We start from the raw sequence: 72,089 nt of genomic DNA, 5'->3' as shown, positions 1-72,089 counted from the left end.
TTGATTTACAGGGAGGGGAGAGATTAAAAGGTTTTAAAATTGATTTAAAGGTTCAGAACTTGATTCATATTTAAAGGTTCAGAACCTGGTCCAGATTTAAAGGTTTAGAAATTAATGTAGATTTAAAGATTCAGAAATTGATTTTAATTTAATGGTTCAGAACTTGGTCCAGATTTAAAGGTTCAGAACCTAGTCCAGATATAAAGTTTTAGAATTTGTTCCAGATTTAAAGGTTCAGAACTTGGTCAAGATTTAAAGGTTCAGAACTTGATCCAGATTTAAAGGTTCAGAAATTGATTCAGATTTAAAGGTCCGGAGCTTGGTCCAGATTTAGAGGTTTAGCACTTGGTCCAGGTTTCAAGGTTCAGAAACTGATTTTAAAACGGAATCTGAAACACAGAAAATATTTAGGGCCAGAAAAGAAATTAATTTCCCATTAGCACATTTTTGAAAACGTGGAAACTTGTTTGAATTTTTGATTGTGGTAAAATTGATGAGAGCTATAAATATGACAATGTTTAGCTTTCAAATTTGTTCAACTGCTGTTCGTTTATATAAATGAAATCTCTGTCACCCAGAAAGTTTTGGACAATTTCGATTTTTTAGAAAACCCGAATGGCCTTGTGAGTTGTGACCGACCTCTCTTTTACTTCAAAAAACACTTTTGTTTTCAGTTATGAAGTTTAAAAAACTCCACTATACACATTAAGATTAACAGTAAAGAATTACAAAGGAATTATAGTCCTCGACACAAAATTAAATTATCTAAACCCTATATCTTTGCAACCTGAAACCTTTAATATTCCAAACTTTGATTAACTAATCTAACAGAATTCTTAGTTTAAAATATCTATAATTTGTGTAAAATCTGTACTTTTTCATATATTTTAAGTTTGTTAATAAGTTCCAAGGTTCTAGCTCCCACTGTGTAATTGATGTAGCTAGGGATATAGGACCGACCCTGTTTATATGGTTGGCTTGTTGAAACCAAACATACCCTCGAAATATACAATTCATGAAGAGAGGATATAGGACCGACCCTGTTTATATGGTTGTCTTGTGAAACCAAACATACCCTCGAAATAAACAATTCATGAAGTGAGTCGTTAAAAAACGATTTGACCAGTTGACATACCAGTTCAACTTCAACAGTCGGACAGAATGGGCTTCAATGAGGTTTGAAAATGAAAAAGATATTATATAAACAAAATCCCATTTACTATCCACTAAACGCCACTATATTTTCGGACAGTGTACTGCAGTGTACTGCAGACCGCACCGAAAGCTTAGTTGGGGGTGCATGCATTATACAATTTAAAGAAGAACAAATTTTACTTTGATTGAACGTGGCGTTGGAGAAAACACTGAAAGGAAAATTAGTGTTTTTCGCCGGATTTTCTAATCCCTATATATTTGATACCCTTTATTGAGGACCTTTCATATTTCAAACTATAAATTATTTTAGATCAAAAAGTCAATGCGTGAAATATTAACAGTTTACACAAACAGGTTGCACAGATAGAGAGATTAGAAAATTTGAGTTTGTGGCAATTCCTTCAATCTTTTAGTAAAATTTGTTATGTACAGTCATTACAGTTCTGTTTACTGTCTTATGCGATATTAGGCTTTTAGTCTGGGGGTCACTCGCCCTCGTTCTTCTATGAAAAATTTTACTTTTTAATGGTTGCTCTGAATTTCACTGTTTGAAATTTTTTTGAAATGCCAAAAAAAAAATTGGGCCCAATGGGTTCAGTCGTTTTTACGTTTATTGGATGCAACAAACAGACAAGACAAGTATATATAAAGATTATACCTTTTTGGCCTATTTAATGTTAAACTTTTATTTGACACGTTGAGTTTAGGGCTGGGCAGAGTTCCGATAATGAAACGGAGGTTTTCAAAAATTAACGAAAGAGTCCGATGATGAACGGCAAAAAATGTTGATTATTAAATCATGAACAAAACGGATTAACCGTTTTTGAAATACTGCAATAGACCATTAAAGACATTTTTTGACACTTCCCACCATTAATTCTGTAATAACGGTACCATTACCAGCTAGAACCGTTAACGGTTGTTGAAAATTTTCCGTTAACGCCGTTAATAAAATTGAAATCTTTAACTAACAGCAATTAGAAAACAAACAGAAACTGCCGTAAACAAAACGAACGTTCCGTTCTTACCTTTAAAATTAACGGCTATCTGAAATTTTTCTTTTTTAACCATTAGAACTAACCGTTAACAACACGGATAAAAAAATTTGGAACTTGCCCAGCCCTAGTAGAGTGAGATACAAACTTTAATCTGGGGTTTAAGATGAAACCATGCTTTCCATTGTTTAATTTTTGTATTTTTGGACATTTTATATTTCTAGAGATTATTTCCATTAATTGAGTGTTAATTTGCAGACTAGAGTAAAAATACACAGATTATGGAAATTATGAAAGTTTGAAGTTTCCCGTTTTGACTTGGTTGATTTCGTAAATTTGTTATCTATATTTTTTAAGCATGTACTTATTGGGATTTCAAATTGGAAAAAAAATTGTAGATAAATCAATGGATTTGAATGGAAACCGTTGAGAAGAGATGAGAGATTTTCTGTGGAGTATCGTTAATCTTTAATGCTTGATCTCTATATCCTATATGGGCTTTTTATATTTGAAGATTTATGCTTGATCCCTTCATTAATTTATCTATGTAGGGTATGACCACCACATATCCGTAGGTCTGCACAATAAGGGAGGTCAATTTTGGAAATTCCACTTGCTTCACCCAGAATAGCAACATATAGGTTATTTAAACTAATTTGTTCTTAAAGTTGTTAAAATTGTTATTGTTCGAAAATTCGAAAATTCTTTAAAAATCAACCTCCTTTTACTGCACAAGATGGTGAACATTGATTGATTCCGAGATTTGTCATAAATTCCTTAAATTGTGTAGATACTATATAAATTGTTTATATATAAGTTAAACCATGATCAGAAGAATGAATATCAGCAAACTTAATTTTTCATATATTCCCGTGTTTCAATAAATTCACTTTTCTGAACGCTATAAATATCTTTGCAACCTGAAATTTGTGTATTTAATCTGAACAGAATGCATTGTTTTAAATGTCAAAGGTTAGCGACGTCAGGTTGTAAAGATGCATTTTTTTTATAAATTCGAGTATGACACATACTACCAAGGTACTAATGCAAGGAAAGTTAATTGCTGTTGTGAATACTCTTCGTACATATTGAAACCAGTTCTCTCTGGACGGATTTTGTAAACAAGAATAGATGCATCAGTGTTTGTCTAGTATTACATTTAATTTTGATAATTTCGATAATTCACATAATAGTTTCCTATGACCAGAATATTTCTTTGATTATTAGAGTGAAAATGGATTCCATGTCAGGCTGTGAAATCCGTCTTGTGTTTACCTTTCCGCCCAAAGACCCCTGCAGTACAAAAAATGCGTACTCATCTGAAATATCTTTCCTTGCATTATTACCTTGATACTACTAATCAATAACTAATCAAATCGGATATGTTTAGCAAAGGTTTCTCTCTAATTTTGTTGATGAAACAAATTTTAACTTACGTAAATTGAGAGAAAAGGTTTTTAAGCATTATAACCCTATATTGGGATATTATAACCCTAAATTGGGATATTATAAGCCTAAATTGGACTATTATAACCCTAAATTGGGCTATTATAACGCTCAATTGGGCTATTTTAACCCTAAATTGGGTAATAATAACCCTAAATTGGGCTATTATTATAGATGCCGTTAATCATTTATTTCTCTTTAATAGAATAAAATCAATCAGATATATCTTTGATTACTCCATTTAAACTTAAGCTTGAAACAAACGCTTTTTTCCACTTTAAAGTCGAGGCTGTCCAAAAATTGATGACTAACAGTTTATGTATATTTCAGTGTAAGTATTTATATATATATTATATTCATAAGTTAGATAAAGCTGGCTAATATTTTTAGAGAAAACCTGTTGGTAGAATGCGTAACATAGACTAAAAAATTTATTTTTTATATTCAATTTTTTGTTTTTAAAATTCCACGGGCAATGCCGGGCACTTCTTAAAATGTTTTTTGTTAGTAATGATTAAATATATTAAAGAGGGTGGGAGGGGAGCTAATTACACATATAATTAGTATCATCACTAAACAAAGCAAGCAAGAGCAGTAAATGAAAGTTTTTTACAGGGGGGTTCAATGAGGTTTGAAAATGAAAAAGNTATACTAATGCACTAAAATAATTATGTATTGTATTTGTTTACTAAATAATTTCACAGAAAGTCTAAACATTCTTAAACTGTTTTAAATACATTGTTTAAGTCAAATATCAATTCAAAAGGAGAAATTAAGAATAAAAATCTGCAATTGCAGCAATTTTCAGTTATCAATGTATAGACATTAAAAGATTTCTTACAACAAATCAATTATTAAGCAGGCGTATTAATTTAATTTCAGATTGTCAGAATGTGGCTTAATGTCGTGTTAGTTTTCGTTTTCATATTCAACGAAGCTACTGCTTATCTACCACCACATGAAGGTTCCTTTTTATTTCCGTTTTTTCAATAATGATTAAAATATTTATTTATTTTTAATGTTAAATGCTTTCGTAAAAACACATTAGTTCCAAATTTTGTAAGATCCCGTCATATATATCGAGAACAAAAGTGAATAGTATAAACTATAACAAACATTTTGTAAGCTCAACAAAGACAACAATTGGCCAAAATTAAATAATTTTTTCAAATCAAATTCGTAGACAGCTATTGCTTTTATTAAATAACTTTAACCCACATCCCAGGTTTTACAATTTCGGAACACCCTGAAATGGAATCATTCCATGTTGCATTTTCGCAACTAATTGCGCCAAAAATCCACAATTCAATTCTACAATATTGTTTTGAAATGACTTTGATTTGGAAAACAATAAACTGTAATAAAAAACAATAAAATTTAGTTTGTGGGAAAGGGACTGAGATAGAATCTGAAAGTCGAACGAGGAGTAGTCCTTTTCATGAAGATTCTGTGTTAACTGACGACTGCTCTTACTGGGCGGGAGAAGATGAAAGCAATGCCAATCTTGTTCTGGATTTACGCTGCGAAGTTGCCATTGATAGGTGAACAGAGTTTAAATTCCTAGATATGTTTGTAAAATTGACCTAATTAATTATCGAGCAGTTTTTATGAAAATATCGATAACACAGTTTTAACTCTCAGCGAGTTGTCAAGAATTTTGAATTGTCACCTCATTACAACGTTGAGACGCCTCATCCAATTTGTATGTTACCTGAGCTGAAAACTTTAGAAAAGTGGATATCGAGATTAATGCTTGATCCTCTCATTTTCCTATTATCGAGACTAATCTAATCTTGTACTTCTAGTACTTGTATTCTGAAAAGCGTATAAAATTAAACCAATCAGAGTCGCGAATATAAAGCCGATAAATTAAAAATTTTGCGCGCCATTTAAGATTTTACGCTGCGAAGTTGCCATTGATAGGTGAACAGAGTTTAAATTGTTAACGCTAGATATGTTAGGGAAACTGACCTAATTATCGACCAATTTTTATGAAAATATCGAGTATACAGCTTTAACTCTCAGCGCGTTTGAAAGGATTTTGAATTGTCCCCTCATAACAAAGTTGTTGTATCTGTATGCTACCTGACTATACCCAACCTAACCTATTTTAAGTTCGTTGTGCAATTTTAGTTCGGAATACGCTGCAGTTTCCTTCGGGTCGGATGAGCGGGTATAAAATTTTATTTGTTAAAATCTGTTTTGTGTATATTCACAGTTGTGCGCAACTGCGCAGAATTTTGGGAGACTGTGCGGAATGGCGCGCAACTGTTCTCGAATGGGACACAATTGTGCGGCATTGCCCGGAATTGCGCGAAATTGCGCGACATTGCGTGGAATCGCGCGAAATTGCGTGAAATTGCGCGGTATTGTGTGAAATTGCATGCTCGCAATTTGATGCGCGCAAGTAAAATCCACTTGTGTTGGAAACCCTACTACAGGGTAACCCAAAAAGGATCAGGTTTTAGAGACCACGGAATATGTTGTGTTTGTTTTTTGCACTCAGGGTTCCCCGTAGCTGTATTTTCTTTCTAAGGCTTTATTCAAACAAAGACCCTTCATATCTCAAATTTAATAGTTTCAGGTTGTCATTAAAATCTCATCCTTTGTTTGTAACCCTTTATGTTTTATGTTAAAGTCGACATGGGGACCATGATTTGCCTATGTCTATAAGAAATTGGTTAATGTCTGAACTATTTGCCCCTTTTTCTAGTAACAAAAACAGCTTTGTGTTTACTTTTTACGATGTGAAACTTAAAAAATTCTCAATTTTTTCTGTTCTTTTTCATGAATTCCTAACAAATATTAAATTGACATTTTGCAGCAAAATTATTCGTTTTGGCTTACCCTTAACCTTTACTTAGGTCATATGAATAGCCCCAAAAAGTTTGGGCCCAATTGGTTGGCCGTTTTGACGATTTTTGGATACAAAAAGACAGAGAGACAATCCATATATAATATATATTTACTTATGTGTAGATAATACTAAGTTGTATTTTTTTAAGGGTGATTATAAGAAACCGAGCTGGGCCTTGTGAAACTGCGGACAACCAAAATAATGGAGACAATTGCAAAACCACGGAAATTTTCCATTGAATTAAACCTCAATGTTATTTATTTGATGAAAGTAAAGTCTAACTTTGAAAATAGCCCACTCGAGGTTTTACAGGTTTTACGAACATCATTTCTTGACATGAGATTGAGGAATTTCAATTCATTCTTGCTTTTGATTTTCATATAAACATTCAGTAAATAGATAAACAATAATTTGTTTCAAACATTAAACAACTTATTCATATTTTTATGTTTTTGGCTGAATTGGCTTTAATTTGCAAATTTTCTGAAATATTTTATTAACAATGCTTAAAATTTCATTGATATAGGGCAAATTATTTTTCATTTATTCAGAATTATTAAAGGGAGTGTTCACGAAAAATTAAAGGGGGTATATGCTTACGGCGAAAAATAAGCGCTTTCGATCGCTACTAATCTTACTTCTATCTATTGAGTCTATCAGGAGAAAATTGTTAAAAACGACTTGCACTGAAGAACGTAGCGCCAATAAAAATTCAGAAAGTTGCAACTTTCAACTCGGATCCTAAAAAAATCAATTCAATTCCAAACAAATCATTCAGATATTACAACCATTTATCATCTATTATTTTTCGACGCATTCGTATATTGTTAATATTTCATAATATTTTTGATTTTGTTTTTTTAAATAAGATTTCGCTAGCGCTGGATTTTCGAGCATTCCTGGGAAATATGAAATGTCGTCTTTTTTTCTGAAATATTTTATTAACAATGCTTAAAATTTCATTGATATAGGGCAAATTATTTTTCATTTATTCTGAATTATTAAAGGGAGTGTTCGCGAAAAATTGAAGGGGGTATATGCTTACGGCGAAAAATAAGCGCTTTTGATCGCTACTAATCTTACTTCTATCTGTTGCGTCTATCAGGAGAAAATTGTTAAAAAGTAGTCATGCTGAGGAACGTAGCGTCCATACAAATTCAGAAAGTTGCAACATTCAACTCGGATCGTAAAAAAATCAATTTAATTCCAAACAAATCATTCAGATATTACAGCCATTAATCATCGACTATTTTTCGACGCATTCATATATTGTTAATATTTCATATTATTTTTGATTTTGCTTTTTTAAATATTATTTCGCTGGCACTGGATTTTCGTACATTCCTGGGAAAAATGAAATGTCGTCTTCGTTATCATAAATCCTCGAAACAGGAATAAATATTTTCAGAAGTAACTATCAGATAATAAAAAATAAAAAATATTATGAAATATCAACTATTTTTCGCCGTAAGCCTATTCCCCTTTTCATTTTTTCGCAAAGACTCCCTTTAAGATCGCAATTTTAACTATTATAGCAAAGCAGATTATTAGTGTGTCTGTGCAGCTAGCTATCCTTTTTGGTCGATATCAAGATTCGTGGTTGGCTTGTCTTATTTACAGTTGGGCCCATAAAACAGTTGAATAGGGAAGTTGTTCACACTAAACACTACACTTACCTTATAGTTTCCTATCATAGTTCATTTTTAACTAGCTGTTAAAACTATTTACCATAAAACTAATACACATAAGATTGCTTAAAAATCGTCTTTATTTTTCACAGTTTCATGGCTCCTACTGTAGTCATAAACATGTAACACAATGTAATACTAGCAAATGTATAATTTTACGATAAAATGGATTTTTTAGGAACTGGGTGGGGGGGGGAGGGGGGAGGTAGAAAAAATATAATGGTAAAATACTAATTATGGAAAGTATATAGAAAGTTAAGATATCTGTATCTACTGATGATGATAATTATAATGATGTTGTGAGCAGTTTCACCCTAACAGATCCAACGGGCAAGGTATTTTATTTTAGATTATTCAAAAAATATCTTATTCATCTTTATTTTAACACGATTTTTAACTCACCTCCACCCAACAAAAGAACCTCAGTGAGCAATGATTGTTTCAGTTTTATGATAGGATTGATATTTCTGACATAAAGATAAGATGATAGGATTGATATTTTTGACATAAGGATAAGATGATAGGATTGATATTTCTGACATAAGGATAGGATGATAGGATTGATATTTCTGAATAAGAACAGGATGTTAGGATTGATGTTACTGACATGAGGAGGATGGTAGGTTCGATAAATTAATAAGGATATGATGATAGAATTGATATTTCTGACATAAGGATAGGAAGATAGGATTGATATTTCTGACATAAGGCTAGGAAGATAGGATTGATATTTCTGACAGAAGGCTAGGAAGATAGGATTGATATTTCTAACATAAGGCTAGGAAGATAGGATTGATATTTCTGAAATAATGATAGGATGACAGAATTGATATTTCTGACATAAGGATAGGATGATAGAATTGATATTTCTGACATAAGGATAGGATGATAGGATTGATATTTCTGAAATAATGATAGGATGATAGAATTCATATTTCTGAAATAATGATAGGATGATAGAATTGATATTTCTGACTTAAGGATAGGATGATAGGATTGATATTTCTGACATAAGGATAGAATGATAGGATTGATATTTCTGAAATAAGGATAGGAAGATAGTACTGGCATTTCAAACATAAAGATAGAATTGATATTTCTGTTATAAGGATAGGATGAAAGGATTGATATTTCTAACATAAGGATAGAATGATAGGATTGATATTTATGACATAAGGATAGAATGATAGGATTGATATTTCTGACATAAGGATAGGATGGTAGGATTGATATTTCTGACAAAAGGAGGGTGGTAGGTTCGATATTTCTGACATAAGGATAGGAAGATAGGATTGATATTTCTGACATAAGGAAAGGATAATAGGATTGATATTTCTGACATAAGGATGGGATGATATGATTGATATTTCTGACATAAAGATAGGATGATAGGATTGATATTTCGTACATAAGGATAGCATGATAGGATTGATGTTTCTGACATAAAGATAGGATGATAGGATTGATATTTCTGACATAAGGATAGGATGGTAGGATTGATATTTCTGACAAAAGGAGGGTGGTAGGTTCGATATTTCTGACATAAGGTTAGGAAGAGAGGATTGAAATTTCTGACATAAGGATAGGATGATAGAATTTATATTCTCACATAAGGATAGAAAAATATAGTGTGCGTGTGTTACAAGGAACCCGTCTACAACGCAGTGCGACTGGCTTTCTCATGCCCGTTCAGTGCCAGTTCCATTCCCTTTAATCTTATTCCCTGTTTATAGTCTACATAAACAATCTATTCTAATGTATATCTAGGCATTTTAATCATAAAGATAGGATTACTATTATAAATATAAAGAAAGGATTGATATTTCAACAACAAAGATAGGATTGATATTTCGAACAGAAAGATAGGATTTATATTTCAGACATAAAGATAGGATTGATATTTCGAACAGAAAGATATACTTGATATTTTAGACATAAAATAGTAATGATATTTCAAACATTAAGATAGGATTGATATTTCAGACAAAAAGATATGAATGATATTTCGAACATAAGGATAGGATTTATATTTTTAACACAAAAAGAAAGGATGTATTAGTATTGATATGATAGTATTTTAATAGTTTTGTTTAGGGATGTAACGCTGAACTTGATAGAATACCGTTTCCAACAATTCAAACTGCAAGATATGTAAAAGTATCAATTCTGGAGTATGAAGATGATGGTGCAGCGATAACATACATTGGAGTTGAAACTGTTGTAGGTAAAAATATCAGTAATAATAGTGCTATGTCAAATTGGTTTTGTAAACACATGATTGTACCAATTGAATTCATGTGATTTATCTCTCATTGCCTTTCTTTATCTTCTCAGTATTATATACATCTTCTTGATTTTATATGATTTATCTCTCATTGCCTTTCTTTATCTTCTCAGTACTATTTATATCTTCTTGATATCATATGATTTATCTCTCATTATCTTTCTTTATCTTCTTAATACTATATAAATCTTCTTGATTTCATATGATTTATCTCTCATTGACTTTCTTTATCTTCTCAGTACTATACATATCTTCTTGATTTCATTTGATTTATCTCTCATTGTCTTTCTTTATCATCTCAGTACTATATACATCTTCTTGATTTCATATGATTTATCTCTCATTGCCTTTCTTTCTCTTTTCAGTACTGTATATATCTTCTTGAGTTCATATGATTTATCTCTCATTGTCTTTCTTTATCTTCTCAGTACTATATACATCTTCTTGATTTCATATGATTTATCTCTCATTGTATACAAGTAAGTATAGTTGTTTGGTTGTTGACAGCTGTATTACACTTTGGTTTTTTTTATCTAGGAAGGGTGTCGGGGCTGGATTTTCTATAAATCAACCAAGACCTGCCTTACCTTTACAAACTGGAAGACACTTGAAGTTAAACCTGGCTCAATGCTGAATACAGAGTTCAGTGGGTCCAAAACTACTCCCATATGTAAGTATTGTATCTTCCAGGGCTTTATAGGGGTGTGGCAAAAAATTATCAATTATACCTAAATAAAACAAATTGAGTTCTAAGCTTCTATTCACTTCTGCAAATGATAATAATGATGCGATTAGAATGATAAATTGGTCAAAAATGCCCTGGACCGAATTCAATGAATTTGAACTAGGTCGCTAAACTATCTCTCTAGATCATTAAAGGGACCGTTCACTTATTTGTGTAATTTCAGGGTAAACTAAACAGCCTATTCGGTAATAGTCTTACTTTTCAGAGACAACTGTGGCCGGAGAAAAAGCCGATTTTTCGTTCAGAATTTGAGCGGAAAGGGACGGTCCCTCTCTATAGACATAGAAATTACCCAAAAAAGTAAACGGTCCCTTTAAATTGGGTCCTAAGAAAGATTTTATACTTTTCATGATGTTCCAGTCCACCAACAACATTCTTCCATAAAATAGAGGAATGGTGCTAAAAAAAATGGATCAAAGCGTGAAATTTCGAAAAGAAATGTTTTTTCCTTCAAAGGTTTAAAACATTGCAGGGGAATTATTTTTAGCAAAACTCGTCACTCGTCATTTGAAAAAGAACTATAAAAACCCTCAAAAATGCGAATATTCTAATTTCTATATCTTTGCAACCTGCAGTCGTAGACTTTGATTTTTCATATGTAACATCATGAACTAAGTTTATAATGTCAGGTTGCAAAGATATAGGAATTAGCGAAATAGAGTTTGTGTTGAGTGTTTAGTTATTTTCTTGGATTGACATGTTTCACAGTTCTCGGATGAGAATTATCAAGGACTCGAAAATATTCTCCCAAAGAATTAGTTTGAGTTTTTGCCACAAATTCAAATTTTCTGAATCACTTCATCTAAAGAGCTTGATGGTTTAAACCTTCGATATTTTAAACTTAGAATATTGATTTGACAGAATTCATAGTTTGAAATTTACCAAAGGTCTACGACATTGGGGTACAGATTGTATGGATAATAAAAAATTAGAGTTTATGGCAAAAACTCAACTCCTTTCTTGGGAAATTACCCCAAATATTGTTTTTCAAGTATGTGGAATACTCATCTACAGTTTATCTCAGAAAAAGGGGTGCTTAGGATTATATGCATTGAGCATTTTTAGCACAAGGAAAATAACTTTTTATTTTTTATTAAGTTTTTTTGACGTAAGAGTCACAACTCTGATTAATAACAAGGCCTTGAGTAAACAAATGTGAGAAACAAGACCAACTAAATATTTTAATGTTGTATGACAGGGCCCAAAGTGAATACAGAAAAGGCTCTAAACCCCCTATCAATTTTCTTTTCTAGGACACCCCATGTAAATTAAATCCACAAATTTTGTCTCTGGTTTACTAATTCTTATATCTTTGCAACAAAATGTCGAAGACCTTGAATATTTCAAACTATGAATTCTGTAAGATCAAATAATCTAAGTTTGAAATTTTAAAGATATAAATCATTTAGTTGCAAAGATATAGGTTTTAGAAAATCAGAGTTTGTGGCTGAGAGTCAATTATTTTCTAATCATTTTCTTAATATTTTAGATGACTGTCCTTTTATTGATGTCTTACAAAAAAGGATAACCATGGTATCTACCCCAACAGCATCACCACAACTTTGCTCAGAACACTGCAGGAATATTTACTCGTTGTATTCTAAACAATCCATATTTCAGTTTTATCAAACCTTGGACATATTCTTTCAGAAGTTTGCCCTCCGTCAAGTAGACTTACATAAACAAAAGACATTGTTAAAAACTAAATAAATTCAAGAAGAATTAATTGGAGAAAAAAACGAAAAATAAAATAGGAGCAATATTGATAATTGTGATGTTTGGAGTTGGATTACAGCTGATAAGAGATGTTTTATTGGAAAAACTTTAGATGGACCAAATAACAATATTGGGAACACGGTTCATGGAACCAGAGAGTGTAGTCCAGGTATTTTGAACTTTCTTTTCACATTTTACCAAATGTTTTATATACCTACATATAGTAAAAAGTATCACTTAATGTAAGAAATCTTATAAAAAAAAGTTTATTTATACTCTAATTTTTCATGCAAATGTTAGATAAAAGAATAAGTTCTAAACTTTTACCAAGAATTCCATTATACCCCCTACCTCTAAATAAAATCTGGGAGAAGGGTAACCCTCCCCCCCCCCTAAATTTTCAATATTGTTAATTTTTTAGGCCCCTTACTCTCTGCACAAATTAGAAATTAAACATATCTTTATTTATGATAAAGCACTTCTTGTTAGATTTGGTTTTTTAGAAGTAATTGGCAAAATTCTCAACGATTTTTGCTTGAGAGCGTGAGACCACTAAATCGCAGTGAATGAGAGAAAAGGAAAAAGATTAGAAGAACTTATAAATAAACAAACATATTTGTGATGGTCCTTAAAATAATTAACAGTTAGCTTTGTATTTTGAATATTTTAGTAAATATGGTTTATTACGATATTTTCGATGAATTTTGAATTAGATATCAAAATATGAATATATTCAGATTCAGACATAGATAGATACTCAGACACTTCGTTGTAGACAAACTCACGTAAAAATAAGGCTTTTAATTTTTGTATCTTTTATGCAGCAGCTGGTTCAAATTCAAGTTTTAGAAAAATAACTAAAGATTCCGGTAAGAAACGACAAACCCGGTTAATTTTAAAATTGTTAACAAACAAAACCAACAGTTCATGTCCTAGAGCCTAGTTTGGTTTGGCCAAGGAAACTTTTATTGGTACGAGCTCTCAGCTCCTCATTTTATAGGGTTAATCAAAATGTTGAACTTTGACATTGTGATTTTAAATGTGCGTCAGCGAATACTTCAAAAATAGTTGAACCCACCATACATAGTTCGAAAATGTCTCCAATTATTAAATCCAGACTCTGATTGTTTAAAATTACAATATTGTGTTTAGAAATACACATGGCTGTCGGATCGTAGCTCTACCCCTAATACCTGTAAGTTATACAGTGGAGAAATAACAGCTCTTGAACCAATGCTCTTTGCTGTTTCGGGCTCAAAGACCTGTGGTAAGTTTTCTTTCATCAGACTTAATAGAACTGTATAGTAGCAGTGACACATTCAAAATTTTCATTACGGACAAAAAAATGTATTTAAAGAAAAATATTCAAACAAAATAAAAAGATTCTAATAAAACATATATATTGACATAAATATCAAGGAAGATTTAAGTTTACAAGAAATTGTAAAAAGTTACTGACCTATAAAAAGCTTTAACCCTATTTATCCTGACGTCTGGTTTCATAACTGTTGTAATACAAATCTATAACATTTGATACGTTTTTGGAAAGTCCTTGGGCTAAACTTTAGTAATCTGCAAAAAAATATTGCGAAGGAATTGAGTTTTTGCCACAAACTCTGATTTTCTAATTTCAATATCGTTTCAACCCAATGTCGTAGACCATTAATATCTTAAACTATAAATGCTATTAGATAAAATAATGTAAGTTTGAAATATCAAAGGTTTACATCATAAGGTTGCAATGATATAGGTTTTACAAAAACTGAATTTGTGGCAAACACTCAATTCCTATGAAAAAATCCAAATTAATCTTGCGAAAGAAGCAAAAAAAGGCGCAAATAGCAACATATTATACATTTTTGAAAAACCCTTCACTTTCCGAATGCATATATGCAAAAACATTTGCAAAATTTTCAAAACCTAAATGTGTATTTAAGAAAAACTGAATTTGCTCAAATTCCTTTTAAAGGCGTCTGTGGAAAAATCTGTGCAAAATTTTTTTGCAAAAATTGTGCAATCTGGTTACTTTTGTTATACGCTTTCTAAAGAACAATAATAAGTTGAAATCCAAACTTTGGACGTAGGTCTAAATATAGATTTAGTCTGGTATAGGTAAAAAAGGCTGTATGCTTAAGGACTCAGGCAGCATGTATAAAAGCCCAGCTTTTAGCCTTAAGTGATAATCATGTGTTAGTTAGAAAAGTCAGATAATTTGAGCTTCCTAGCTCAAATACTTTTTGAGTTATTGCAATAAATAAATAGTGTTAAAGAGTTCTGATTAGTTGTCCAACTAATTCCAAAGATTGAGATAATATGTGTGCTTACTCCTCATGCAGTCCTAAATTCTAAAAACTAAATCCACAGGTTCGAGAACATGTAAGACTCCTTCAGCTGTTATTGATTCACGATCAACATCTACAGATCCTAAAGTCCTGGATGCTCTTACAGGTTTTTTAATACTAATCATGATTATGGGTTTTATTTATGTTCACAATCTAACATTTGGTAATTTTAAAAAGCATGTTTTCAACTCGAAAATGATAGACCTCGGCTTTGATATTCTAAAGTATGAATTCTGTTTGATCAAAAAGTTTGAAATGGATAACATTTTGAGCTTACAATATTCCACATATTTTCTAGGAGTCCCCCAATTAGAATTTGAGGCAAATCAGATATGGTGGTCTTTTGATCTGTTTCTATATTACAAACTGTAAAGAATGAATTTTTGTAAACCCGTTTTATTCTAGATTCCGAGTGTGAGGATACTAAGACAGCAAGTATATGGTCAGCAAACCTGAATACACTTGGAACTGAAGCTTCAGTAAGTATGATATCACATAAAACAATTTTTTTTAGAAGATTAAAATGTTCTCACAATTTGTTCTCTATGGTAAATAAACATAAATATATAAATCATAAAGTGCACTGACTAAGTAAATTATTACTGTAACAATGGTATTTCTAGTTGTCTATGTGAGAATCTATTCTTAGGTATACATATGTAGATAAACTTTAAAAGTACAATCTCTGTTTGTAGTTTGTTTTGGACTATGGCTGCCCACTGAGGTTTACAGGACTAAAGATCCAAAACTCACACAAAGGAACCCTGGACTGTTGTGGCACTAAGGAGTTTACACTGCTTGGGTCTAATGATATGAGAACATTTACAACGCTTGTTGATGGAACTCTATCTCCAGCAAAGGGACTGGTAGGGCGCTATTTTATTATGTTATTTATCTTTATGTGTTCTCAGTTGTTGAAACTTAGATGAGTATAATCATCTCGGCTCAATTTAATTTCATTTCACTAAAATACAAATTTTTGCAATTTCAGGTAACTTTGCTTGCAGTTTGTGCAATCAATCATTTCCGGTTTATTGGTCAATACTATAATTAGCATCTACTCTATTTTCTATTATTTTAAAAGATTTGAGTCTTGAAATATCTAAGGTCTACGTTATTGGGTTGCAACGATCTAGGGATAAGAAAATCAGAGTTTGTGGCAAAGACTCAATTCCTTTGTTGGCAATCTCTATGTGTGTACAAGGTTAAAATTGTTTAATCAAATTGCCTTGGCAATATGAACAATTTGAATAATTTTTGTCCTCATAATTATTTGTGCTAATTTTGATGCTAAGGGAAGTGCAACTGGTTTTAATGACAAATCAAAGACAAACTTCAGTTATAATTTTAAAAACTAATTTATTAAATTTCCTGACTTAAAGCTATATTTTCCATGAGTTAATTCTAAAACAGACTCATTCGCGCAACTAGACATTCAGCAATTGGGGGGCAAAGGGCAAATAATCTGCGCGTAGCGCACCAAAAAATGTTTGCCCCCCCCAAACTTCAATGGGGGGGGGGGCTAGAAAACTGTGTATTATACTCAACCATACAAAAAAACTACCTTACCAATTGAGGATATTTTGGGTGAAAATGTTTATATTTGGGGGCATTCATTTAGATCAGGGCAAAGGAACTGAGTTTTTGTCACAAACTTTACAATCTGATGATGTAAACCCTTGATATTTCAAACATTTTTATTTAAGAGCATTTTTTAAAATAAGGGTTATGTTTTTGTTGGGGGCAAAACTTCTTAATTTTTTGAGCATTATCTTAAATAAATAAGGGGCATTTTTTTAAGATAGGGCTTTAAATTTAAAGTTGTTTGTATTTATAAACATTTGGGGAAAAAAATTTTATTTAGGAGCAAATTAAAAATATTGGGTGGCATTCCAAAAAAAACAAGGGTTACAAATGTTGAAAAAAGGGGGAAAATTTAAGTCTGGTGGGGCAATTTGAATAAGAATGTGTGAGTGTGATTTAAATAAAAGGGGCAAAAATAAAAAGAATCTGAGCTTATATTGAAAAATGTTGTAATGGAATTTGAGTTTACTTAAAAAGTGTAGGTTCTAAAAAAAATCACTGTGGGGGCATATTTTTATCTAATTTTCGAGAAAATTAGCTATTTTTGGAAGGAGACTAAGGGGCCTGGCCCCCATCCCCCCCCCCCTAGTTGCGCGCTTGAAAACAGTTACTATTTTCCTATATGTATTTTTAAATGTGGTTTAAATTTTGAAAATTTGATTTTAAAAAGAGTAAATGCCATTCCTTTGTAAAGAGCTGGTTTTTATCATAAAACTATACAGAAACAATCTTTAAGATAAGTGAGATTTAATAAAATTGTAGCATACCCATGAATGAAATAGCATTTTATAATGATTAATTATTAATTGTCTATTTGTGTCCAGAGCTGCAATGTTTCTGAAGACAGGTTTACTTTTACTGCAAAGATGAACTTCCGGTTTCTCAAGTTTCAACCAAATTCATTTGAACGGTCTGCAGATGCCAGCACCCAGATAACTCTAGCATCCTTCAAACCAGGTCAGAGGAACGTGAATCAAGCAATTCATTTTTAAATTGTTCCATTTTAATTTTTTAATCAATTTTTGTCAATTTTCTTTGTAGCTGAAAGGGGTACATTTGAAAACTGACCATTGAAATAGTTTGGTCTAACATTATTATTTAGAAATAATGGAGACTCCTGAAGGATATTTAACCTGTTCTGCCACAAGACCTAACTCTGCTCAAAAGGTTAATTTTCAATATTTGAAGTTTATTGTGTTTTTTAATTAAACTCTTTATTAATCTAAACCTGAGAAAAGATTAGACAAAATATCATCTTCTGTCCTTCAATCCTCACTAAAACACTTTTTACTTTAACACTTTTTACTTAAACACTTTTTACTTTAACACTTTTTACTTAAACACTTTTTACTTAAACATTTTTACTTAAACACTTTTTACTTAAACACTTTTTACTTAAACATTTTTTACTTAAACACTTTTTACTTAAACACTTTTTTGGCATTTTTATATTTTTTCCTTGTGATCCCTGAGAATTTGTTTCAATGAAGGAAAACTTGCAATCCTATGGTTACTACTTCTCTACTCGGCACTGTGCTGAAAAATGTCGGCAAAGGGGAAAATCTTACTTCTCAATACAGGTATTTGTTTTACTTTTAAAGTTATAAATTCTTTAAATGTTTAATTTTTATCTATTCAAAACATAAAGTATTGGAAAAGGTAAGACTGGCAAGGTTCCCTGAATGAAACGGAGGTTTTCGAACGTAAATTTAACCGAAGAGCATGTTAACAAACAGCCAACGTCATTTACGAGCGGATATTTTTTTTTTTAAACAGAAACTTTTATTTTGTTTTCTGCATAAAAGACTAACAGCCTTTACCATTTATAATTTCTGAAATATATGTTATTAATATGGAGGTTATTGACGAACAGTGATTAAAAAAATGAATGGAAATACCATTAACGAAAAGAATGTTCTGCTATTCACTCACAACAAAACCCGCGAACATTTGAATATTCGAGATGGGCCAACCTTTTTGGTCCTAGTTTGGACTGTACCGTCAATTTACAATTACGAAAGACCTGTGTGTTTTAGCTATAGATAAAAACCGAATACCTAAATTTTTTTTAATGGTTTTTAACTAACCATTATTCAATATTGAGCTTCCGTAAGTTGACCATTAAAAATATTTCAGAATAAGGATTGCTACTGTATGGATAGCTATTCTAGTACTGATATAATTCCCTTTCAAGATTGCTCTTCATCACAATATCAGGTATTCCTTTCTTATATTATGCATAGATAAGAATTCAAGAACATTGAATAATCCTTTATATATCATGCATAAATAAGAATTCAAGATAATTGAATAATATTTTCAGAAGATCATGAAAGATAATTGTTAACGATTAACCTTGATTTAATGTTCAGATTTATAACTTGACAGCTTTCCCTATATCATCATCCTGTGCTGAACTATACTTTAAGCACCAAGTTTTTGGAGGAGACTTATACAGGATAAAATTCAACAATAACCAATTTGAGTAAGTTCTTTCTAATTTTAAAGAAATATAATTTTTCAACATTTTTTGGTATCAGTTCAATGGAGGATTTTTCAATCCCAACATCGTAATTTTTAATTGCTGTTTCACAACTAGTCGTAGATTTAGCTTTGAATTAGTGGAGTTTTATATGGTTTGGTTTTAAATCAAAGTTTTTTTAAACTTTTTACATTAAAGAAGTATAAAATTTGACTTGTCCATGAATGTTGTTTATGACAATTTTTCTAATGTTTACCCCTTTTCAGTGAAAGGAATTGTGTCTTTGTCACAAACTCAAATTTTCTATTTCCTATAGCTTTTCTAGAATTCATAGTTTAAAATATCTTCAACATTTGGTTGCAAAGATATAGGGATTAAAAATTTTGAGTTTGTGGCAAAGACTCAATTCCTTTGTTAGCAATGTACCAAGATATTAAACTAAATATTTAAGCTACAGTTTTTCAAAAAAAATTCAGTGTGTACTGTGACCTCTCCCAGCCATCAGGGTCAGTAGGGCAGTCTAATGAGAAATTTGCTCAAAGGTAGTTTTCCTAAAACTTAAAAATTAATTGGAATTTGCTTACCACCATATATGTAGTTAAAATGATTGCAATAATTTGGTTTGAATTGTACGAAAATATTTCAATTTTCAACTTATCTTCTTAAGCCAGTAAAGTTTGAAACACCAAGTTAACATTTGTTTTGTTTAATAAATTTTGGTTAGATTTTCATCAGACATTCTAATTTTAAATTTTGAATTGAAAGAGTTTAATTGTAGACCCGGGCCGCAGTTCTTTATCAAAGCTTTCATCAGAAATGAAAATAGTTTCATTGGAGATTACAAAGATCCTTACTGTTTCATTCTTTACAATAAACTTTTTTCAATTATTGGAAACCTTAAGATTCTCAATGCTTTTCAATAAAACACTTGTACTTTTACTGAAAAGCCAATCTTTACTGTATTCTGGGGGGGGAGGAAGGGTTCCTGTTCATAAACTACTTTCACTTGCATTTTGCCGAAAAGAATTCAATTTTGAAACTTTTTGCACTCATATTGAAAAAGTTTTAAATGTACATTGGACAAACTTGTAACACAATTTGTGCAGTAAAAATGTTGATATACACAAGAAGCACAAATTGCAGCGTAAAACAAAACAGAGGTCTACAGAAATATCTTGATTTTAAAACAACTTTTAATTTTTAAAGTGCCCTGATGATGTCTGACAAGGACTCTATAGAGAAAGATAGTTCTAAGTCCATAAGAGTGACACAGGTTAAATATTCTAAAATAGCAGATTTTAGATTCATCAATCTTGTGTATTTTTAGGGGAAATTATCTAATGTGAAACTGTATGAATATCCTGAGCTGGACTATCCTAGATCTAGATTCTCCTGGGATTTTTCTTATGGTGATACAATAATATTTGACCTTAAGCAGAGGTCAGGCATGATTTGGGGAATATATTTTAATAAAACTGAGTTTACCTCCGATATTTCAATGGAAATTTCTATTGGATATTACAAAGATGTTCAATACAGTCACAGGTATATATGAGATCTTACTTATCTTAACTAAGAATGATACTGATTTACTTAATTTCAGTAACCCAGACTGGATCAGTCCAAGACGAAAAAATTCTTCGGAGGAAGAAAGATGGGAAACTACATTTACACCTGCTAAAATGGACAGTAATGGTATCATTTACTTTTCTGATTCTAACGATCCAAACTATTTGATGTCCTTTGTTGCAAGCCGTGTGAGAGTAAAGAAAACTGCAGGACCAGAGAAACTCTTCTTTGATTTTGTAGGTAAAGAAAAAAAACTCTTGCATGTAACAATTCTGTTAAACAAATTATTAATGTTTTGAAAATATTTTTCAGGAGGGTTTTATGATTATGATAAAGCCAAGGTTGGACAGGATGGATGGAGCTCTACCTATATTGGAGTCTATGCCCTTACAGGTAGAAAAATTAAACATAGTTCTGATTCTGAAGCTGTATTCACTAAATTTTCTCTACTTATAGATGACACATCACCTGAGTATAATTATGCTACCCCTGAGTCGTGTACATATCAATGCAATGGTGCGGATCAAAATGGAAGAGTATATTTTGCTGCACGTAGACTGAAAACCAACTACTTTAAGTGCAAATGTTTATCTAGAGATTTATCAGTTATTCTTGGAAATATTGATAAACAGACATCTGATCCTTCATTTTCAACAATCTGTGATACTGGGCCTAAAGTAGCTTTAGCGGATGCAAATACAGCGCTTTTAGAATACCTGACTACAAGTACAGATGAACTAAAAACTCCTGATGTACCTTCTAATACAACCATAGTAAACATATGCAATGTTGATCGTGTCATAAATGTTATTACAGTGTACATGGCATATTTTCTGGGATTGAACATTAATACCATTGTAAACAGTTATGTTTATTCTCCCACTGTTACTTACACATATCCTTTGGGAAATAACACTCAGATACCTAATTCACTGACAAACTTCCCAAATTTGGAACAAGCATTTTGGACTATAGTTAATCAGGTAGCAATATGTCTATTTAAATCTTATATTTATGATTCATAATAGAATATTTTATCTGAAAGAATTCAAAAACTTTTCTTATCCCAATTCAATCTATACAATACTACAACACTACAACTTTTATAATTCCTGAAGATGTTAACTTATATTTGTTCAGTATTCCTCAACAACAGAACCAGGACTGCGTCAAGGTAAAGATGACTACTGGTGTCCTGAGATGGGAGATGTTGTCACTGCGCATTGTTTAAGACATGTTCAAAGATGTGGGCCAGAGATCCAAAATAGAAATTACCACTGTGGCAATTTGATTTGGAAATTCTTCATGGAGAACTGTTATCGTACTCTGAATCAAAGTGTATCAAACAGACCTAATGGGTAATATAATTTTTTTATTATTTTCTATACAGTGTACCTTTCCAATTAAAAAAATGTTTTCAAAAAATCCTTTAAAATACTATTCCTAAAAGTGAACAAATTTTTTAGGTGTTAAAAATAATAAAATGCTAAGTCAAAACAATTAGAGGGCGTTCGTCCATCCACCTGCTCTTCCAAATATCAAACCATGCTCCCCAGTTTTTAACCCAACCCCCCAATTAAAAGTTAATTCGTAAAATTGCCGTTTGTAAAGTTAACTGTAAATATTTATTGTGTTATGAAAGTAGTTTTGGGGTGCAGGGGGCAAGCACTGGGATTGGGAAGTTGCGGTACGTGTGGTAAACTGTGCAGTGCCATTTTATTTAGTTTTAGGTCATTTTTCTTTACAGAATATTAAGAAGTATTAAGCTTGTTAGGGATCTTCTGGTTTTGATGATAGATATTAACCTAACTAACTCCCTTATTAGTTTTACTAACATCTCCCTTCAAAGATATAGCAATGTTCTAAATTTAGACCAAATCAGTTTTGCCTGAATTCCGACTACACCAACAATCAAGTATATCCTTATCGTGTGTATAGAAGGTAAGTGCTAATCGGTTTCATTGTTAACACTCTAGGTTTTATCAGGACTTATTCTTTGTTATAACATATCATTATTGTTATATTTATTCATTGTTATAGATGGAGCCGAGAGTGCGATGAATTAGCTGACTATATCTATACATATTCAAATAGAACTTTAGGTAAAATTTAAAACTTGAAATAATTAGCTAAAGAAGAAAATTTAATTTCCAAAAATCTCCAACCCAAACTAACTGTTATTAAAAAACAAATTAATGTTAGCAACATACTATTTTTAAGAGTTAACAGTAATAAATTTTAAATAAGAAATTAGAAATATTTAGTTTATTCTCACTAATTTCTTAATAAATAAAACCCAAACAAATTCTACATATAACATGGTAATATATTGTGACATATGTATCTGCATTAAAGATAACATTTAAGTGATTTGGACCCCCTACCTCCTCATGTTTGTTGGGAACCTTGTGTAGAAACCTAACCTGACCTGGACCTGATTTTGGGCTACGTCCCTGAGAGAGGGAACCTCCCGGCCACCATGAGCCTATAACCCTATGCAGAACCAAGCACTGATTTGCTATGCAGTATATGTCTCCGCATAGTGGCACAAAGAGTTTACCAAAGATTAGAGTTGTTTATTGATTGTAGTGATTTGTAACTATGTTTTATAATAAAAGAAGGCTATTTGAAAATTCATATCTAAATTGAACTTAGTTTATTTTGTTTTAATCTTTGATTTAAGCTTTAACATTTTTTAAATTTTGTTTAGATTAAGATACAATGTTAAAATTTTAACTATCTTTATTGGATAAAAATCTTAAATAATTGGCTTAAATCAAACAATACAAAATTTTGCATTAAAAGTTTTTTTTTAAACGCTTAATAAGTCATAATTAGAATTTAGACACTATTTAAAATAAATAATAAATACTTCTGATCTTTGATAAACCTCTCATGTCACTATGAAAATAAAAATTGTCGAAACCAGTATTTACTGGGACACTCTACTCCTTTGTTACATGTAAAAACCAGATATAAAGTAGCTGTGATTTATAGTGAAGAGGCTTGTTTCTGCATAGTGGAGGCTCATGGCAGCCAGGGGTTACCTCCATCCATCGCTGAACCTACCAACTGCTGGATTAAAGTTAAAGATTCAGAGGCAGAATTTAAGGAATTTGTGAGGCGGCTCAAATATGGTTGATTCCACTTAAAATTGTATTTAAGTTTTTTAAGATTTCATGCCGGTGCTCTATTGAAACCGGTTTTTGGCGGATTTGAGACGGGGCTCAAATTTATTAAATTCAGACACAGGAAGGATTTGAGTTGTAAATTCAACTTTGAATCTGTGGTAGGCAGCGCAGTGACCCACAAATTCATTGTTAAAATATATAAGGAGGGGGAAGTGGCAGAGGGGAGAGTAATATTCGGAGTAATATTGACCCTAATTGTAATGATCATGTTTTTATCTTCAGGTAATGGTTTTATGTATATAACAACAGCGCCATCAGAATTCAGTCGTTATCATAGAATACCTGGATCTGTACAGCGATATGTTTGCAGGTTTTTACTTACATAAAAGAAATATTTCAAATCAAGAGTTTTTATCTTGTATTGTAGAAACATCCATAAACATGGTAGTTGAGCTGAAAGTGCAGTATTGTAGAAAACTTTAGGATTTATTTGATACCGACTTTTAAAGGCTCTTATTTAAAAATTGTACACCGTAAAAATGTTTCATTGGTATCAAATGAATCCTAAAGTTTTTCCTGCACTTTCAGCTCAACTACCATGTCTAGCCGGTCTCTCCCTATAAGGGGAGGTAAGTTACTTTTGAAGCTTCGGGATTAAGAATAATAATGGGTCTTCATCATGCATGTATATTGTATAACGTATAGCCTCTTATTGATATTTGTATTCGCCTTGCATTGTAACAATCATGTTTTTAATTTCTCTAAAAACCTAATTCAGTAATTCAGCTACCAATATAATAAAGACGACTTTCGATTTCAATTTTGATTTGTATCAAGCTTTAGATCAGCAGGGATACAATTCTGATTTGTGTCAAGGTTTTAACAGCAGGGATACTGATTTGTGTCAAGCTTCAAACAGCAGGGATACAATTCTGTTTTGTATCAAGCTTTAAAACAGCAGGGATACAATTTTGATTTGTATCAAGTTTTAAACAGCAGGGATACAATTCTGATTTGTATCACGCTTTAAACAGCAGGGATACAATACTGATTTGTATCAAGCTTCAAACAGCAGGGATACAATTCTGTTTTGTATCAAGCTTTAAACAGCGGGGATACAATTCTGTTTTGTATCAAGCTTAAATAGCAGGGATACAATTCTGTTTTGTATCAAGCTTTAAAACAGCAGGGATACAATTCTGTTTTCTATCAAGCTTTAAAACAGCAGGGATACAATTTTGATTTGTATCAAGTTTTAAACAGCAGGGATACAATTCTGATTTGTATCAAGCTTTAAACAGCAGGGATACAATACTGATTTGTATCAGGCTTTAAACAGCAGGGATACAATACTGATTTGTATCAAGCTTCAAACAGCAGGGATACAATTCTGTTTTGTATCAAGCTTTAAACAGCAGGGATACAATTCTGTTTTGTATCAAGCTTTAAAACAGCAGGGATACAATTCTGCTTTGTATTAAGCTTTAAATAGCAGGGATACAATTCTGTTTTGTATCAAGCTTTAAAACAGCAGGGATACAATTTGTTTTGTATCAAGCTTTAAACAGCAGGGATACAATACTGATTTGTGTCAAGCTTCAAACAGAAGGGATACAATTATGTTTTGTATCAAGCTTAAAAACAGCAGGGAAACACAAAAATTTGGATGAAAAGAGAAGCTGCAGTTTTTGCTTAATTTACTAACTTTACTAGAAATTGTGGTTTATGAATTTTACCCAAAAATATACCCCCTTTAGAGGCTAATAACTGCTTGTTGTTTGATTTTGACTATTAAGGAGTGGCTGGGCTCTGGAGAACAGCTCCAATCCTGCTCAGGAGTTTAGCTGTATGGGGAACAGAAAAGCTGACTTTGGCACTCCGTCCATATGCTTCCGTAAGACTTTTTGATTTTGATCCGCTATTAATAAGGATGAAACTAGTTTTTTTTAATGCAAATGTTTAACATATAATACCTTATTTTAATGTTTTCTAGCCAAGAAAGTTTTTTAGTTAAATAAAATTAAGTAAAAGACTGTAAAGAGACGAACATAATCACCTTGTTTGTATTGAGAATGTAAAAAAGATTTTTTACATTTCCATTTTTTACTTTTGTTGTCCTTATATTTAAGCAACCTTAAGGTGTTAACATTTGATATTTCAAATTTAGACTTTTTGATCTGTCAGAATTCATAGTTATTTGAAAAGATCTCAGCAGTAAAAAGTCAAGATTGTGTGGAATAAGAAAGCAATGCTGCACACAAACTATTTTTACATTATAACGAAACCAACGATTAGTGTTGGAAGAACTAAAGTTGATATAAATACACATGATATTTGCCTGGGGCAAATATATATTTCCATTCAACTACCGAGGTTTTTGGGGGGATCCCAGGTATAAGATGGCCGACGTTACTGCTTTCTTCTCTGGCTAGATAAATGCCATGTTTCACTCCTTTCTCCAGCATCAATCCACCCTTTAAACCACTCTTTAAACAGGACTGACTTGATTTCTCCAGATAAGAAAAGGGGTTAAGTACCCTCCTTGGCCTATCCTGTCACATACTCTGGCTGCAACATACTCGGGCTTCAATACCCCTCTTGGGCTGGGTTTGGATTGTTTGGCTATATTCTTGGATTGTATTTGTTAGGCATTATTTCCCGGACTGGGAGTAATGAACTGTACAATACTATGTACACATTGGAGAACCCTTGGTTGGGTTCACATTATCTTATTAGGCTTACAACATTGGGTTTCAAATATATAGGGACAAACAAATTTAAGTTTGTGGCAAAAACCTATTTTCTTTGTCTGCGCTTTAAATTCTTACAGAGGTCTAAAACATATTTATTAATTAGTTCTTTCAAATTTAAATGATTGTTATGTTATAGCATTGACCTGTAAGGAGCCACCAAGTCTAACCAGTAATAAGGAAAGAATATATGATCATTATCTGTAATTTTCTTTAGATTATTATATTGAAAGAAACTATGTAAGATATGTTTCCAGGGTGTTTCTTGTAATAATTTAACTTTTGACAATTGAAGATTTCACATGTTTTATTTTTTTTTTAAATATTATCCAGAGTCCAAAACCAAGGAATGCAAGAGTTTTAAGTTAAAGTTCTGTAAAATAATGAAATTTACATCATAAAAATGGGTTATATGAGTACGGGAGCGCAGCATCATTTTCCAAAGAATCATGATCAACCAAATTTGACAAATTCTTCTAATATTCTAAAAACAGATAACTCATAATTGGAATGGAGTCACTAAAATCTTTGGTAGTGGAATTCTCTACAGTTGTCCTCCAGGAAATGCTTTTAAGGTATGAGATAAGAGGGAAGAACCGACTGTCAAATTATTTCACATTCTATAATGTTGACCATTTTTTATCCTTGATTATGTATAAAATAAAATATACTAAATTAATTTGGTTGAAGTTTAAACCAATAAAAGAGGCATATTTTGAAAACCCTCATTTACAATTTTTAATTTATCGTTCTTCTCTAGGGGAAAAATGGAACCTGGACACCAACAGGGTATGGGAACTGCACCTACCAACCTGGAGATACTATTCAACCCTACTGGGACTTCAATGAAACCTATCCAGTATCGGACTGCAAACGTAAGTATATTTGACACAATGTATCTGACATGTAAAATATATAGAATCAAGTGTGTATGCAGGGTGAGGGGGGTCATTCCGCATTGTTCCATCCTAGGCTTGTAAAGGAGTTACCCCCCCCCCCCTAAAATTTAGATATCTAACTTTATCTATGAGAACTAGAATGGGCTTGAATTTGAAAAGAGAAATAGTACACTTTTTCTTTTTTCCCTATGGCTAATTTCTATACTTCTTAAATTGCACAGCCATTTTTTATAATGTTTAGGCCATTAATCTTTCTAATTTCTTCATTTCATTCATCTCAGGTTTATTTTAAAAAATATTCTTTACAATCTCTAACATACATAAACATCACTTATATTAAAAGTTTATTTCTTAGACAACTGTTTTTGCCCAAACTGTAATAAATATAACTTTAGTTTTCTAATGATTTAAATGCTATTTTTTCTAGCTTATTGTCTTGACAGAGACCTCCCTTTAACTCCAGTCAGGTAATATTTTTTTCATTTTTTGAGGGCGGAAAAAATTAATTTGCTTAATATTTGGCCTTCGTTCTAAAAATTGTCCTAAGGAATCGAAACAAAAACTGAATTGTAATTAACAAAGATGTACAAATTGTGTTAAAATGTTAACTGCACAAGTCATTTCCAGCCCATTACACTATTTTCTTTCAGGGCTTGCTCATTTTTTTTTTTCTGAACAGGGTTAGCTTAAACATTTTTTTATTTACATTAAGAATCTGTTAATTCAGTGAAATATATCTTTTAGTATGCTAAGCTTAAAGGCGCTTTGGGCCCATCTTCTATTTCAGTTGTGAACATTTTCTCTTTATACACATTGTAGAACAAACAAAAAAAGGGTTAGCTTAAACATTTTTTTATTTACATTAAGAATCTGTTAATTCAGTGAAATATATCTTTTAGTATGCTAAGCTTAAAGGCGCTTTGGGCCCATCTTCTATTTCAGTTGTGAACATTTTCTCTTTATACACATTGTAGAACAAACAAAAAAAGGGTTAGCTTAAACATTTTTTTATTTACATTAAGAATCTGTTAATTCAGTGAAATATATCTTTTAGTATGCTAAGCTTAAAGGCGCTTTGGGCCCATCTTCTATTTCAGTTGTGAACATTTTCTCTTTATACACATTGTAGAACAAACAAAAAAAGGGTTAGCTTAAACATTTTTTTATTTACATTAAGAATCTGTTAATTCAGTGAAATATATCTTTTAACATGCCAGGCTTAAAGGCGCTTTGGGCCCATCTTCTATTTCAGTTGTAAACATTTTCTCTTTATACACATTGTAGAACAAACAAAAATGTGTGTCTTTTCTGAACCAATTGAAATTGCATGGCAGTATCATCTATCTTTTATCTTTCTCATCATCCAATTAGAGATGAATCCTTAGAACGGTAAATGAAAATATTTAATTCTACTGCAGAAACAACAGTGAACCTTATTTTTGCACCTTTGATTTCAAGCAATTGGCTATTAAATCAGGCTGGAATTTATTACAAGAAATATGAAAGGTCTATGAAATAAAGTTGCAAGATTTAAGAATTTAGATGACTTTAGTCAACTTTAGAATGGGATCCTTAATCCCAATGTACTCACTTAATATTTTCTTCTCAATTCTCTCTTCTCAATGTTAAGTCTAAATAAACATTAATCCAAAACATATCAAGCATGTCCACCAATCTATAGTTTTCAGTTTAGTTTCCCTTCATATTGCTTCACTTCACCGGAAACATTGTATTTAGATCTTCTAAAACAAATTCTTCAATGGGGAATGAAATAGGTCAAGTAGTGAAGTTCACCTGCCATGAAGGATTTGAATACATAGGAATATTGAATAACAAAAAATCAGAAACATCATAATAGAAATATGGAGACTACATTTACAGTGCGTAATTTAATTGCTTCACTACTTGAGAATTGAGTCAACTTAATTAAGAATAGATGTTATTCATTGACTATGCAGAAAATATTACTGTAACAACTGAAGTACTGACAACAGGTCAAACAACAGCAACTCCAGTAACAACAGCAGCTCAAGTAACAACAGGAACTCCTACAACAACCGTAGCTCCTACAACAACAGCTGCACCAATTCTAACCACTTTATTGCAAGTTTTAACCACAACAACAACAACAACAACAACAACAACAACTACAACTAATTCCTTAATTGGTATGAATCACAAACAAGTATTCAGTAGGAACTCCCTTTAATTTCTTTTACCAGAAGTGTATTACATATGCATCATATATCACCAGATTATTTTCTTTGGCAACCTCTCTGTTTGATATTATTTCGTTTAATGATTTTGAAATTAGTAATGTTCAGGTCCCAACAAATTACCAAAATACAAAAGATTCATTCTAGCTAAACTTTCTGAGTATTTACCCCTGATTGGCACTGAGTTAAAAAGAGTTATAAACCATGATTGGTATTGAATCTTATCTCTTGATTGGCACTGAGTCTTAACCCCTGACTGGCACTGAGTATTTACCCCTGACTGGCATCAAGTTATAACCCATGATTAGGGTTGCTAATCGTTTTTGTAAACAATTGTTAAGCGATCGTTTTTTTTGTTTCGTTTTCAAAAACGATCGTTTCGTTTTCGGAAAAAAACGATAGTTTTTAAAAACAACCCTTTCATTTTGAACTTTTAGAAAACAAATAACGATCGTTTTTGAAAACGATCGTTTTTGAAAACGATCGTTTTTTTAAAACGATTTGCGACCGTTTTTTATACAATTGTTTTTAAAAACGATCCTTTTTGAAAAAAATTTTTATTGACAATTATGTTAACGATCGTTAATGAAGGGTCGTTTTTAAGAACGATCGTTTCGTTTTCGATTTTTTGTCGTTGTTTTCATAATGAAACGATCGTTTTTCTGAAAAATCAAAACGTTACAATCCCTACCCATGATTGGTTCTGAGTCTTACCTCTTTTTTTGGCACTGAATCTTTAGCTTGCCATGTCATTAACCTTTAGAATCTTATACTAGAGGAATAGTGGATCACTATGAGGTATGGCTTTTGAGTTATCAATTAATCTTATTGCGCGTTTCTTCAAAATGTGAATTGCTCTCATTTCAAATATTTGTTTCTTCCCCAGGCTGAAATTCCATTTTCTTTATATGATCTAAATAATGAGTTGTAAATATGGTTAGTTTAGTATTAGTTTTTATTAATTATTAGTCCTGTTCCTTTTCGGTCACAAAACCATTTCTGAATCCTTGAGCACTAAATCACTTGTTGTGAGCTTAGTGCTCAGACCTAGGGTTTCCAATCGAAAGTTTTTGCACGAAAATCGTGCAATAAATGCGAAAAGATTCTCTTACGTTTCGAGTAAAAATTGCACCAAAGGAGTTGAGTCTTAGCCACAAACTTTGATTTAATAATATATCTTTGCAATCCAATGTAGTGGACCTGAGATATTTCAAACTATGAATTCTGTTAGATCAAATAATCTAAGTTTGAAATATCAAAGGTTTACACCATTAGGTTTAAAAAATATAAGGATTAGAAAATTAAAGTTTGTGGCAAAAACTCAATTCCTTTTGATATAATTTCACATTGATGTGCAAAAGCTATTGCACGCAAATTATGAAGAAAATCTTGGTTTTTGCGCATTTTGTTATTCCTGCTATTTCTTATTTCAAGCTATTTCGCTAAATTTTGATAAACAATTCCAACAAATGAATGAATCCAAAATTAGACCAATCAGAGCCCAACTCTTTCCTCCGGCCCAATCTCACCCAATCCTTTGGCGGTGATATGTAAGTCACCATTTAATTTTAAGACAATTTGGTACAGCTGATGGAGATAGGTAACAAACAAACAGACATTCAAATAAGAGAAATGTAACCAACATTCTTACCATGTCAAACTAAAGAAGATGAAAATAATGAAATCATTGGTCATAAATAAAATACTGCAGATATGGAAGTTATTTTTTACTGAAACTAATTCACATCATACTTTCCAAATATTTAAATATTTTATATACATTACATAATTGAGCAATATGTCTGAAACAAATATTACTTTTCTTCGAATTCATTCGCAAAATCATGCAAAAATTTTGACTTTAATTATGTATTCATCAGCAATTTCGTGCAAAAAAATATTTATTTCGAATGAATGAGCAATTTCATGCTATCCTGGTATTGTTAGAACTCTCCGTACTGAATCATTGCAGATTGGGCCCTCTTTGACTGTCCTAGCCATCTTTGTTTGTGGGGTTCATTTACATTACAGGGTTAGTGTCCTATCTTGAACCCCCCTTACAATACCTACGAATTCATGTTTGTTCCCCAGTTTGTGATTTGGACTTTTTTCTCTTTGATTTTCAGTGATGAATAGTTCTTACGTGCTCGATTATATACAAATAATGTTAACATGACTTGAAATTAATTTAGGCTGTTGTTCCCAATTAAAGGTGTGGGAAAAATACGGCAAAGATGGTGTACCAGATTTAATGGATGCAGAAGTAAGGCCTGACTTAAATGCCTACACTAAAGTTAATGATGACAAACACAGGTTTTACAGGTAAATTATCGAAAATTTGGAGATAATATGCAGAGATTCTGTTGAAAACATTTGTATTATAATAATAGTGTTGTTTGTTACAGTTTAACAAAATATTGAGTCTAGCTTTTGTGGGCCGTGGCCCGTGTCAGCCAATCAATGTGCATTAAATTAAAGTAGAAAAATTCACGTAAGATTGATATCTTACATTTTTATCCCAACTCCTCTTTTTGAACAGCTATTGAGAAAAACAAGAAAACTTTTCATTTCATAATACGTAACCGAATACATTTTCATTTCTTTCATTTGTGGCCGAGTTTAGATAATTTGAGCCACAGTTTAAATTTAAGCCGCAGCTCAAGTATGGTTCGTTCCACTTACAATTGTATTAAATTTTTCAATATTGAAGCCGGTGCTCAATTGAAACCGGTTTTTGAGGGATTATTATTCATTCATTAAATTCAAACATTGTGCGTAAAATCAGAACTAGAGGAGCAACGGAGCCACAAAGTAGAAGCAGTAATTTAGTGTTGTCAGTTATGTCAATTGCATTTGACCTTCTCCTCCTGGATAGTTCGCAAATGAGCCAGTACTGGTAGAAAGAGAACTTAAAACTGACTGAATTGAACTTTACGCATTTATACACGTATACAACAGTTCATATTGCATAAATAAAAGGGAAGCTATCCTTGTTAAAACAAATTCAAACTATAAGGAAGACAATCCTTGGTGAACCCTGTGTATTACAATCGACCGCATAATATTCTCGATACAGAAATCCTTTTCCAGTTCATCAATGTGGAATTAGCGTTACTACTCCCCCCCCACATTCTCTGCCTATTGGGAGGGGTATGGGCAGTTATTTAGGGTATCAGTATAGGAACACTAACATCTCCAACCCTCCTGACTCCTTCATGGAGCTACAGATATCTAGCCTTGCATCCAATGCTAACATCTAAGACAACTATGTTCTAAAACTTATCGTGTAACCTAAAAGCTGACGAAGTCCTCATGCTGCTAGCACCAATGATACCAATCTAATAGTGCCCTGAGCTGTCAGAGTCCTTAACCTCAGCACCAATGATGGAACTGCAATCTCCTCCCGGGACTGAGGCCTAGATGTGAGCAAACCTGCCGTCAAGATATTGCTGACCTGCTTACCACCAACATAAAGCTCCATCTGTTCCCTGTGATCTTTATCACCATGATCCATCAATAATACCTTTTTTTATTTTCCAACTACTTAAGATAATCCTACTACAGGAAACTATTTTTAAACTTTCATATTTCAAGTAATTCAATAAAGTTACCGAATAGCTGTTATTTCTTTTATTTAGCTGATTTTCATGTCAACAATCTTAGGTGAGCACTTAGTCTGCACATTGTCAAGACAAAATAATAATAAGCTGGATTGCTTATTCCATTCAAAATCATTTGTTCCAAAATGTTGTCATTAATGGTTGTTCTGGATTCTTACAATTGTTAAGGTTTGGGTTGCTAGAGATGGGCATCGTTTTTGCCAAAAAATTGAGCATGTTTTAAAGAAGAGAAAAAATTGAATGACCAATTTTGTTGAACAAACTATTGAAACAACTATAGTTGCTTTACTTTAGTCCTGTAACCACAGTATACATATTGTATAATATACACATTTAGAGAGGGAAACTTCTGGATTTACCAAAAAACGGGAGAAACTGAGCCCAGAGACAAATCTAGAGAATATAATCCACCTGGAGATCCTGTACCAACATGTATTGACAAATCCACTGGATGGGTATCTGGAACAAACCCAGTATGTAACGGTAGGTCCACAGACTAACAGTAATAACTATTAAAATGTATTATGTGTCTTTAAATTAAAATCCAATTTTGAATTTAAAATGTTACTAATTTTTACCCAATCTCTCTATAACATCTTTTTTAAATTTAAGCTGCCGGTCGTAGAAAACGGCAGACCGGAGCAAATCTTGACCTTGTGCATGAACGAGAAGTTGAATGTGTTGAGTGGTTGGGAGGATCAGACGCTGCTCGCTGGAAATATGTTTATGAAATTCCTCGATATTGTCATAGTAAGCATTTCATACTTATCAATAATCCTCAAAATCAAACTGGTCAAAATTAATTTTAATCTTTTAACCATAAACAGGATGGCCCCACTCCCCTCCAGTTTTTTTACCCTAGCACTCTCAGTTTTGACAAACCATGACATTTTTTTACTTGTAATGAATAGAAATTTAAAGGATTTTCAAAAAGACTTTTTCAATTTCACATGGAAGGGTACAGGTCGGTATAAAGTACGGTTCTAATTCACTTTTTTCTGACTAAAGCTACAAATCTAAAAACTATATTTTTGATGTAAAAACATGTGTCACATCGTGATATTTGTCTAAAACAAAACTATTTTTTTTTAAATCCTTTCTGGCATCCCCAGACTATACAAAGATTCAGACCCCTGTCTTTATAGGGCCAATATCCATGCCATATCCATAACTTTTAATGTAATTTTCTTTAAGGTTTAAAGCACAATGTTTAATCTAAAGCCTAAAACTATCTGCTAAATGAAAACTTGTTCAATGCTTTAAATCTATAAATTTCTGAAATATTGATTAGTTTCATGTTTCTGTTTTAAAATAAACCTGATGTAATTGACCTTTGATATTTCAAACTATAAGAGTGTCCCATTAACTTCAACAATTTTTAAAGAGCTATATTTCTCTGTCAGTTTTTGGAATTTTTACAATCTTTAAAAAGATTTGAGCAAATGAAATATGAAAGTTTTACATCTTAACAAAAATTCCGCAAAATGTAAAAATGTATTACACCATTATTTCAATAAAATGTTTCACGTGCAGTTTTGCTATTCGTTGGGTAATTCAAATTTAATCTAGTTTAGCAAAAAGGTTTGGAGTTGGGACTTAGGGTATCTCAAAATAAAACATTGTTTAGATATAGATGCCAACACTCAAATCCTGGTTCATTTTGGTCTAAAAATATTTTTTTTTGAATATCGGGAAACATTTATTGAATTAACCTAACAAGGTTGCATGATTATTTCCAAAATTTTCAAGGTTTTATAACATTTTCTCTTTTAAACTTCGATTCACTGATAATTGTTAATCGTTGATAGATGAATTAAGCTCAATTAATCAATTAATCATTTCATAACCTTTATATTAAATAGGAATCAATTGCACTATTGGAGAACTTCCTGACTTAATCAATACCAGACCTGATGTTAAAACTGTTAACTGGGATAAAACAAGTGTTTACTACGAAATATCAATACCGTAAGTTGTCTTAATTTGTTGATAAGGAGGAGTTTTTTTAATGATGTTATGTATTTTCCCGAAAGCATTTACCCAGGGTGACTTCCCAAGTGACAAATTCCCTTTCAGGCGCCCATGCTGCAATGGGGCTGAGCACTGTGGCTAGAATGGACTAGGGGGGCCAAGCGCTGTGGATAGAACACAATAATGCACCAAGCTTTGTGGCTAGGACGGACTTGGGAAGTCACTGCTTGGGATATGCACATTTGGGAAGTTGCCACTAAAGAAAATACCCTTGGAGAGTTCCCGCTTGGGAAAATGCCTTTGAAGAAAGTACCTGACATCTTTCTAATGAAGCTAAAAACCCTATCCCTGCTGGGGTATTTGAAAACCAGGATATGCTGGGGGGGGGGTGTTTCATGTCCAAATATAACAAATGATACAGTATTGGAAAGCTCTTGTGCACTACTTTTAAAATCTGTCAAAAAATGTGCAAATTTGCAAAATCCAATTATATTATAGTTAAAATGTCTGCAAAAAAAAAATGATAAAATATACATTTTTGAAAAGCCCTTACCCTTCCCATTTTTTAATTTTCTTTGCAAACTTGTGCATTTCGTTTCTTTATGTCATAAGATTTCCAAAAAGCTAAAAATTATCAAAATATAACAACTGAAAGTGGGTGGGTCAAAACATAGATTTAGTTTGTTACAGGAAAAAGTAGTCATTTAAGCAGTGTGCCTCCTAAAGGACTCGGGCATTCAGTGTAAAAAACCACTTAAAGGGAGGGCTATGGATATTTAGGAAAAGTCAGAAAATTTCAACAGCCTGAGACAAATACTGTTTGAGTTAAATAAAAAAAATATACAAATTGACCCCCTCCCCCCAGCAAGAATAGGGTTAAAGGGACTGTAAGCATAATCTCAAGTGTAAGATGACAATGGTGGAATTACAACCATGCCCTTTCAAGCTTTGTTTTTAGGCCTAAAGGGAGGGCTTTGGGTATGTAAGAAAAGTCAGAAAATTTCAACAGCCTCAGACCAATACTTTTTCAGTTATGTAAAAAAAACTACAGGAATAGGGTTAAGAGCAGAGTTGTTATAAATTACCCTTTTCTCTGGACCCACAAAATTAATAAAAACGTTATTATTATTATCAAAATATCTTGTAGACACCAGTGTAAAGAGTTTGGGAAAGCATTCCAGCGCGAAAATGGATCTTTCTATCCTACCTTTTACACCACATGTCAAAGTGATAAAAATTGGACATCAACATCAATACCACATCCATGCGAGTGTAAGTAATTTCCTTACTTCCATTACTCTTATATTTATACTAAATCATTTTTAGATTAATTTTAACATTTACCAGGGGAAAAATGTGTTAATCCTCCTACCCCAGACGAATCCAGTAACCTGGTTTTAAGATGGAACAAAAATTTCCCCCCTTCTCATAACCAAACTGTAACATATAGGTAAAACACAGATTACATGATTAATCATCCAACTTTCACAGTAGTTATATGGCTGTGTGTGAATCCAACCCATGTTGAGGATGTAACGATCCACTTAAGCCAAGATTTCTTTGGTCAGTGTTCTGCAAATCACTGCAACACACACAAAAAGCTTTGTTGAGGATGATCATACCACTTACACATTTACTCATCAGTTGTACCAGCCTGTCCAGTGAGCCTAGTATTTAGTGGACCTAACGCATTTTATAAAATTAGGCTGGCTGAATACATGTGTTGGAGTTGATAGTTATTTTTGAAGATTTGACAAAAGAATGAATCGAAAATAAGATCATATACATTATGCTTTGCAAATATGTGAAATTAAATCTTAGAAAAATTTTAGTAAAAGTGATCATTACAAACAGGGTTTAATGGCAAACTTGTTTTAGAAATCTATACAATAAAGGGGTGTTGATTTGTTTAAATCAGTTTCTGTTAACAAAATGATAAAGTTGTTTTTCTATAAAGTGAAATTACCCATTCCTATTTATAGATGCAATGCTGGAGGTTTTAACAAATTGGAATCCAACTTCTCTATAGATACATACAATCTTACTTGTCTCCCAAACAACACTTTTTCAACACCATCCTGGCCAACATGTTTAAATGGTATATCATTTATGGTTTAATTTAATGTAATTCTTTTAAATCTTCTCCTCAAAAGACCTCTGGAAAAGTAAAACTAAAAAAGATGTATCTATCTGCCCTAAAACTTATTTAGATTTTATAGGAACAATGGACTGGTTGAAATATTTTTAAAATTCAAATACCAGGATTTTGACAGATTTTAGCTTAAAAATATCAATATTTCTAAGAAGTAGTGATCCGAACTTTTGTATCGATTATCATTAATCTTGAAGCTTGATCCTGATATCCAATGTGGGCACTTTTAAATTTGAGAATCAATGATTTATCCAAACAGTTTAGTTATCCCTGCAGGCTGCAAGGTATTACCACTATGGGATATTGAATAGGGATCAAAAAAGGTAGAGATCAATGCTTGATTCAGAGATTCACAATACAAAAGTTCTGACTTTATGTTAGATAACAGTGATCATGCTATTAGTTTACTTTTTTTTAAAAATAAGATCAATGTTAGTTAAAATATGTAGTATGATCCATTCTCAGGAGCATTACATATTTCTCTTCTTGTTTAGTAACTTACTGTGATCCCTTTGCTTTGGAAACAGATCTCATTTTAACAAATTCAGTAGTGAACACAACCTTCAATCATACCACAGGGTAATACTTAAATTGATAATGGTTTTTTATAAGGTTGAACATAAACAAACTAATTTTGAATAGATGGATCTGTGCCGACAAAAGATATTCACCGCAAAAGATAGGATCAAACCACACACAAGATCCTTACCCTGGTTTATGTGACTGGAACACAAACTTTACTGTATCTCCATCAGACTTGGAGTGTAAACTATTATATTGTGTAAATGGATCAGATATACCAACTGAGCTAAATTATGACAAAGTATTCATTGATTCAACTAATAACATATATGATGTCTCAGCTCAAGAACGAGTAGCGATGAGTAGCTACTTAAGATATCGTTGCAAACCTAATTTCTACATTAAAAATGACACAGTTAAAAGATCTTCTGCATCCAATTCAGCAAGGGTTTATTGTGAAGATGGGTTATTTAAATACCCTAACCCATGGCCTGAATGTGTTGATGATATAATATGCCCAGATCCAGGATCAACAAATGAGCTCATTAGAACAAATAAGACTCAATCTTTTAATTACACATACGATTCTCAGTTTGAGTATAAATGCAAGGACTTAAGAAGTTATGTCAAAACTACAAATGTAAGTGTACCCGTGGCACCTAGCGTTGTGTCAACATGCCAATGGAAACAAACCTATGATATAGATGGAACAACTCTCAAATGCGTCATTCATCATTGTGGACATCCCCATATTGGAAATGGTTCACATCAAGAACCCCCTCCAGAAAACAACATTGAACTGGTGGTTACTCAAAATATAACAAACAATTTTGTTTCCTTTGGTTCTACAGTTATGTACAAATGTAAAACTGGAATGTTTATAGAAAATATGGAAATCGATCCAACACAGAATAACATCACTGTAGAATGTTTGGATACTGGAGAATATAATATCCCCAGTGTTTGGCCTAAATGTGCTCAAAGTATACTATGCCCAGATCCAGGATCAACAAATGAGCTCATTAGAACAGATAAGACTCCTCAACCTTTCAACTTTACATATAATTCTCAACTAGAGTATAAATGCAAGGATTTAAGAAGTTATGTCAAAACTACAAATGTAAGTGTACCCGTGGCACCTAGCGTTGTGTCAACATGCCAATGGAAGAAGACATATAACATAGATGGAACAACTCTGCAATGTGTCATTCACCATTGTGGACACCCTAATGTTGGGAATGGTTCACATACAGCTCCATTTCTTGTAAATAATTTTAAACTAACTCCAACCGATAACATAACAAACAGTTTTGTATCATTTGGAACGTTGGTTATGTATGAATGTCTTCCCTCCATGTTTATAGAAAATTCTGAAGTAGATCCAACTAAAACGAATTTCACAGTAAAATGCCTAGACACTGGACTGTATGAACTACCTTCACAATGGCCGAATTGTACCCGAACTATTAATTGTGGAGCTCCCCCATCTAGACCAGATGGTGGAAATATGACATGGATTAGGGGTACCCAAAACTCGGTAAGTGTCTTGCAGCTAGGGCTGGGTGCTGTCCCTGGGGAATGATTGTTATTTCATGGGAACAAACCGAATAGAAGGGAGTGATTTAAAAAGATGTAGGAACATGCCCAGCTCATGGGCTGGGTGTTGTTCGCGGGAAACAATTGTTCTTTCATGGGAACAAACGGAACTGAAGGTTATGATTTAAAAAGAATGAATATGCCCAGGCCTACTTGAATCCTCACATCAAAGTGTTAGGTTCTGAAATGGGGAATCACTGTTGAGAACCAAAAACTACTCTTCAAGGAGTTTCCAAGAAGTTTTCAAGATGAATTATTTTTTCACAGATTACAAATGGACAATGCAAATACAAATGCTTATTTTAACCCTAACTCTGCTGGGGTACTTGAAAACCAGGATATGCTGGGGGGGGTCAATTTGACCCCCCCCCCCTCTAAATCCCATGTTTGATATCCAAATATGACAAATGATACATCATTAGAATGCTCTTGTGCTCTACTTTTAGAATCTGCAAAAAAAATTGCAAATTTGCAAAAATTGAATTTTCTAACGCAAAATCCAGTTATATAGTAAAAATGTTTGCAAAAAAAATTTGTCCAAGAAAAGAAAAATTATACATTTTTGAAAAGCCCTTGACCATGTCATTTCAAATATGCAAAAATTTTTGCAAAATTTTAAATAACCTGATTTTTAATCAAGAAAAACTAAAAATGTACAGATTTCCTTTGACAGGTTGTTTGCAAAAAATTTGCAATTTTTTTTCGCAAAACTCAAGAAATTCATTTCCTTATGTCAAAGACTTTCCAAAAAGCTAAATTTCATCAAAATCTGACAAGTGGAAGTGGGTCAAAACAAAGATTTAGTTTGTTACAGGAAAAAGAAGTCATTCAGGCAGTGTGCCTGAAGACTCAGGCAGTTAGTATTAAAGCCCGGTTTTAGGCCTGAAGAAAAAGGCTTTGGGTATGTAGGAAAAGTCAGAAAATTTCAACAGTTTCAGACCAATACTTTTTGAGCTATGTAAAAAAAACTACAGGGGGGGTCAAATTGACCCCCCACCCCCAGCAGGAATAGGGTTAACAAAAACGTGGGGAAAACACTATCAAAAGTGAAAAATCAAATTTTGAAATGCATTGAAGATATGGTTGTCAATTGAATCAAATTGAAAAAATAATATTGTTAACATTAAATTAAATTAAAGTTGTCTATATGATACTCATTTCAATATGCTTTTCAAAAATTCCATTTCCCCTTTGCCAGTGATTTTTTTCACTTTTTTAATTTATGCAATCTGTTTGCAACAAACATTTTTTATTTAAACAAAAATACAGAGAATTTTTTGAAAAATTTTAATTTGATTCTTTAAAATAATTCCAGAATAATATGTAAACCTTAACGTACAGAGTTAAATGTTAAAGATAAGAAATATTCCATCATAATAATATAATAATCAATCATTGCAACAACTATCTTTTTACAGGACACCTACAATTCTACAATACAATACTTCTGTAAGAATGGATCCCAATTTGATACAGATTCAGTGGAGGGTGGGGATGCTATCTCAGTTAATATAAGGTGTCAGTGGAACAAAAATTGGTTCCCATACAAAACAACTCTACCTACTTGTAAGATAACTCATTGTATAACTCCTTTCCCAATCCCTCCAGATACAAAACTGAAGGTATGACTATTAGACTAATGAATGATTAATGAAAGAAGTATTAAATAAATAAAGTAGAATATACAATAAAAGGAGCAAAGCACCTTTACCTCAAGCCAGACAATTCAGTTCAACATATTTTGCTACCCCAGAGACAGTCAACATATTAAATTATTTTGATTGTTTACACATCGTAAATTTACTTCTATTTTCAATTTTCAATTTTTATATTTACAAAAATTATTGTGTGGCTCCCTGTCGTCAGGACAAGTGAAGGAAAATGTACGCTAGATTGTGATGTGTGTATTTTGCTTAGTCAACTTCACAGCAGATCATAGTTGTTATTAGGTGCAATACACGGAAAATGAATATGAAAATAAACCAAAAAGTTGTAAATGCATACTCAATTGAATTTTGGTTTATCTTCAAATGAGGGTTTCCATGCCTAATCACCACACTTTGTGGTCGGTAAATGTCTCTGTTTTTGCTCAAAATTTCAGGATACATCTTTTAGAAAATATTCATGGAGAAATTGCAATATTTTTTTATTTTTGACGATTTTAATCTTTTACAATCACTTTCTCCACAGCAGACTTGGGGATTTCAAATTGGTGTGGTCGCCATCCCTCCCTCCCTTGATTGATCAAATGTTAAGAGTTAACACAATAAATCAGGAAATAATCAATGATTGATACCTAATGTGACCCATTTTCAGAGAAAATAAAATTTGACCTCCAGATGTTGGAGATCCAGGATATTTTTACCACTTGGAGAAAAAATGGATCATTTACTGGATTTAGAAAACAAACAAAACAATGATTTGATATTTGATAAGACTCATTTTTATTGATTTTTTTAATTTTACATCTGGAGGTCATATGAATCGTGAGGATCCTTTGAGGTCAAAAAGGGGCGTCAGAATGGAATCAGAACACCAAAAAACCTATGATTTAATAATACCTCACATTACTTATTTTTATTGATTTTATATTTTTGACCTCCGGAGTTCATTGGTATTTTAGAATTAGTTCAGGTGGCTAGGAATAGAATCAGAACACTAAAAAATCTGTAATTTGATACCTAACATGACCCATTTTCATAGTTTTTATAGTTTGATCTCTTTAGAGGCCATTATTATAAGGAGGTCAAAATAAAGGTCAGATATAAGTGTTTTTTGTAATCACATGACTTATATGGTTGCAAAAAATATGAAAACACGTCTGATCAGAAATTTTCTTCACAACTTTTGAATATGGCCTCAATTGGAGGCTGTATGCAATATTTCAGCCTTCTATCTCAATTTTCAAGACAAAAGTAACCGAAAAAAAAGAGAAAAAATGATGAAAATACGGAGTGTTCCCAGGAAATCAGGCTTTTAACCCAATTATTGTCCATGTTGATATGATTTTCAAATTTTTGGCCGTTTTTAAAAAACCTCTTTTTTGACACCCTGTATAATTTTATGATTTTAAAAATACAAATTACAATAGTTACCAAAAATATAAAAAGACAATTGTCATAGGTTTCTAAATTAATATGAAGAATTGTTATATGGCATCAAAACTTATCAAAATATAACTTTCTCTATTTAAACGTTAAAATTCATGAATTTTACAAATTTTGAATCTTGAAAAAAAACGATTTTTTAAATGGCCAAAAAGACCTTTACAGTGGTCAAAATAAAAAAAATTGCATTTCCCCCCTGAATATATCCTAAAAAAGGTACCTTAAAATTTTGAGCAAAATCGGAGACATTGACCACAAAGTATGGTGATCTGCAGGCATGGAATGACCCATATCCCTTTTCCATGTACTGCAACTAATGACAACAATACTCAGTGTAGCAAAGCAAAATGCTAAACTTGTCCTGACGGGGTTAAAACAATTCAAAGGAATTGATTCTTTGGGAAAAACTCAGATTTTCTAATCACTAAATCTTTGCAACCTGAGGAATCAAATAATCTAAGTTTGAAAGTATTTTCTCACAGAATAGTTTGAAATATCATAGGTCAACGACATTTGGTTGCAAAGATGTAGGGATTAGAAAATCAGATTTTATGACAAAGACTCAATTCCTTTAGTAATATTTATAAAATAAACCCTTTTGAAATAAATGGCAACTGTTCTTAGGAAATTACAAGTGCCTGGACACCAATTAACAAGAAAAAGGAATATGAATGCAGAAATAAGAGACTATCAGATAATGCACATACAATGTACTGGGAGTCAGATAGGTCAAAATCTACATTTTCAATGGAGTGTAAGCCAGATGGAACTTATGATTTTGTGGACGTAAGAGGAAACTGGCCAACCTGTTTAGTTGATATCCAGTGTGATATACCTCCAGTTATACCTACTAATCCAGAGTATATTCTAAATAAAGATGATGGAAGAGTACTTGTGAGGCGCTTTGAATATCCTCTTCCTACAACTTCCATTTCAGAAACTTTAACGTCCGAAGTTAACAACACACTTATTTCAAGAAATTTCAATACAACGCTTGTGTAAGTATTTTTTATGGAAATTTTAAAACATTGAATTACATTTCAAGCATTTATTTTGTCAAAGGTATAAATGTGGGTCAGCTAGAAAATTCAAAAAACCTGATGGAGGGTTTTATGAACAAATGACAATGACCTGTCAGTGGAACAAGATTTGGACTCCATTTCAAAATATTTTGGTAAATTTTACACAATAAGACAAAAATTAAATTTCTTTTTTTGGGAGGGGACAAAAAATGCACTGCTCCCTCCTCTGGACTATGTTTTACCACCCACCCTCATAATCAAACATTTTACCTCTAATATGCTAGGAATGTGATTGGGTAGAATGTCTAAGGCCTCCAGAACCACCAAAGGAATCTAATCTAGCATTGACAAATTGGTTTGGAGAGACAATTCCATTTGGAGGAAAAGCAAAGTATGTCTGTAAGCGAGGAATGCTGTTTGAGGATGATCCAGCACAGGAAGACGTTGTTTATACCTGTCAGGTATAGACAGATCTAAGACTCAGATTGTAATATTCATGTATTTGTTTTCGTAGCAGACTAGAGGAATAATTTGATTTCTCTTCAATATCTTTGTGGTGGCCATAGCATGCAGGGATTACTTAATTAAGAGACCAATTAGATTACACATACTTTATAGACAAAAGAGATTATCCTCTAGCATAACAAAAACCCTGGGCATTTTAGTAATTAATCCATGTACTTAGGATGGAACAGTTCCTAATTCAAAGCGAGGTTTCTTCAATGTTCCGGACACAGACAGTGATTGGCCCAGATGCCTTCAAGGTATGTTAATAATAATTGTTGATACACATTTGGAATTTTATGTAGAAATCTGCAGGATAAAACATGTTTTACTTCAGCTCCTCTCTGTCCTGCTCCCCCTGAAACTCCTGTTGAGGGTGTTCAGGAGTATCTTCCAGATGTATTTGGACTTGAGCCTGAAAAGGGCTGTGGTCTGGATAATGAGCCTGTTCCAGTAAAATGTCACTCAATATTTAGTGTCTATGTTCAGAATGCCTACATAGGTAGATACAAGGATTCTGGTAGAGAGCTCTGTAATGGAACTAAAGGTAATGAGTTAGTAGATCATAAATTCAATTTTATTTCATTTTCTTTTTATTAGGCCAAGATGCTAGCACAAGACAAGATTGTATAAATACAAGCATTACCAGCATGTTCCAAAGTAACTGTCATGGAAAGGTTAATCAAATTGTTTCTATGTTAGCCTAGCATAACACAAAATTGTACAAATGTGGTAAAGCTTACTTACTGTAAAGAGTTTGTTCATTTTTTTTCAACTTGTGAACTATTTTTTTAAAATAAAATAATCAACCAGAAGCAAAGTTCATCTTTTATGCCATCATGTCTAAAATGTTGAAAGTTATACTTAGGTCTCATTATTTTGTACGTGAATTTAAGATAAAAAAAACAATTTATATTTGTATTAAAATGCATGATTTCTTTAAATCAATATCTGACGAAACAATTCATATTCACCATCTGGTATTGGTCCCGTACAGATTTTGTGTTGCTTCCCCAATGATATTTATTAAAATATATCAACAATAAAATAGATAACATGTCAAATTTTAAATGATAATCTTTTTTTTAGTTTGAATGCTCAATAAAAGCAACTTCAACTGATTATGTTACAAACTGTACTACTCCAAAGTTAGAAATCGGTTTCTCATACATTTGTGGTAATTTATCTTTATTTAATTTCAATTTTCTAAAAATTTTATTTCTATAATATTATAGTTACCTGTTATCCTTGGCAAGAGCTTTCCTCTGCTAGTACATGTTTAAGGGACTTATTGGTCAAAAACTCTTGGGCAACAGAAAATGATCTTGTCAATTCAACTGTTGATGACCATAAAAGAATGATCTTGTTGAAATTGTCAAAGAAGCTCAATAGAACAATTCATACTCTGGTGGATTTAAGTCAGCGGTAAGTCATCTAAATAGGTTACTTTCATATTTGATTAGTTATAGATTTTTATGATTTTTGTTTGAATGGGGAAATAGTTGCACAGAGCTAATTTCCATATTTTTTTTAGGGAAGTCAGGTCTCCATCAGGAGGGTTGTGTGGTCTTGGTGCATTATTAGCAGCTCTACAGGATACAATATTTACACCCTCTCAGTTAACAACACAAACTTATGAATCTATGAGAGAAGTTATTTTTATGGAGATGAAACTGACTCCAGATCAGTCTGAAGATGCAGTTTTATTGAAAAAATTCTATAAATGTAATTAATTTTTTTAAAGAAAAAATCAAAAATGTTTGATTGTAGAAAAAGTATGATTAATGTTTTTTTTTAGTTGTTTGCAATGAACTGGGACGACAAAAACGTGACTTGACAAAAGTTCAAGGAAATATCAGACAAAAAAGAGAAGTGGAGACAGAAGACCAAATCCTTAGAAGATCTTATGGATCAAATCTTAGGCAAGAAACTGTGGCATAAAAGAGTCAAATAAACAGGGGTGGCTTATAGTTCTGAGATTTTTGCATAACCCTTTCCCTTCCCTTTTTACCTTTTCCCTTCACTTCACCCCCCTCCCCTGATATAACCTCATAATAAAGCTTATATTTTGCACCCCATCCCAGGGGAGGGGGGGGGGAGTTTAAACTGAACATATATACCCCTGCAAAAGGATTAAATGAAAATTATTGTAAGCTCTTTTTCAGGTATGAATGTGGCTTGGCCAGAAAATTTCAAGACCCCAAAACTAAGAAATTATACAGTGAACGAACAATAACTTGTAATTGGAATGGAACTTGGACACCAGCAGATACGCTAGATAAATGTATCTGGACTCATTGTCTTTACCCCCCAAAGGTACTTCTTTTTTCCAACTTGCAAGAAAACTCCTTAAAATTTGGTTGCAATTAATTGTTAAAATGTTCTATTACTTTCGTTTTTTTTCTCACTGGTAACTAACTTTTGTTCCATTGCAGCTATTTATATCCAAAATATACGTTTACTGCATTGAATAATAGCATTGTGACAAAGTTCCATATATTCTCATTTTCTCAATACAGCCTCCACCTGAGACAAATCTGAAGTCAGTCTGGAACGGCAACCCAATTCCCTTTGGAAATGCCACTGGATACTCCTGCGTCAATAAGGAGCACTTTTTTGAGATGGATAAAAATTTGGGACAATGGAATATATCCTGCTTAGCAGATGGGACTTTTACTACACCTTCTGTATGGCCTGTTTGTGTTAAAAGTAAGAATTTTACCTAATGTTGGATTTTTATTTTGTCAAGCTAAATATAGGATGTACTTTTAAATCATTCTTTGGTGCAGGTATTAACTGTTCAAGTCCCCCTCCTAAGCCTGATGCTGGGACATGGGAATGGGATGGAAGTTTATCATATCAGAATAAAATCAAGTATACCTGTGGACCATATGGTAAGTTTTGCACTGACAAAACTAACTGTCAAAAAGAGTTGTATGCTGAATGTTTGTGGAATAAAACATGGAGTCCACCGATCCTTCCAAACTGTGCAGCCACTGCATGTCAGGATATACCATTCCCTCCCCGAGAGATTGGTTTTGTTTACAGTCCTGATGCTAAGAATAACATGACTCTGATATCAGGTATTTCGTGCTTGATTAGACAACTATAGTAATATTTCCTAACTGATATATCTGTTTAGATTATGGAATGTATAATCCTCCCATTCCCATGACAATCAATTTTCCTGGTCCCAGTCAATGTGATGGGCGCAAAAAGCTTCTAATTGTTGGCAAAATACCAGCAAAAATGAAAAAGGTAATATTGTATTTAATTACAAAGAATCAACATTTTTTTCTTGAAAATTAACTTTAAAACAGCTTATTAATGAAATATGGTTAGCAAGTTCCATTTCATCTACCTAATATCTCTTAATGTATGTAATGCTTTGAATTATCACTACTAAAATATGAACTTTTATTAGTTTCAAAAAATCTGAAATCTCTTTTAAAGGTTCCTGAAATAATTTTGCATGGAGCAAAAGGAGATGAAGCTCTCCACATAATTATAGACCCAATGAGAGAATTTATCCAACGTTCTGGACAGATTCAGGTTGAGAGTTAAAAATATGTTTTAACTTAGTTTCAAGAACCAATTTTTAAAAAAAAAATCCAATTTTTCCAACAAAAAAGAGCATCCTGTCTTCATGGAATAGTTTCAGTCATGTTTTTATCTCTATGCTAAAATCAGTGCAAATAGCGAAAGAAACTTTTTATTCATACTTAAATATTCAAACAACACCATTCACTGCCCAATTCACAATGGTAACCTTGAGAAACCATAGTTGACCATAATTGATTTTAAAAAGTATTAAAATATTTATATCTAATTCATACTCAATCAGACAAAGCTCTTGATTGATCGAGCATTGTCATTTGTTTCTGAAGAGTCATTTGAAATTATGCTTACAGTCTGGCTCTTTAACGGTTTTTTGCAATAATCCCCAAATAGATAACAATTCTCTATGTCAAAGGGTGTTGTTGATATTGTGGATGGAAAACCATTTGAAGGAACAACGATCGACTTTGATGAACCGTTCATTTTGAAGTAAGTATTTATATTTGGATTGGGGGCTCCCTTACAGAGGAATGTATTTGATGACCTTGTTTTAATTTAGAATACGTTGTGACGATGATGGTTGGGCAGTACAAGCTAATGATGATCCACCCTATCCTTACTATCTGCATCTGTTTCCTATGACAGAGGTCAAATCTTTGGAGATCAGAGGAGATGTTCAATTAAGGTGATACGAAAAGAAAAACTTTTAGCCATGTTTAAACCTCTGTGAAATCAAGTTAAATTTAAACTAACTAGCTTTTCAGGGTGCCCTTTTGTCTAATTCCAGGTAATATCTTTTAGAGGTTGCTCTTCAATTCATCATTTTTCACTGTTCTCCAACAAAATTTTAACAGATTTTTTATTTAAATTCTGGCATTCTTTAAAAAAAAATTAAATGTTGAAATTGTTTTCAAGACAAAGTTTTTTAATTTGAATTGATGTAAACCAACCTATTTCATTTATAGTGAAGTAAACATTATTTCTTTAATTTCAGCTATGCTGGTTTTGGAGATGCAAATCTATCTCCAGCTCCCCCTGTTGGGTTCAACTTGACCTTTAGATGTCCAGAAGGTCAAGTGTTTGATTATGATTGGTTTGCCACTCCATTTGTCATGTCTACATGTCAGGTAATACGACTATTGGGATTAACCCTGTGTAAATTGGGGGGACAGGGGTTTTTAACCCCCCCCCCTCATGGTTATAGGGATGTGTATTAACCCTATACAATGGGGGGACAAGGGTGTTTAAACCCCCCCCCCCACCTCATGGCTTAAACTAGAACGCTTAAACTTTCAAGTTCGTTTTTTGCATTTACTTTATTTCTTTAGGACCAAAATCTGGCATAGTTGTGTTAGAAGTAGGGTCTCCATTCGAAAATCTATTGCGCTCAATTGCGCGGAATTACGCCAAACTGTTCGGAATTGCACGCGACTTTTCTCAAATTGCGCGCAATTTTGCGGTATTGAGCGTAATTGTCAGGAGTTTACAGGGCTCGCAATTGCGCGCAAGTAAAATCCGCGTTGGAAGCCCTAGTTAGAATTTGTGTAACAAGAGAAAATATTTCTTATTCTAAATATTTGCTTTTCTTAAATTAGGCCAAATTTTGACCTTGACAGAAAATAAAGGCAAAAATAACCATAAAACGTGATTAACAAACTTAACAGAATATAATCGGTAAATCCTGTAAGTTGAAAAAACGAACCAAAACGATTAACACTGATTGCGACACTGATGTCTAGAGTTTTTAACAATTATTCGTTTAAATCAGTTTTTACTTGAAATATTGGAGACATAAATAGTGGCATGTAGGTATCACAAAATTTGCTCTAATTCAACCTCTATCTGAGAAACAATCAAAAAAATTCTAAATTATCTCTGAAGCATGAATGCAAAGTCCGTTTCATAATGAAACTTAGAAGTTTTAAATAACAAATTTTTACGCTTGACATATTCTGAAAGCACTGTTGTAAATAGGACATGCCACTCTATTAAAAGAGGAAATTGCTTAAAATTACATGTACAGTCCCTTTCCCAAGAAAGCACTGGAATGCTTGTAGGAGGAGGGTTTACAGGGTTATTTTTCTTTTTATCCTTTTAAGTTTCATTGAGAGTCATGGTTTGAATTGGGTTGCATATAGTTCAAAAAATCATCTTCTAGTGTAATTTTTCCACCTGCTCCTTTTGTCTGATATTTTCTACCAAAATGTTGCGGAGGATGCAAATACAAATAATCTATGTTGTTGCATTTATTTTTCAACATAATCTTTTTACGTACTTTTACTTTCTTATCTTTTCGTTGGATTTTTCGACCTTATATTTTATTTTGATATTTTCAATGGATTTTTTTTCCAGGAAAATGGAGCTTTTGATGCTCCTGATGATTGGAGTCAATATCAATGTGTTTGGCGTAAGTGTTTATTTTACTACTAGGCTTTTAGGGCGCTTCACGCCCATCTTCTATTTATATTATGTTCTTTTTGTTTACATTTTAAAACAAAGAAGAAAAATTTCGCGGATTTTCAAGAATCTAAATTTTTTTTACAAAATTAATAACCTTTAAATACATTTATTTTTTATTTTTATCATTCGTTAACCTCCCCTGTGGTCATGTGATGTCCCACAAAAAATGTGGGCCCAATCAGTTCAGTCGTTTTGACGTTTATTGGATACAAACAAACAGACAGACAAGCCAAATTTATATATAGATAGTGGTCGGCGGCGTTTATACCAATAAGTTTTGATTTCTAATAAGATTTTTTAACTTACTAGTTTACAAGTAAATATTTAACGAGTCTGTTAATTGACAGCTTCTCTTTGATTCCAGTTTGAAAGCTTAGTTGTTGGTAGAAACCAAAATTGGAATATAATGTCGTCTTCATTGTATTGATATATATGACGACGACTGTATTTTAACGCATTTCATAATTTGTTATTTTTTTTGTTTTTTTTCAGCAACAACAACAGAGTGCTTTGATTGTACAACAACAAGTAAGTATATTTGAATTTTTTTATCAAAAAAATTATGAATTTTTATTGAAATCTTTCATTGAGGAAAGCAGAAACCTTTATAGCTCATAAAGATATATTTCAAAGGTTATTAATAATTTTGATTATTAATAATTATGAAATATTTCACAATAGTTCCAATAAATACAGTGATAACCAGAAAACATTGTAATACTTGTCCTCTTCTTTTTTCTATTGATTAAAAATTTTACAGATAAAATTTATTTATAAATACATTAGTTGCAATAATTGCAAATTACAAAATTGTCATGGACATTTCTTAATTAAAAGAAGAACAAAGCTGGCGTTTAATTCATAGTTTCCTCTTCTCACTGTATAAATATATATCTTGTACAAAACAAGATTATTATGGTATTTTAATGAATGCATGAAAAAAATAATTACGATCTTATAAAATCAGGATAATCCAGGTATTTGTTTATAGTATTTTAATAGTATTTAACTAAAATTTTACTTAGATCCACTAAAACAATTATTTGTATTAAAATGTACGAATCTCTGTCAAGAACTGGGTTCAAGTCAATTTTGCATAAATTGGCAAGGAACCCAGAGAACAAAATTTAACTTGTCAGTTTTGAGAAATGTTTATGAACTGTTTTGCTTCAGAAATGATAATTTTCAAGTGACCCTTCTGATTCACATTGGTACCCTTGAAACCTTTACAAGATGAGATAATGTAAAAGAACATTGTCGTTCTTGCAGGTTTATAAGTGTTTAATTCTAATAATTCCTGAATGTTTTCCTAATGTAAAAATGCGCAGTCACTGTTGTAGCGAAACCATAATTAAAAATTATCAGTTTTTAGTATCTAGTTCATACATTGATCATACAAAGTCTTTAAGAGTACCTTTGCGATTCGGGCATTGCGATTGTTGCATGAAGGATCACTTAAAATTATAGCGATTACAGTTCTTTTAAAAAGATAATGAACATAATACAATAATTATTCTTTTAAGTAACAAAACCATTACCTCATTTTGTCTGATAAACTATTGCATAGAATTCCCCTTTAATTTCTATTTTCAGGTTAACAGAATTATTTTGTGAATCGTTGATTTTATATTTTCTTCAGTAATCTTGGTTTAAATTGAATTTCAACTTTTTAAATCTTTAAAGATTCAAGAAATTGAAATTAAATTTAAACAACGAATACACACCCCTTTTTGAAGAATAAAAACAAAATAAAGAGTATGTTCTCGTTTTTCCCAAAGAAATAAAAAAAAATTTATCTAAATTTTTTTGAAAATAGATAAAAATAAGATATTCGGATTTTACTGGAAAATGTTTTGATACAATAAATCCCAGATATATGACTACATAGCAAGAGTTTGTTATAATGTCGTATTACATATTTAAGATCAAATGCCACTTAAAAATGAATCAATTGCATTCATATTTCAGGGTTATTCATTGAATTAAAAATGAAAAGAAGTTGCTTTAGAATTATAAAGAAGTTTATGACGGTCTATGTATTCATATATCTGGGATTCACTCTATGTAAAATAAAAACTAATGCTTTTGCCTTCTTTGCAATAATTAGCTTTGACAAATAAAATTGTAAATAAAAAATAGACTTTTTTAATGCAAACATTTCAGTAGTTAGAAATACTTTATAGAAAAACTAGTTTGAACCAGTTCAGGCATGTTCAGTGTTCTGGTATTTTGTATCAGTATTTAGAAATACTTTGAAGAAAAACTAGTTTGAACCAGTTCAGGTCTGTTGTTTAGTGGTCTGGTATTTTGTATCAGTATTTAGAAATACTTTGAAGAAAAACTAGTTGGAAATAGTTCTGGTCTGTTGTTTAGTGGATTGGTATTTTGTATCAGTATTTAGAAAAACGTCATAGAAAGACTCATTTGAATCAGCTATATACTATCAATCAATAATAAATGATACTCCTGGAAACCCATTAAATGTCAATCAAACCATAATTATTCTTTATCAATATTCCATTTCTCAATAAGCACGAACAAATTTGAAATATTTTCTATATTCGAAATTGTAGAAATATTGTTAAAATGGCTAAACAACCTTGTTTAGATTGAGAAATATTGCAAATATACCAAAGAATCAGTTTTGTCTATTACCATTTTGTCAAATGGCTTAAATTTACCACAATGTACAGTACATCCTAGTTGAGCACACTTGTTTGATTTTCACATCACATCCAGGATTGGACAGTTCTAAATTACTCGCATATTTAAAAAATATCCCTTCTAGTGTGTTTCGGTATCTTTGAGTAACATCTCTTATAAAAACCGTTGAGGTATTAAAAAATCATTTTTTGCATCAAAAAACCATTTATATTTTAAATTTAGTAGAAAATTAGAAAGAAAAGAAAATTGCATTTTTCTAAATCTTAAAATCAAAATTTATTATTTCCAGAGGCCAACAGCAAGTGTAAAAAAACACTTTAAATTGTGACTTTTGGGTCTCTGAGAAAAAAATAATCCCCTATGGTGTCGGGACTCCGGGTTTTTGGACTGTCCTAGGCTTCTTTGAAAGTCCTACCCTCCCGGGGATTTCCTGAGCTACTGGGAAAGTCCCAAAGTCCCGGGACTGTCCCAGGTTTTTGATTCTCTGAGATTTAAGAAAAAAATACACCCCCACGGTAACAGAACTTTGGAACTGTTCCAAAAACCAAAAGTCCTACATGTTTAAAGTTTTATTTTTCTTTAAATATGTTGTGTAAAAATAAAACCTTACAGTGCCAGGACTCTAGTTCTTTAAGACCTGTATTTTGATGATGATGTAAACCTTTGATATTTAAAACTTTGATATATAAACAGATTGCAAAAATTAGAAAAATTGAATTCAGAGAACATTAATAGTTTTTTTTTATAATTTTGTAATGAAAACTTATCTTTACTTTCTTCACCATCCTCTTTATTATATTAATCTAATTATATTTATATTCAGAACTCTGTATTGTTTTATATGTTAATTCTACATTATTTCTGCATTGTATATGTCAATTATATCATTATTTGTGTTCTTCCAAAAATCCACTTTCTTGAGAATTAATTTTTGGGTCAACCAGTCAAACCACCTGTCATGGTTAGACGGGTCCAGACTACATTGTAAATTGTGATTATATTTTCATTATTTCATGCTAAAGATATATTTTGTTAAATATTTATTAAAGTTCATGTACATAATAAATGTGTAGATATCTAAGATAAACTTAATAGTTTACCATCTGTAATTAATTTTATGAAAATAAATCTTAAACTGTTGTTTATTTTTTCTTATGTTATGAAGAAAAATAAAACTTAAAAACCGTGGAATAAAAAAGACAATTGTTGAACTTAAGTTTTAATTCTAAAAAGGGGTAATGAGCGAGAACCACAGAAGTTTTGCAGTTTACAAATACCTATTGAGTTTAAGGCAACATAAAAACAGCATATATTACACTTAAGAGTTTTTAAATGCCATTTTTTTCTACATTTGTATGTGTCTTACTGTTAACGTTTTTGATGACTAAAATTTCGTATTTTATTTTTCAAATTAAAAAGTCAAAAGCCTAACAAACTATTAATTTTAGTACTTGCAGACCGGCTATAGTTTGAATTAATGTCTAGAATTAAGATTATAAATGCTTTAGATGGAGAGTGGCAGAATTTGGTTTGTTATTTTCATGAAATACCGTGTTTTGGGTTGATAATTATAATTTAAGGTCTAGACATTAGAAAATATATACATTTTGTAATTTTTTGATGAAGTACTTTTTAATTAGCTTACTTGAGCCCTGGTCAGACAAACCATTATTTTGAAACTATAATTTTCTTAAATAATTTAGAAGTAGCAGGCAACCTTTTACAGCTCTTTCTTAGTACTTTGTTTAGGTTGAGTTAAAAATCTATTTCATTATTTAGTATGTAGTAATACGGACCTTTTGCCTAATTAAAAGTTGTATAATAAAAATAATGAAGAATAAATACTTTTAGTTTCAATGTGAGCTAGTTAACCCAAATTAAAAAAAGTCCAATTTTTTATGATCTGATTTTTAAAAAAATTACTTGAATATATTATAGATCTTTAAATTTTATTTTGTTTTTTGACTTTTTTTCTCCATGTTCAGAGGTAGGAAATTTTGAGTTGAACGTATCGTTAATCTTTAACGATGATCTCGATATCCAATATTGGTTTTATATATTTGAGGATAAATGCTTGTTCTCTGAGATAAAAATATCCCTGCAGGATATGACCACCACGTGGAACATCAAAGAGGAAAAAGGTTTTTTAGATTTGCGTAACATTGGGATCAACGCTTAGTTGGACTTGGAACACAAAAGTGTCGTGAACCTCTGTATTAAGCATTGAACTTGATATGATGCAGACCCATCGTGGAATAATCTATTTCCTGTTCGATATCTCATAGCACTAGTGTGTGAACGTGTAAAATGACCAATGGCCACTCCGACTCCATTAGCACCTGATCCAATCAGGGTTCAGCCATGTGCTTGTTGTCTATTCTAAACCAATAGAAATTGCATGGCAGTATCATCTATATTTCTATCTATCTCATTATCCAATTAGAGACAAATCCGAAAATGTTAAATACGATATAAAATATGATAAAATAAAGGTTTGGGAAAAATGGAGTAGGTTTATATAAATTAAAGTGAAAACAAGAAAACAGGAAGTCGCCTTTTAAACTCAAGTAATGACTTTAATAGCGCAAAGAACATGAGGCACAGCAATTATGCAATGTAAACAGACCCATTTTACTAAATAAGTAATTTAATAACTTTAAATTGACGGTATTTGCTTTAAGCAACATAAAATGCACATCAGAAATGCTATAATGTCGTCTTCCTATTCCACAGTTTTCTGGGTATGACTGTATGATATAGTTAAGTTTGTTTTGGAAGTCTGAGAAACTGAAGTCTGTGAAATTCTGTGTTTTTATTATTGTAATCAAACAAGAACTATATATTAGCGAAGTTGGATCTAAAGTATTTTCTTTATTTCGTAACTATAGTAGGGTTTCCAACGCCAGTGGATTTTACTTGCGGCAACTGCAAGCTCTTTTAATCAGAGTAATTCCATGCAAAACGGAATTCCGGTTGAAACCTCTTGTCGTAACATAAGCTAATAACAAAGACATGTGAAAATAAAACTAAAAACGTAAATGTATCAAAAGATTAAAAATCAAATACTGTAAAATGTCTGTGGATGAAAAGTTAGATTTAAAAGAAAAACTATCAAAGAATCGATGGGTGTACACTATACAGTATACACTGATGAATGAAAAGAAGAAGAATCATTTAAATTGAATTTTAAGTGTAGAATGAAAAAATTTAAACAAATATTATTACTTTTTGATCCATTTAAAGGAATATATAAACGTTCCATACCCATTGGGGGTAAGGCCCATCCTTAAAAAGATGAGGGTATGGCCCATCCCTGAAAAAGTGGGATACGTCCCATCCCTGAAAAAGTTAGGGGCATGGCCCATCCCTGAAAAAGGGGATACGTCCCATTCCTTAAAAAGTTGGGGGGTACGTCCCATCCCTAAAAAGTTGGGGAGTACGTCCCATTCATGAAAAAGTTGGGGGGTACATCCCATCCCCAAAAAAGTTGGGGGTAGGGTCCATCCCTGAAAAAGTGGGGGGGGGGGTTTTCCCATCCCTGAAAAATTTGGGGGTACGTCCCAGACATCCTTAAAAATGTGGGGCACATAAACGAGCGCAGAACGAATTTACTATTTACGAGAAAACACGCCTTTCTGTTAAATATTAAAGAACGAAAACTTATGCCTAGAGGACAATTTCAAATCGTTGAACCCGTAAATCTTTATTAGTCCAAAAGTATAAAAAGTTTCTGTAAAACGAATCTAGCAATTGCCCATCGCTTTATTTAAACCTACAGGAATAACCACAAAGAATAGGAGTTAAGAACAGATTAAAACTCTACAATCTTGAAATCGCATCCTTTGGGGTAACTTGTAACTTAATTAGACACATGAAAAAAACACCCTGAACCTTTTGCAGTTAATATCTTAATCTTTAACAATATGTAAAATCGTAATTAGAAATTTTATAATGCCAATGGAAATGGAAATATATTTTTTTAGAGTAATTTATTTGAGTGAAAAAACTGTAAGTGCCGCTCTAAGGTAGAAATATTTTTACATACTGTAAGAGTAATTTTCTGTTTTGAGCACTTAAAATACTCACTTTTAATGCTTATTTCTTTTAAAAAATTTAAAGAATACGCCCCCTGCACCCCCTTCGCTATACTCAATATTATTCAGACTTTGACCCCCCCTTTTTTAAAAGCTGGATACGCCCCTGTCGTTAACGACCTAAAAATTAACAAACAGTAAAATTCTTAGACAATAATAAATTATAAAACTGAACGAATATTTTAGGAACGATCTTGTCCTTTCAAGCTGCGACTTTCGATCAAAATTTGACCAATTTTAAACATGATTTTTTCGCCTTTTCTCTTTCATACTTTTTTTGTTGGTATATTTGTCTTAAATAAAAAAGAAAATGAAGTTTTAAATTGTTGAATAATAGACCCAAGGTTCTAATTCAAGGAAAGTTATTTCAGAGGTGTACGCATCTTTTGTACTGCAGTGCACTGTCTCTGGGAGGTAATGTAAACACAAGACGGATGTCGAAGTCTGGACATGGGATCCATCTTTCACATAAGAAATCAATGAAATATTCTGGTCATAGGAAACTATTATGTGAAATATCATAATTATCAAAATTTAATGCTTTTAACCTCCTTGGATAATAAAAGAACATTGGTTTCAATATATATGTACGCAAAGTATACACAACTGCCATTAACTTTCCTTGCATTATAACCTTGAATAGACCAATCTAGGGTACAAATGGTCATATCGCCCAAGAGGTTTAGATGCTCATTAATTTCGAAATAAGAAGAGTCTAATTTTTTGTGGAAGTTACTTTTTTGTGATTTTGTAATTTATCTATTTTTTGGGTTTACGCTAAACTTGTTTGGTTGCATAAAAACTACAAACGAATATTTGGAAAACGCTAAATTAAAAACCTTATACAGCTTTGTGAAGTTATACAAATCCGCTAAGAAAAAATCACCGACGGAGGATAAGATGGCACATAATTAATTCTAAAATCTTAATTTGTTGGTGTTTGTATAAAAATGTTCTGATCTACATATTTGAACAATTTTAGATCCATAACTGATTCGTTTTGCACAGCCATGCTTCTCATTTGTCACATATACTAAAAATCATACTGTAGATATTTATTTCATGTGTGTGAACAATAAATTACGCTATACTTATACCTATCATTGATCAACGTTGTCGTTATATGATTTATGTCACATCCGATTCTCCGAACTCGTCACACCCTGCAACTAAAGAAAGTACAAGTTAAATAAACTCGGTTTTGAATGAGTTTTTCGCCTTCAGAAATTAAAAAATTGTAAGAAAATTCAATATAACCTGGTTTTTTTCAAATTGGTAAAACTTTGGTAATTCTGTAAATAAAAGTGATATTTTACAATATATGTATTTGTACAATATTTGAAAACTGAGCGCCCAATTTTTGTTGTCGCCTTATTTTTGGTTCATTGTATATTCTTGGATCTAAAACACTTGTGCTTTTAACTTTCTGGAAATCTAATACGAAATTTTAGTTTTAAGAAAAGATATCCTTGAAACCTGAATTTAATCAACAATGGGGAAGCTGGTATTGTCTTTTCTCTATGTGTTTTAAAGTGTTTTACTTCGATAATTCCTTTATGTTTTCCTGCAGTAGAAATGCGCGATTCACAAAATGTTTTCAAAATCTCAAACACACACATCTAATTCATTCTTGACAAGACAGAAATTTAAAAGGTCACGTGGCGAAACGGACTCTTTGAATCCCGTTTACAGACGTAAGGATACAATTTGTATGGGAAGAAATGCAAAAAAAATTGTAATTTTTAGAATGAATTCCAGTAATTTTGAATTTTGCATTGACAAAATTATACTTATATTTATGTAATATTTACCATTACCCCATGTTTTAGATCTGAAAGTTTTCACCTGTTAAGAGGAATATCAACTCCCCCCCCCCCCCCTCCCGACATGGATTGAACTCAATATTATTGAAATCCACTAAAAAGTAATTGACTAAAAAAGAGTTGTATGTGTTTGCCGGCTTTGCTAATCCGCCAGACAAAGAAAATGGAATAATCGCGTTTTAAACAGATTTTTAAGATATTACAGTTTCAATTTTAGGTTTATATACTTCAGTAGATTTATAAAAACTAGAGTTTTTTAATCATTTTAATCATTTGTTTCTTCCTTTCTTTAGTTCCCTCAGGAAATGTTTTTTTCACGGATCACTCCTCTGCCGGTACAGTCCAAAGAAGGACTGCAAAGGTTGGCCCAGCTTGGATATTCAAATCATGTGACCATGTGACGGAACTGTAGGCGTAATTTCAAATAACCCTCCACGCAAAGATGGCAATGACAAATTCAAAACATTACCATTAAAGCATTTATTAAGTCCATAATGTGCAAGATATTTGCGTTTTTCTAGGTTTAAAAGTGTTTAATTCTTATCTATTTTCCGTCAGTAGAAATAATAAGTCACTTATGTGTAGAACCCACAATTATCAGCTTAAAAAAATAAACAATTGATTACGCAGAGCTGTAAATCGGGCCTAGCCATTTTTGGAGGGTCACTGGCTATTTCGCATACAGTCCCTTTAAGCAATATTCTAAGAGTCTTTTGATGGTTTTGATTTAATGTTATTGCTTGGCCTTCAAGTGTATATAGATGACTTTTGATTAATTATTGATATTAATGGAACATTGTCGATTCTCGGAACTGGACAGAGTCTCAAACTTATAAGAGTACATATAAACGAAACTGTGTTTATTTTGTTTGTTTTTAAATTCAGAGTATGAATTTCAATCTAAATCCTTTTTTCTACAACTTGAATACCCTCGATGCTAAAACGGCATTGTCCGACTTGAGAAAGTACCTTTCAAACCGTTGTCCGATCAAGTAAGAATTAGAAATCAACGTAGATAATTATAAAAACTGATGATTTTCGGTTGTGGTTTCCCTATAAAAGTGACTTGCGCATTTCTAATGTAGGAAAACGTGTAGAGGAATGATAAAAATCAAATACTTAAAAACCCACTCAGAAAACCACAAAATAATAGAATAGGTTGACTTTGATAACGAAATAATAGAATAGGTTGACTCTGATAACGAAATAATAGAATAGGTTGACTCTTATTTCCATGATATATAGACTGTAAAGTGTAATTAGAAAGTATCATTGTCTTCGAATGAATGCTTATTTTTTATTATTGCATGGTGTATACCTTGTTGCTATATTAATGGAAAACAGGCTCAAATTAGTTCAGACCAATGAATCAAAAAAAGGGGTGCTATGGAATTTAATCAAAAACTCTTTTGATCTAATGGTCCTAAATAATTTGACCTACGTGGACTCTGCTCTGATTTTTTTGACCAATTCACACTATTTTCAGAAAAGTGTGGAATTTGATCTAAAACTTAATTTAAAAAAAAATATATCTTCTAAATAATAAGAATAATGAACATTTCTCTAAGAAGCAAGAAGGGTTACCCACAAAAGTTAAGTATTTTGATGAAGCTGCAGAAATAATCCGGTTTAATGCCTCAAGAAACCCTAAATGCAAGAAAACGGACTAAAAAAAACCGTACAATCGTCTAAGAACTCTCATCATTTGAGGGCAAATAGATCATCAGGTACAATAGGTGGTAACAGAGAAATGTATCATTATACACGACGCCACAAGTGTCAAATATAAATAAGAAAACGAAATTTTCTCACATTAGTTGACATGTTTTTTAAGATTAACTAAAAAAGTGTAAAAACAGAAAAATAACACATAAAATAACACCTTTTTCACTGCTCTTTATTTATTATCACTGTTTTTAATAATTTTGTCGGACACAATACTGATGGAAACGTAGTATCGGTAAAGATGAAGGTTTCAACAATCTTTAAACTTCCGGATTTGTTTATTCTCTACGTTTTCTTTCAAAATTGATATTCCGGGTCTGTTGTTTAGTGGTCTGGTATTTTGTATCAGTATTTAGAAATACTTTGAAGAAAAACTAGTTGCAACCAGTTCAGGCATGTTGTTTGGTGGTCTGGTAATTTGGATCAGTATTTAGAAATACTTTGAAGAAAACTAGTTGCAACCAGTTCAGGCATATTGTTTAGTGGTCTGGTATTTTGGATCAGTATTTAGAAATACTTTACAGAAAAACTAGTTGAAACCAGTTCAGGTCTGTTGTTTAGAGGTCTGGTAATTTGGATCAGTATTTAGAAATACTTTACAGAGAAACTAGTTTGAACCAGTTCAGTTCTGTTGTTTAGTTGTTTGGTATTTTGNTAGAATACTAGAATACTAGAATACTAGAATACTAGAATACTAGAATACTAGAATACTAGAATACTAGAATACTAGAATACTAGAAGATTTCTTCAATGGTTCTTTTTTAGCTGAAAGTCAACACTTGAAACAAAACTAAAAATCTGGATTTTTCAAACTTCATAGAAAAAACTTTATCTAGTTGCATAAAAAAAATTTCAGATCAAATTCCAAAATTGTTAGATCAACTTCCCGGTTGTTTTGGATCAATTTTTACATCTTTTAGATAGATATATATATCTTTCATTTCAATTTATACATCTTTTGTATCTTTTAGATCAATTTCTACAGCTTTTAGATCAATTTCTACACCTTTTAGATCAATTTCTACACCTTTTAGATTAATTTCTACAACTTTCAGATCTAAAGGTTCATAAAGCAAATCACTATTCAGAAAAATTCAAAGCAAATTGTTCGTAAATATTATTTATTGTATGTTTGTAACATATTTTTAGCTTTTTTTTAACTCGCAGGCCCAAATAACCACAAAAAAACATCAACTTTTGGCAACTTTTAAAACAAAGATTGTTGAAGTTGAAAAGTAAAAATAAGAATTTCAAACTTCAATAAAAACTTACTTTTAAAATGTTAAAAACTATTGCTGCGTAAATATTGACACTTTATTATAAAGTAATTATTAAAAACGTGGCAACCATTAAACATTGAACCTTTCCATGAATCAAGTACTTTAATGGGTTCTCAGGAATCTAACAATTTAATGGACTTCCAAGAATCTCTTCATTATTTATTGGATTTCCAAGAATCTCTTCATTATTTATTGGATTTCCAGAAATCTCTTCATTGTAAAATGGATTTTCAAGGAATCTTAATATTAAAGAATTTTCTAGTAAAGAATGATAGGATTGAAACTAATAAAATAAATATACTAGCTGCATACAATGTGCAGTTTTGTCAACATTGGGAGAAGCAGAAAAGCCTATTCGTTTGTATTTAAGCTAAAACAAAGTATTAAAGTTAAAAAAGACAGTTGTGCGAAATCGTGAAATTAGCTAATTTTAATTTTCAGACATTTAATTTCTACTCTCTGAGCCGGATATTAAGCAGAATGCAAGGTATTCTATACCAACTTGGTTGAATGAAACTCAACAGTTTCTTTTTTGGGTTCATATATACATTTTAATGTAAGAATTATAATGAGACATATCTATATGCCCCCCCTGGCCCTTAAATTGCTCTTATTTTATTCAAAGTCCACATATCCCCTAGTAGTCCGCTGTTTTCGTAATTCAAGTGCTAAATATTATAATTATATAATATTATATAATATTATAATAACCTCTGTGAAGTTCTGTAATACTCTCTGAAGTCCTGAGTAGTCTCCAGAAGACAATAATAAGTCTTCCTTCATCCTTATTCTCCCCCACCCCTCCTCCTCTAATTTAGTTTTATGGTATTACCACCTCACGGGATTTGCGGTGAGAGTTGCCAAACACTTGTATGATGCATATAACTATAAATGTTTAACATATATCTGTAGTTTTTGTTAAAAAGAAATTTTAATAAGGTCAAATTTGAAATAAAAAATTTAACTACTTTTTGAAAGGAAATTTTTTTTTTCAGATCATTTTTTACCTACCAAACCTGATTTTTACCTTTGCCCAAAAATTGCTATTTCCCCCTTCCATGCATGAATGATATTTTGTCCCTGGATTCTTTGTTTTGATCTCCTCCCACTGCAGTACACATATTTTACGCATAAGATATGGCGGTTCCTGGTCAATCTATATTTCTTGATTTGTCAAAATAAAAATGAATCAAATAAGACTCCTGTTTATGGCGCATTTACCCCTAATTATATACAATTCATTTGGAAGTTTCTTCATAAACCTCCAATTATAATAAATAAATAATGAACAAATATGTCCACAGTGATGTTTAGAGCTCTTCATTTATTATTAAGTTAAAGTGTAGGCCGGCTCATTCATGAAGGTCCCCTAGTCCCTCTAGAAGTTTCTTCATCAAACCACCAAATTAAAATAAATATTTAATGAATTTACAGGTCCACTAATGTTCCGAGCTATTCCCTTTTTTGAGGTTCATTCATAAATGATGTCAATTCGAAATAAAAATACTAAAACTATAGTAAAAAAACATATTTAAGTTTAGATATTCGATATGTTTATATTTCTTTCTAAAAATATAGATTTTTTTTAGGGTTGTATATTCTCTTTAAAGAATCACTCCCCCCCCCTCATTAAAAAATACGTAAGGAATGTCATTTACTCTCAGAGGAATTAGAATCAAAAACTGATTTTCTAATTCCTATATCTTTGTAACCCATTGTCTATATAGACCTTATATAATTTAAACTATAAATTCTGTTAGATCAAATAATAAAATATCAATGGTTAACACCATCAGGTTGCAAAGATATAGGGATTAGAAAATTTGAATTGGCAAAGACTTAATTCCTTTAGAACTCCTCAGGATTCTATGTGTAAAATGTTTTAAAACAGCGTGACCAAAAAAAACAGGGATTAGCGTTTTGATGCCCCTGCAGCAATCTCTTAAAATTACTTAATCATATAGTTTTTAATTTTAGAAGGGGTCGTTTAAGTAACATTTTGGCTTTTAATGCTTTCATTTGGCGCAAAACTGTGTTTAATTTTTAAAACCTATCTGTTGACTTTGAACGCAAGAATACACCAACCTCAAAAACCAAATATTCAAATTTGAGGAAATCCTGATAAAGTGTACGCCAAACAGTTAGGGCTGCAAGCTTTTTCAAATAAAATTTAAATCCCCCTCCTATTTCCTCATCTCATTACCCCCCTCCCTCCCTCAACATACATCTTTCATCTTTCTTTCGTTCTTCCGTTTACTTCCTTCCTTCCTTCCTTCCTCACCCATTTTTCCTTTTTACCTCTTTACTTTTTCCTTCTTTACTCTTTACCACCTCGTCGTTTCCTCTTTCATTCATTCTTATTTTATACTTCTTTTTTTCCTTTTCATTCTTTCTTCATTTCTTCTTCTTTTTTCATACTTTCTTCTTTCTCCTTCTTTTTTCCTTTTTCCTTTTTTCTTCGTTCCTCCTTCTTTTTCATTCTTTCTTCTTTCCTCCTTCTTTTTCATTCTTCCTTCTTTCCTCTTTCTACCTTCTTTACTCTTTCTTCCTTCTTTACTCTTTCACCCTTCGTTACTCTTTCTTCCTTCTTTACTCTTTCTTCCTCCTTTACTCATTCTTCCTTCTTTCCTCTTTCTACCTTCTTTACTCTTTCTTCCTCCTTTACTCTTTTTTCCATCTTTACTCTTTCTTCCTTCTTTACTCTATCTTCCTTCTTTACTCTTTCTTCCTTCTTTACTCTTTCTTCCTTCTTTACTCTTTCTTCCGTCTTTACTCTTTCTTCATTCTTTACTCTTTCTTCCTTCTTTACTCTTTCTTTCTTCTTTACTCTTTCTTCCTCCTTTACTCTTTCTTCCTCCTTTACTCTTTCTTCCTCCTTTACTTTTTCTACCTTCTTTCCTTTTAAATACAGGTACGCACTACGATATTTTTTTCAAGGAGGATAATCAAGTGAGTGTGCGCTAAACCCCTGGAATTTTATTAATCGAATTTGGTAATTTTTATGTCAAAACCATTAACTTAGGGGGTGGTACAGTTTTTGTTTATTTATCTATCAAATTATTTCGAGTATCTAACAAGTTACCGGGGCTGTAATTAAACAATTAATCATTTTTATTATTCTATTCAAATCCATAATGCAGAGAGAAAACAAATTAACAATGCTTCGACTTCATAATAATGAATACTTATTTAGGCTACCATAATGTTTTTTTCAAATTATTTCTTAACGAGGCCCCAATTTGATGCCATGCAAAAAAACGCCTATTTCTATTATTTATCTATCAAATTATTTCGAGTATCTAACAAGTTACCGGGGCTGTAATTGTTCACAATATACTCTGTACTTTCCATTTTTCATCACTTAGTTTTTGAGCTTATAGTATATCCCTTTAAACAATTAATCATTTTTATTATTCTATTCAAATCCATAATGCAGAGAGAAAACAAATTAACAATGCTTCGACTTCATAGTAATGAATACTTATTTAGGCTACCATAATGTTTTTTTCAAATTATTTCTTAACGAGGCCCCAATTTGATGCCATGCAAAAAAACGCCTATTTCTATTTTCCTAGGTTCATAAAAGCTGTTCTTATATGAATCATGGGACCGGGATTTCTGAAACCAATCTTTTTTTACGGTTTCTCTTCATAGAGTTGTATAGAACTACGTATGCACCTTGGATTTCAGAAAACCCAGAAGAAACATCTCAGGGGTTCAGATATATTAATAATTTTTTTGTTTCTTAAGCAATATTGGTTAGCTAAAGTTAACAGAAAGATTTTCAAATATTCGGCAATGTTTTACACCAAATGGAAGGATCGGTTCTAAAATTAAAAACTATATACTGAGCCACATTTCAGTTATTCTAAAAGATTAAAGGGGCTAAAAAATCCTAATTAAATTCACTTTAATGAAACATTGTAATATTTATTTACGGGGTCACCCACAACGGATAAGATTGTAAAGCCCAGTTGAAACTTTTATGTCTTCGATAGCTTCAATAAGTCTTTAAACGGCTAGTTAATGGTAAGAAATGAAAGAAACAAATTTAAAGTTGCAGGAAATTGTGAATATAAAAAACAGACAGTATAAATTGCGTACAGTCGTCTATATAGTCTTATTCGTTGTTATTAATTAATGGCAACATATTAATCATTTTAATCTTTGTGACAGAAACAATCTCAAGAGCTGACGAGGGTCAACCCAGACCGAAATATTTTCATCTACTCTTTTACTCTACAGAGGTTTGGTCCATCACCATCACAGAATTTTAAATATTAATCATTGCCAACAAAAGTAAGGGAAGGAGCAGTAAACAAAAGTTTCAATTGTAATTTTGTCATACATTGTACACTGTACACTTCCGAAATTAGAGATTTCAATATACAGGATGATGGCCAGAGTATGAGGAGGGTACCTACCCCCTTGACCTTATTTTCTATTTTTCCCTTTTGTGGCCCACTGATCCTTACTCTAGAACTATTAAATTATAGTGTAACCCCCTCACACACAATCTCTTCTCCCTTAATTTAGTTTTTGAGGTTTTGTTGTTCAAATAAGCATTTTTCATTCATTTTTTATAAAGCTCTCATCATTTTTAATTCTATTTTTACCATGGATTAAAAAATTAGATATTATTTCTTTGAATTGATTTCATTTGTTTTGACAGCATATTTATGGAATTCAGCTTAAGGGCTTAAACTTTTGTATAAGCCATTTTGTTTCCATGACAGGATGAAACTAAAGAGGTCACTGCACATATTTTTTGGTCATATATTGATCAAAATAACTTATTTAGGATATGTCCCATCACTAAGATGAAAAGTTGCATCAATTTTCAAGACTGAGCCACCTTTAAAGTGTCGCCACGCCTTGAATAAGCCACCTTTAAAGTGTCGCCACGCCTTAACTTTTGACTAATTCCCGAATGCTTTTAGAAGGCCAGACATGTACGTTTTATAACTTTAAAGTTTAGTTATTAAGAAGTAATAAGCAAAATTCTCACCGATTATTGCGTGTGAGGATCACTGTGCCCAACATCATGGTTTCTGAGCAGTCCAGAAACGTCTCAGTGACCCCCTCCCCCTCCCGTTCCCTCTGTCTAGTTCTACTTAATAATAATAATATTAAATATATTTCAAACTAGATTAATTGTTACATAACATTTTATGGTCAATGTATATATATAAGTTGTCGAAAAATTAAAATCTGTTACAGTATTTATGTACAAATATATAGTCGTTCTCTAGTTTGAGGACTAACAGAGTCTAGAGACTGTTTGAGTTAGCCCATTGATAAAATATTTTTTTGGGCTGATTCTTTCGTGAAGCGATGAGAGCAAGATAGTTGTGAAGAATGGTTAGCGATTCCCTGAGTGCAGGGGAACTACGGCAATAAAAATATTTATTAAATTACAGTATGAGTCTGGAGCAGCAGTCACAGAACAATAATTTACCCATTTTGGCAATCAGGACACAGAATATTGTTACACGAAATATTCTTATATGAATTCAAATATTTGGCACTTAGATGATTTTTCAGAGAATTTCTATTTTTTAAAGCTTTCAGATCTTGGGCTAAGGAATTCCATTTACTAGGAAGATGAAGGATGGAAGATTGCGCAGGGACGATTTTTTGCAAATCTGTAAAGCAATGTTATTTGTTCTCAGAGAATTGAACTTTTTAAACATGCTTTCAAAGCAGGAGGGAAGTTTATTGTGAACAAAAGAATGCATAAACAACTTGCAGTTCAGGTCAAACAAATCGTTAAACTTCAGGATATTTAATTTCTTAAATATTGGATTAGTGTGGGAATTGTATTTGCTTTTGTTGATATTTCGTATACATTTTTTCTGGCAATTAATTAACCCTTTAAGTTTTGATGGTTGAACACCTCCCCAGGCTAATAAACCAAACTCAATATGAGGTCTAAACAACCCATTATAAAGGTTTACCAAGGTTTTAGTTGGAAAAATGTTGTTTAATCTTGATATTTGCAATGAGGCAAGACTGATTTTACTCTTAACTTTGTTTATATGGGTATTCCAAGAAAGATTTTCGTCATTATTCACCCCTACAAATTTAAAAGATTTAGTTGGGCAGTCATCTCCTATTCTTTCTGTTGATAACGACAAATTAATCTTTTTGTTATTTGGACCAAAAACTAGAAATTTAGTTTTAGAAACATTAAGTATCAGTTTGTTACAGTTAAACCAATCAGAGGCTTGTTCTAATTCATAATTTACTTTGTTAAAAAGCTCTCTAATATTATTACAGGGTTAACCACAAAGGATGAGAGTTAAGAGACGACTGTAAGGAATTTGATTGTCTGTTTCCTTATATTAGTTAATCATTCCCAGCAACTGTAAACTTCTTTCTTTCTTTTCCTAATTATTGAATAAGCCATTTAAAAATTATATACAAGGCAGAAAACTTGCAATCATCAAGTTTAAAGAGTTTCAGGTCGTCTTTACAGTCTCATCCTTGGTGGGTAACTCTGTATCTTTAATTAGACCAAGGTCAGGGATCTGTACGCCGGTTTGAATTGCTTTCAACAGAGCCTGAAATTCAAAAGAGTATCGTTGAACAAAACTTTTTGGGGTCTTAATATTTGTGTAGATTTTGATTTATGAGATTCGAAAAAAATGGAGAATATGAAAAAAAATTAATAAAATAATATTTCAGAAATAAAATATTCATATCGACAAAACTGCCTAACTTCTTCCGTGAAACCCAGGTTCCAGAACTAGTTTTCATAAGGATACCCTGTCTTAAGTTTTGGGCTCAGGAACTATCAAACATCAAAACCATGTGTTTTAATTATACAATCGGTCACAGTTGAGTTTAATGTTTTTCAAATATTAAAAAAAATTCTAAAATAATGCATTAACGTTCTCGCGCAAAAGTCAATGAGAATTTTGTCAATTAAGACTTCAAAACTAAAACTAGAAGCAAGAACTTTAGAGTTATAAATTGTACATATCTAGGGCTACAAAAACATACAACGAAGGAAGTGCAGTAAAATCAAAAGCCAAGACGTAACAACACGTCAAAGAAAATAAATGCAACTTTTCACTAACGGTTTAGACCTCTAGCTGTGTAATAGTTTTGTGAAAAAAAAGGAATTGACTCTTTGCCACAAACTCTGATTTTCTAATCCAGATATCTTTGGAACCCAATGTCGTAAACCTTTGATATTTCAAACTTATATTTTTTGATCTAACAAAAATCATAGTTTGAAATTTCAAAGGTTTACGACTTTGGAATCCAAAGATATAGGGATTAGAAAATCAGAGTTTGTTGCAAAGAGTCAATTCCTTTGTTTTGATGAAGACGAGGCTAATCTCACTTTTGATTTTTTTTTACTCTGTCTCATGTTAGATATTCTGTCTATAGAAGTGTAAAAAACAAGATCTGTGGATAAGTAAAACTTGTTTCTTTACAATTCTAATTATTGCAATTAAATGCATCATAATTATAGAGGAAGTGTTTGTAAAAATCTAACTGTTATGTAATGTTAACAACATAACTTTTGTGAATGAACAAAACATTAAGTTAATGATACTGTTGTTTAGTAAAATTAACAAACAAAATGGACAGTTAAGTGAAATCAAGCAAACTCAATTATTCCAGAGGCCGAAATTAAAGAATTTAAGCTGTGGCTTAGATTTAAGACGCAGCTCAAATATAGATGGTTCCACTTAAATTTAAATTAAATTTCTAAGCCGGCGTTAAAATGTAACCGGTTTTTGGCCGATTTTAGATGCGACTCAAATTTATTAAATTCGGACTCAGATTGAGCTTTCAAAAGTAAATTGCAACTGAGCAAGCCAAAAGATATCAAATGAAATGGACACTTGATTAAAGATGAACAAACAAATTGATAAAAACGTCAAAAGTGTCCATCTCTAAATTTTGAAAAGTGCCCATTTCTAAATTTTGAAAAGCCATTTTTGCGAAATGTAACCAAATTTTTTATATAATATTAAAACATTCAAATTTGCTGTGCAGTGTAAACCCGTATTGTTGACTTGAAAAGTCACTATAATAAAATAAAGAGATCTAAAATGGATATTTCTAACATTTATTTAAAACGAAAGTGTTTTGAAATATTTGCATTTAAGGCGGAGTTAAAATTGGTTGATTTAGAAATTAACAAAGGAATTAATGATGAATGTTGTGGGTACTTCATGGGAGTGATGTAGATCTTCATGTTGGTGAAGCAGATCAACAGGATCTTGAACAACAGGACTTATCCAACCTTGTAGGCAGAGATCGCGGCTTGTCATGCTGGCTATGAGCGATTATGTTGTCTCTGGAATGCATGATGAACTGGGAACCCTTCGGGTAAGAGCGTCTGCTGCTATCTGAGTATCTGCGTCATCATCATAAAGGAGTCAAGAGGCTCCCTGTGTTGGAGCTGTTACCGGCTCTACTCTCTAAACCTGACTGAATACCGGGAGGGAGCTGGGGTGAGCGGGGATTCGACATGTGGGCACTACATGAGGAGGAAATGGATCTTGAGTACACAAACATCTAGAGAAAAGGCTACGGCAATTTGAGTCGGAAAAATCGTCTTCCTTATATTTCGAATTAATTTTAACACGTATATATGTAGATGAGTTACATAATATTTTGATTTAAGATCTGATTAATTGAAATAAAGGTACAAAGAAATGCTTTTCAAGTTGGTTTAATTACCCAATTTGCCTATTTTAACATCCCTTACTCATAGCAGTCGTTGCAAAATAGTTTAAGTAAAATTTAAGAGTATAAAACATTTTAGAAGAATATTATACAACAGTATTGACAATACTAACTACCTAGAATATACATCTGTACATTGAATGAATTTTAATGTTTTTAACAATTTACATGAAACCAGTCGTTCTATATTATATATTTAACCAACTATAAATATCTGAAAATAGAAATGCAGAAAAACTCATGAAACCTGCAGTCGTTCTATATTATATTTAACTAACCTATGTCTGAAAATAGAAATGCAGAAAAACTCATGAAACCTGCAGTCGTTCTATATTATATTTAACTAACCTATGTCTGAAAATAGAAATGCAGAAAAACAATGATCAACCATTCATTTTATAATTTTATTTTCAAACATACCATACGCATAAGAAACTGTTTTTCCAAAAAGGAATGGAGTATTTGGAACAATATCAAATATTTAAACCTCAATATCTTTAGAACTCGATGTTGTAAACCTTTGATATTTAAAAACTCAGATTACTTGATCTAACAGAATTCATTGTTTAAAATATCTAAGGTCTGCAACATTTGGTTACAAAGATTTTGTGATTAGAAAATCAGAGTTTGTGGCAAAAACAAAATTCCTTTGTTGCAGACTGCAGTATTGCTTATCCATTAAGAAACATTAAAATGGTTAGAGAAGGTGAGACACAAGCATATTAGTTTCTTGAAATTATTTTATTCAAGTGAAGTAAAACAGTTTAAGTGTTCATTGTAAATTGAACTATTTAAAGTCATAAATTGAGTCTAAAAGTCATAAATTGAGTCTAAAAGTCATAAATTGAACTATTTAAAGTCATAAATTGAACTATTTAAAGTCATAAATTGAGTCTAAAAGTCATCTTCCTATTCCCCAGCTTAATAAATCTAAATAAGTCTAAAAAATAGAATAAATAACATTGTCAAATTTTAATAAAATTACCATCATTCTAATTCTTTTGTATGGAACACACACTTAATTTGTACAGTAGTGGAATATGTTTTCTAGCAAAAACAAAGTTTTCCGAGAACACCCACTAAGGAGTTAAATTAACCTAAATGTTAACAATGTATGCGCAGAGCAATATTTTTCCTGTTATTTGCTGAATTGAGAAAAAGAATTTCAGATGTAAGATATTTTGACTTTTATCAAAAACCTGTTTAATGTTGAACACATATTTTCTCGTAAATGAGATCGAAAAATAACTAAAATTCGCAAACATTTCTGGTAACCTTTATTTGGCACTTTAGTAAAATTTTTTTGTAGTCTCTAAAGACAGGGCACTTAGATCACTTTTCTTTAAATTTCCATCAGAAACGTATTCAGGGGGGGGGTATGGGGGCTAAACCCCTTTGGACAAGTGAAAACTATTGATTTCAG

General features: G+C 31.9%; 2 protein-coding genes across 2 annotated transcripts; both read left to right on the top strand.

Moving 5' to 3' along the window:
- The first annotated feature begins 4,482 nt into the window (after window positions 1-4,482).
- Window positions 4,483-10,442, top strand: LOC111696700 (uncharacterized). The gene is made up of 5 exons (XM_023466404.1): window positions 4,483-4,560; window positions 4,978-5,137; window positions 6,602-6,677; window positions 8,393-8,476; window positions 10,236-10,442. Exons 1-5 carry the CDS (start codon window positions 4,488-4,490, stop codon window positions 10,440-10,442), a joined length of 600 nt encoding a protein of 199 aa, XP_023322172.1. The 5' UTR covers window positions 4,483-4,487.
- A 3,600-nt stretch (window positions 10,443-14,042) lies between these two features.
- Window positions 14,043-52,063, top strand: LOC111696696 (uncharacterized). The gene is made up of 56 exons (XM_023466396.1): window positions 14,043-14,153; window positions 15,251-15,334; window positions 15,634-15,707; window positions 15,924-16,094; window positions 17,637-17,769; window positions 17,915-17,979; window positions 18,303-18,392; window positions 18,949-19,029; window positions 19,185-19,297; window positions 19,771-19,836; window positions 20,501-20,567; window positions 20,622-20,839; window positions 20,898-21,103; window positions 21,176-21,256; window positions 21,320-21,846; window positions 22,004-22,221; window positions 22,736-22,804; window positions 22,904-22,965; window positions 24,277-24,364; window positions 25,791-25,888; window positions 26,884-26,924; window positions 27,239-27,319; window positions 27,505-27,619; window positions 28,071-28,110; window positions 29,381-29,463; window positions 29,602-29,811; window positions 32,052-32,181; window positions 33,817-33,962; window positions 34,092-34,229; window positions 35,342-35,447; window positions 36,598-36,722; window positions 36,798-36,900; window positions 37,433-37,548; window positions 38,097-38,181; window positions 38,245-39,661; window positions 41,139-41,342; window positions 43,452-43,825; window positions 43,890-44,001; window positions 44,134-44,310; window positions 44,535-44,613; window positions 44,691-44,900; window positions 44,954-45,030; window positions 45,443-45,530; window positions 45,589-45,778; window positions 45,888-46,078; window positions 46,152-46,275; window positions 46,519-46,669; window positions 46,873-47,062; window positions 47,143-47,436; window positions 47,496-47,611; window positions 47,807-47,905; window positions 48,327-48,400; window positions 48,471-48,596; window positions 48,906-49,038; window positions 50,264-50,318; window positions 50,864-52,063. The coding sequence occupies exons 1-56, from the start codon at window positions 14,120-14,122 to the stop codon at window positions 50,911-50,913; spliced, it is 8,595 nt and encodes a 2,864-aa protein (XP_023322164.1). The 5' UTR covers window positions 14,043-14,119; the 3' UTR covers window positions 50,914-52,063.
- Window positions 52,064-72,089: the final 20,026 nt, after the last annotated feature.

The sequence above is a fragment of the Eurytemora carolleeae genome, unplaced genomic scaffold (assembly GCF_000591075.1).
Source record: "Eurytemora carolleeae unplaced genomic scaffold, Eaff_2.0 scaffold225, whole genome shotgun sequence".
Taxonomy (NCBI): Eukaryota; Metazoa; Arthropoda; class Copepoda; order Calanoida; family Temoridae; genus Eurytemora; species Eurytemora carolleeae.
Note: the sequence above shows the minus strand (reverse complement) of the source record. Positions and strands in the feature narration are given on the sequence as shown.

Coding starts and splice junctions, on each gene's coding strand:
- LOC111696700 (XM_023466404.1), top strand. CDS start 4,488: ATGTGGCTTAATGTCGTGTTAGTTTTCGTTTTCATATTCAACGAAGCT. Junction 6,678..8,392: donor GAGACAATTGCAAAACCACG/GAAATTTTCCAT, acceptor GAAAGTATATAG/AAAGTTAAGATATCTGTATC. Junction 8,477..10,235: donor TAACAGATCCAACGGGCAAG/GTATTTTATTTT, acceptor AGTTTTGTTTAG/GGATGTAACGCTGAACTTGA.
- LOC111696696 (XM_023466396.1), top strand. CDS start 14,120: ATGCTCTTTGCTGTTTCGGGCTCAAAGACCTGTG. Junction 43,826..43,889: donor AATTTCAATACAACGCTTGT/GTAAGTATTTTT, acceptor ATTTTGTCAAAG/GTATAAATGTGGGTCAGCTA. Junction 44,002..44,133: donor CTCCATTTCAAAATATTTTG/GTAAATTTTACA, acceptor CTAATATGCTAG/GAATGTGATTGGGTAGAATG.